Source organism: Triticum aestivum, chromosome 3A (genome assembly GCF_018294505.1).
Source record: "Triticum aestivum cultivar Chinese Spring chromosome 3A, IWGSC CS RefSeq v2.1, whole genome shotgun sequence".
Lineage (NCBI taxonomy): Eukaryota > Viridiplantae > Streptophyta > Magnoliopsida > Poales > Poaceae > Triticum > Triticum aestivum.
In genome coordinates, this window is record NC_057800.1 from 497,011,525 (window position 1) to 497,083,613 (window position 72,089).

The 72,089-nt window shown below is 47.9% G+C and overlaps 1 protein-coding gene across 2 annotated transcripts; it reads left to right on the top strand.

Annotated features, from left to right (window-relative positions):
* Positions 1-33,816: 33,816 nt before the first annotated feature.
* On the top strand, positions 33,817-43,083 carry LOC123061833 (zinc finger protein BRUTUS). 2 transcript variants are annotated; one of them, XM_044485118.1, is made up of 12 exons: positions 33,820-34,265; positions 35,252-35,461; positions 37,390-37,584; positions 37,667-38,022; positions 38,629-38,854; positions 38,939-39,107; positions 39,216-39,479; positions 39,674-39,807; positions 40,961-41,021; positions 41,127-41,245; positions 42,038-42,087; positions 42,640-43,083. In XM_044485118.1, the coding sequence occupies exons 1-12, from the start codon at positions 33,984-33,986 to the stop codon at positions 42,680-42,682; spliced, it is 2,109 nt and encodes a 702-aa protein (XP_044341053.1). In that variant the 5' UTR covers positions 33,820-33,983; the 3' UTR covers positions 42,683-43,083. The 2 variants fall into 2 exon arrangements, with proteins under 2 accessions (XP_044341054.1, XP_044341053.1); XM_044485119.1 differs by lacking the exon at positions 39,216-39,479 and having other exon boundaries at positions 33,817-34,265.
* The last annotated feature ends 29,006 nt before the right edge of the window (positions 43,084-72,089 follow it).

Sequence of the window (72,089 nt, forward strand, 5' to 3'; positions counted from 1 at the left end):
ACTTATTGAAGACTTCATATCTCTCAATTCGGGCATTTGCTTGAAATATTAACTTCAACTCCTGGAACATCTCATATGCTCCATGATGTTCAAAACGTCGTTGAAGTCCCGATTCTAAGCCGTAAAGCATGGCACACTGAACTATCGAGTAGTCATCAGCTTTGCTCTGCCAGACATTCATAACATCTGGTGTTGCTCCAGCAGTAGGCCTAGCACCCAGCGGTGCTTCCAGGACGTAATTCTTCTGTGCAGCAATGAGGATAATCCTCAAGTTACGGACCCAGTCCGTGTAATTGCTACCATCATCTTTCAACTTTGCTTTCTCAAGGAACGCATTAAAATTCAACGGAACAACAGCACGGGCCATCTATCTACAATCAAACATAAACAAGCAAGATACTATCAGGTACTAAGTTCACGATAAATTTAAGTTCAATTAATCATATTACTTAAGAACTCCCACTTAGAAAGACATCCCTCTAATCTTCTAAGTGATCACGTGATCCAAATCAACTAAACCATAATCGATCATCACGTGAAATGGAGTAGTTTTCAATGGTGAACATTGCTATGTTGATCATATCTATTATATGATTCACGCTTGACCTTTCGGTCTCAGTGTTCCGAGGCCATATCTGCATATGCTAGGCTCGTCAAGTTTAACCTGAGTATTCCGCGTGTGCAAAAACTGGCTTGCACCCGTTGTAGATGGACGTAGAGCTTATCACACCCGATCATCACGTGGTGTCTGGGCACGACGAACTTTGGCAATGGTGCATACTCAGGGAGAACACTTCTTTATAATTAGTGAGAGATCATCTTATAATGCTACCGTCAAGCAAAGCAAGATAAGATGCATAAAAGATAAACATCACATGCAATCAATATAAGTGATATGATATGGCCATCATCTTCTTGTACTTGTGATCTCCATCTCTGAAGTACCGTCATGATCACCATCGTCACCGGCATGACACCTTGATCACCATCGTAGCATCATTGTCGTCTCGCCAATCTTATGCTTCCACGACTATCGCTACCGCTTAGTGATAAAGTAAAGCATTACAGCGCGATTGCATTGCATACAATAAAGCGACAACCATATGGCTCCTGCCAGTTGCCGATAACTCGGTTACAAAACATGATCATCTCATACAATAAAATTTAGCATCATGTCTTGACCATATCACATCACAACATGCCCTGCAAAAACAAGTTAGACGTCCTCTACTTTGTTTGTTGCAAGTTTTACGTGGCTGCTACGGGCTTAAGCAAGAATCAATCTTACCTACGTATCAAAACCACAACGATAGTTTGTCAAGTTGGTGTTGTTTTAACCTTCGCAAGGACCGGGCGTAGCCACACTCGGTTCAACTAAAGTTGGAGAAACTGACACCCGCCAGCCACCTGTGTGCAAAGCACGTCGGTAGAACCAGTCTCGTGTAAGCGTACGCGTAATGTCGGTCCGGGCCGCTTCATCCAACAATACCGCCGAACCAAAGGATGACATGCTGGTAAGCAGTATGACTTATATCGCCCACAACTCACTTGTGTTCTACTCGTGCATATAACATCAACACATAAAACCTAGGCTCGGATGCCACTGTTGGGGAACGTAGTAATTTCAAAAAAAAATCCTACGCACACTCAAGAGCATGGTGATGCATAGCAATGAGAGGGGAGAGTGTTGTCCATGTACCCTCGTAGACCAAAAGCGGAAGCGTTATAACAACGCGGTTGATGTAGTCGTACGTCTTCACGGCCCGACCGATCAAGCACCGAAACTACGGCACCTCCGAGTTCTAGCACACGTTCAGCTCGATGACGATCCCCGGACTCCGATCCAGCAAAGTGTCGGGGAAGAGTTCCGTCAGCACGACGGCGTGGTGACGATCTTGATGTTCTACCGTCGCAGGGCTTCGCCTAAGCACCGCTACAATATTATCGAGGATTATGGTGGAGGGGGGCACCGCACATGGCTAAGAGATCTCAAGGATCAATTGTTGTGTCTAGAGGTGCCCCTGCCCCCGTATATAAAGGAGCAAGGGGGAGGGGCGGCCGGCCATGATGAGGCGCGCCAGGGAGGAGTCCTACTCCTACCGGGAGTAGGACTCCCTCCTTTTCCTTGTCCAAGTAGGAGAGGGGGAAGGAAGGGAGAGAGGAGAGGAAGGAAAGGGGGGTGCCGCCCCTCCCTCCTTGTCCAATTCGTACTAGGGGTGTCGGGTGGTAGGTGCGACATATGCCAACGGGTGGCTTATCATTGTGGGAGCCAGTAAGACGTCGCCGGTGCCTGGAAGCGAGATGAGGCGAAGACATGCACGCCGGCGAATCTTACCCAGCTTCGGGGCTCTACGTGGAGATAACACCCCTACTGCTGCTTTGCGGGGTCTCCGCATGATCACTAGAGGAACAAGTAGCTACACGATGCTCCTTGAGCTGTCTGGCGAGAGTAGGAAGAAGGGCTCGGCTCGCTCTCTTCTCCTCCCTATATGGTGTCTAAAACTAGCATGGATCCCCCTTGCATGGGTGTCCCGGTGGGTTTATATAGGCCTACCCCCCGGGGGTACAATGGTAATCTGGCTGGGCGTGGGGCCCAGCCATCTGTGTCTTTACTCGCCGGCTTCTGCGCTGGCTGGTAGGGCTCGCCGGCTGGTGGGTCCCACCGGCTGCCGGCTCCTGGGTTGACAGGCAGGCCCCACTGTCCAGGGCCTTGTTGGTGGCTGGTTACTGTCGCTCAATCCTGGTGACGAGGGCTTCGCCGAGGTGGGCGTGGCTACAGTGCCGCCGTCCGGCGGGTGATCGCTGTAGCCTCACCGCGTCTTGTCTCCTTAATGGGGCGTCTCCTTCGAGGGAGGTGGCAAGCCGGCTGTGGAGAGCCGGCTCTGTCTTGGACCGACTGGGGGGGGCTTGGCTGCCTTCGGGTGTCTCTTTGCCCGAAGGGGCCCACCGCCCGTGGGCTGCCCTGGCAGCCTGTCGTGGATGGCATCAGGGTCAATGTGGCAACAATGCCGCGCCGGACGGGTCATGGCCACCCGTACGGCGCACTGTGCCACGCATGCTCCGGGATTCGGGGGTGGCAGGCTTTACTGTAGCCACGCCCCGTCACATCGCTGTTATGTGGATGCAGACTTCGAGGGTACGATCTTGACCGCTTTGTGGGAGCCGGCTTCTTGGAGTCGGCCTTCTTGCGGCCGGCTTCTCGGAGCCAGCCCTCCCGTGGCTTTCTTCATGAGGGCTGAAGTCGGGCCGCCTTCCGATAGTCGGCCTGGGAGACAGCCGACAAGGGGAAGGCGGCCCCATGTCTTGGATTCTAGAGGGCCGGATCGGCTCATAATTTTTTCAGAAGGGCCAGGGGGAGCCGGCTATGCTACCCGTTGTCATTTACTCCGACAGTAGTCCCCGAAGCTGATCGAGCTTCGAGGCTGACAAAGGGACGAGAAGCTTGGTAAGCTTCCTATCCTGAGGGGCCGGCTTTGCTTGTGCGCACCGTCTTCGGAGAGCTCCGTTTCTCGTAGGCGGGAATGCGGGTCGGCCTGCGATCTGACCATGCGCCATCCCACGGGCCACGTGGCAAGGAAATCCTGCCAACGCACACGCGCGACGGGATGCTGCCGCAGGCCCGGGCCCGTCGCCCCTAGGCCTCGGCCCGAGCGCGGATCTTCTGCGGCCCACGCGGACCGCTCGCCTTCCCGCGGCGGTTTTATTACGCCATCAAGGCTCTATAATCGCAGGACGTGGGGGAGTGGGCGCAGTTGATCCCACGTTCCCCCACACCACGCCTCCTCGGCTCTGCCGTGCGGGTCTATAAGTAGGGGGAGGAGGGGGAGCGCCAGAGGCTCGCACGCTCTCCCTCGCTCCGCCCCTTCTCGCCTTCCTTCTTCTTCCCTTCGCCGCCGCAGCAACCCATTGCCGTGTCGTTCCGCCGTCGGGCCTCTCGGTTCTTTTGGTCCCGCCGTAGCGGGGTCGTGCGCCTCTCCGCCGTCGCATCGTCTTGCTCCTCGCTGCGTCGCTCCCATGGCGTTGTCGAGCTCGTGGGATGGCTCCAACGTCCACGAGGACCATGTCGAGTTCCTCCGCCGGACGCGGCGCCTGCCGGGCGAGAACTTCGTGCGGGTTTGTTAGGCGCCAGCGAGGGAGATCTCGCCGGCGCTGGAGGAGGGCGAGCAGGTGATCTTCCGCTCGCACTGCCTGCGCGGCTTTGGCCTCCCGGCGAGCGGATTCCTTCGAGCTTTCCTTGAATTCTACCACCTCCAGCCGCATCACCTCACGCCCAACGCGGTGATGCTGCTGTCGGCTTTCGTCACCCTGTGCGAGGGCTTTCTTGGGGTTCTCCCCACTCTCGAGCTCTAGGGGGAATTCTTCCAGAGCAAGCTCGGCACCGTCGTCACAGGCATGCCCGCCCCCTGCGGAGCCTTCATTGCCATGAGGCGGACGGGCGAGAACAATCCGTTCCCACCCATCCCGCTGATCCAGTCGGTGAAGCTCTGGCAGAAGTCGTACTTTTACGTGAAGAACGTCGCCCAGCAAGGCGACTACATCAACCTGCCGGCTTACGTAGCCGGCCCGCCGGCTGGGAGGCAACCTTCATGGAGCTACCGGGCCAGGTCGTTGTCTCAGGCCGGGAACACAGCCGTCTCCCGGCTCCGGGTGATGATCCAGTCGGAGGGCCTGATCGGAGCCGACTTGGTGGCCGAGCACCGACTACTTCCGCTCCAAGGCCGGCCTCACATGATTTGCCAGATGAGCGGCCGCTTCGACCCGTGCCGGCTGAGCACCAGGGAGATGCCTCATGCAGAGGTGTCTTACATGGTGAACTACATCTCCAACTGCAAGCTCGCCGAGGATTGGCGATACGGCAAGGGGTCGTATTACCGTGCCAACCCTCCGCCTGCCGTAAGTTTTCTTCTTTTCTTCCTTTTTGTAGCCGGCCTCATGATAGCCGACCTCTGATCAGTTGGTTTGCCCTTAGCAGAATCCTCTTCTTCCGCCGACGGTCGGGGCCGCAGGGGTAGAGCGCCAGCTCCGCCCCGACCGCACGGTGGACGACACCGATGACCCGGACCTGGGAGCGACCGCCATGGAAGATGCCATCATGGGGTAAGGCGACGAGGCAGGAGGCGCGGGGCTCGGGGCCGGCTTCGAGGACTGGCCGGACGACGTCGAGGTCGAAGCCGCCCCGCATTGCCAGCCGGCGCTTGATCATCAAGGCGCGGGCTCGTCTGCCGCGCCGGCTGCCCGTGGTGGCGCGCAGAAGCGTCGGGCCGCGTCGACCTTCTTCGGCAGCCAGCCGAAGAAATCCATGGCTTCCACGGCGGCGACCAAGCGGGATGATGCGGCCGCGAAGGCGGCCCGCTTCCGCAAGGCGGTGAAACAGCCGCAGGCGATCTCGGCGTAAGTCGTCGAATGTCTTGTATATTTTATATATTTTTTTTGTTGTCCTTTTCGATTGAAGCCCTTCTAAACCTTTCTTTGCTCGCCGGACAGGGCACCGCTTTCCCTTGAGCGAGGTCCTGGCAGCTCCATAGTCGGGCCGACTGGAGGGTCCTCAGGCTCCCGTCGCGTGGATCCCCGTGCCGACCTTAGGGAGGCCAAGGAGCGGAACGCACGAGAGGCGCGAGAGGAGTGGGAGGCGGCGGAGCGAAGGACCGCCCAGGCGGCGAAGGAGCAGGCCGATGCAGCGGCCAAGGCCTGGGCAGAGGCGGCAGCCGTGGAGACGGATGCGGAGGCCTCGCACAACTAGCCTCCGCTGCTCGTCGTTCCCCTCCGCGCCGTGGCCCCCGACATCCCCGTGCCCCTGTCGGAGGAGGTCGACCAAGACCCGCCAGTGATGGAGAGGAGAGAGGACCACGTTGTCTCCGTGGAAGGGGCGCCGCAGACGGTGCCGACTGGAGCGGGCCAAAGCGGCCAATCAGCCGCGGTGCCAGAGCAGCCGGCCGGGGGCGAGCCGGAGGCAGGAGCCGGCCTCGAGGTACAGCCGGCATTGCTCCGGCGCGCAGGGGGAGGCATGTCACACCCTCGATGCGGCTATATCTCCCACGTGTCGAAGCACGACTTAGAGGCATAACCGCATTGAAAGCAATGTCGCAAGTGAGGTAATCTTCACACAACCCATGTAATACATAAGGGAAAGAGATACATAGTTGGCTTACAATCGCCACTTCACACAAGTACATGAGTAAAACATTACATCATCCAAATACACTCATAGTCCGACTACGGCACCAAAATAAAAGAAGAACCCCAAAAGCGACAAAGGTCCCCGATCGACCCCAACTGGGCTCCACTACTGATCTACTAGAACGGAACAACACAAAGGACAAGATCTTCATCGAGCTCCTCCTGAGCTGGGTTGCGTCATCTGTACGGACTCATCGACACCTGCAAGATGGTTTTGGAAGTATCTGTGAGTCACGGGGACTCAGCAATCTCGCACCCTCGCGATCAAGACTATTTAAGCTTATGGGTAAGGTAAAGGTATGAGGTGGAGCTGCAGCAAGCGACTAGCATATATGGTGGCTAACATACGCAACTGAGAGCGAGAAGAGAAAGCAAAGCACGGTCGATAAAAGTATGATCAAGAAGTGATCCTAAAACAACCTACGTCAAGTATAACTCCAACAACCGTGTTCACTTCCCGGACTCCGCCGAAAAGAGACCATCACGGTTACACACGCGGTTAATTCATTTTAATTAAGGTCAACTTCAGGTTTTCTACAACTGGACTTTAACAAATTCCCATCTGCCCATAACCGCGGGCACGACTTTCGAAAGTTCAAATCCCTGCACGGGTGTCCCAACTTAGCCCATCACAAGCTCTCACGGTCAACGAAGGAATAGACCTCCTCCCGAGACATTCCGATCAGACCCGGTATCCCGGTTCTACAAGACATTTCGACAGGGTAAAACTAAACCAGCAACACCACCCAGATGTGCCGACAAATCCCGATAGGAGCTGCACATATCTCGTTCTCAGGGCACACCGGATGAGCAAGACATTGGGTAAGCCAGCCCAGAGTTGCCCCTGGTAGCCTCGGACATCGTTCAGTTGGACCAACACTCAGAGGAGCACTGGCCCGGGGGGGTAAAATAATGATGACCCTCAAGAGCGCAACTCCCAAGGGAAAAGAAAAGGTTAGGTGGCGAATGGTAAAACCAATGTTGGACATTGCTGGAAGAGCTTTACTTAAGGCGAACTGTCAAGGGGTTCCCATAATTACCCAACCGCGTAAGGAACGCAAAATCCGGGAACATAACACGGATATGACGGAAACTAGGGCGGCAAGAGTGGAACAAAACACCAGGCATAAGGCCGAGCCTTCCACCCTTTACCAAGTATATAGATGCATTAATTAAATAAGACATATAGTGATATCCCAACAAGTAAACATGTTCCAACAAGGAACAACATCTCCATGTTCCAACAGGGAACAAACTTCAATCTTCACCTGCAACTAACAACGCTATAAGAGGGGCTGAGCAAAGCGGTAACATAGCCAAACAACAGTTTGCTAGGACAAGGTGGGTTAGAGGCTTGGTTCAACAATGTGGAAGGCATGATAAGCAAGTGGTAGGTATCGCGGCATAGGCAGAGCAAAAGAGCGAGCAACTAGCAAGCAAAGATAGAAGTGATTTCGAGGGTATGGTCATCTTGCCTGAGATCCCGCAAGGAAGAAGAGCGAGTCCATGAAGAAGACAAACGGACGTAGACGAACGGGTCCTCACAAACGCTACGTTATCGAAACCAACCCGAAGAAGCAACACCGGAAAGAAGCACACAACATAGTAAACAACCAACACATAACATGGCATGATGCGCAAACAGGTATGATGCATGTCCGGTTAAAATATGCATGGCATGGCAAAGTGCAACAAACAACACTACAAGTTAAGTGGAGCACAATATGCAACGGAGTTGTATATTGAAGAAAACACCACATGACTTATTTAGTTCTCTCTCGGTTATGTACCCAACAATATTAAATGTTGTTAAGCATGTCAAGAGGTGAAACATAAAGGGATTATCTATCTAAACAATTTAAATGGGGCCGGATATAGCAAACAACAAATCCGGTAAATCCCCATATGCATTAGTAATTTGATGCAACAACAATTTAAGCCATCTTAATGTTGTTAACATGATGCGGATGACATGCTCAAGTTTTATGCAATTTTAAGAAAAGTTGACAAGAGCATATTAAGAAGCATTTGGTCGCCATGGAGGAACAAAAGGGGTGTCACGACAACTCATTGAGATGTCGGTGCAAGAGAAAATGTGGATGAACGGATCATGCGAGGATGGTGGGGTGATCCCGGATACCGGTTTTCCCATGGGTCGACGGCATGGCAACCGAGGAGGAATGACTAACGTACACGGGCGAAAACAACAACTAAACATGCATCTTATACACACATGCTTTCGTCCACGGGTCATTGTCTCGGCGGTTATACCTTCCAGGTGCATTCTCGGAGCGGTTCGGGTTTGTAGAGGAAGTAGAGGAAGTAGTCGTCCACGGCGACGGTCGTTGTACACGGGCCTTCAGCCACGAAAGTAGTCGTACAACATTTTCATAGAGGGACTTGACGAATACGAGTAACTTGGGTTCAAGGGTGGTCGTTCACATCCATAGTCACACAAGGTTCCGTAAATGTTCGGGGTCTCGGCGAGGAACTCGGCGTTTCGGTGCGATGTAGGGGTACAAGTCGAAGGTCGTCGTGGTACTTGGGTCTTGGCGGTTCGTCGTGTAGTCGTACATGCATCGTAGAGGAACTTGGTCTTGCGAAGAGGTACTTGACGGTAGTGGTACTTGACGCGTTCGAGGGTCGTTCATGTCACGGTACTTGGCAAAATCCTTGGAGAAGGTGCTTGCCGGTCCGGGTAGGGTTCTTGGGTTCTTGGTGTCTCATCCTTGCTTATCCAAAACACACACGAGACGGAAGGCCTCTAGTGGGCAGCAGCAAGGCAGGGACGGGAGGATCCGACCCAACGCGACTGGATCTGGTGATCTCTGGTGACGAACGTAGCAGGACGGCGACATGATGCTTGACAGCAAGGACCTGAAGCGAGGAGGAGGCCACGGCAAGAGGTCGGCGACATGGTGGAGCAAGGTAGGGGCTCCGGTCCACTTCTGTTGTTGACGCCGGCACCGTAGATGAGGCAGGGAGACAGCGCGGTGCTCTTGGGGTCCCCTGCCCGCGAGCACATGGGTGCACGGGGCTGGTCCTCGAGCAGAACGCCGGCGAGGAGGAAAGGTGCGAGGGAGATGACTGCAGATCGACGGAACTTGGCGCCTCGATGGAAAGCAACAGCAGCGAGCGGCTCCAGGAGAGGGACTGCTCGGCAAAGGTCATGGAGGCAGGGTCGGCCGGAGCTTCGAGCTCGGTGGCCTTGGCAGGACGACGAGGAGGCCGGAGGAGGAGGGCCATGGAGGAGGCGCAGGAGTCTTGCCAGCGAGGAGAAGCAGAGGCTTCAAGGCGGCGGAGGTAGCGGACAGAGGGACCGGGCGTGGGGGTGCGTGGCCATGGGGATCGGGCTCCGTCTTCTGTGCATGGTGACGGCCTGAGGGAAGAGACGAGGGAAAGAGGAGGGATCAAGAGCGGGCGCTCTGTCCCTGGCGGCGCGAGAGGGACCGGGGGAAGGGAGCGAGATGGCGTAGGGCTAGGGTTAGCGAGGGGAGAGGCTGGGCCTTAGAGGCTGTGCTGGAAGAAAGGGCCGGCCGGCGGCTGGTTGGGCCTAGGGATGGCCCTAGAGGCTGGCCTGCTGGTCTCTCTCCTCTCTCTCCTATTTCCTTTTCTTTAAAAAATAGAGAAATAAAGAGAAAGGAAAAGAGATAAAAGAAGGTTAGAGGAAGAATTTGGGCATGCGAATAATATTCCCGGACTCGCAAAAATGCGCATGTTCCAAGAAAAATGGAGTGGGCATTTTTGAAAGTTTTAAATTCAAACTCATTTGATTTAAAATCAAATGGTTTGAATAGGAAGTGAGGGTTAGGAAGGTTCAAAAATGTTCGGATTTTTGGAGGAGCCCCGGGAAAGAGATGAAAGAAATTATGGACAAAGTTTGGGGACCAAACTTGAAGCGAGAAAAGGCATGTGATTATTTGCAAGTGTGTTATGGGTGATTCCAAAAGAATGGAAATATTTATAATAGCTCCATAAATATTAGGAGGATAATGTTATAAAGAGAAGTCACCCTTCCCTCGATTTAAATGGATCGAAGATCCACACAAATTATTTAGTGGGTTTTAAGACGGGTTGCATATGACATGATGACATGATGCAAGGCACATGATGCAAAGGGGAAAGCAGCAAGCAAACAAAACACCCAACGAAACCCAGAATCCATGGATGGCATCTGAATCTCCGGTCTTGGGGTGTTACAACACTCCACCACTACGAGAGGATCTCGTCCCGAGATCTAGAATGGCACCGGAGGAACAACGGAAGAGAAAGATAAGAGGTAAAACTAAGTTGCTCCTTTGCCAAACGAGTGAAACCAAAGAACCCTGAAAAAAGGTTAAGCCATATCCAGAACAGAATACAACGGAGATGACGAAGCTGAGAACACTCCGTTAGAAAAGAGGAACAAGGAAGAACAACTTCGGGCAGCACTCCGATTGAAAAGAAAAGGAATTGAATAAGAACTTGGTAAGGTGACAGAACTTGAAAAGAGGGCACGACACTCCGGTTAAATGGACAATCATGAAAAAAACATGATCTTTGACAAACGAGATGATGGGTTGAGAAGATCAACATCACAATGCCTCTGGAACAGAAAAAAGAATGGAATGGAATGAACGACGAGAAACAAGATCTTGAGGGAGCATGCTTACAACAAATGGTAGAATGGAGTTGTTGGAAAACCAACAACGAAAAGAATAAGCTTTATATGGTCTTATGGGATACATCTCAAATCATGAGGTGACCACCTGCCACTCACGGGAAAAGAATAGGATTGATATGAACGAGGAGACGAGAAAACCAATTTCACCGGGAGGATAAATGAAGAACTTGGGTCATTGGTAAGCACCGTAAATAGCAACAATCCTTAGGGAAGGTTTTAGGTGAATATAACCCAAGGTAACTTCAATGACGAGATTGATGGATTTAAAATATCTCATTCATGACAACATGTGAATCATGAAAACATGAACTCAAATTATCAAGAATGACATAATACCACCTCAAACGATACGGTTGAAAGAATTGCATTTCAAAATGCCAGATAAAGAATGCTTGAGTTCCTCTGAAAAGAATCTCAATGACCACTTTGAGAAGGGATTAAATCCTTGATGAACCATCATGTAGAACCTCCATGAAGAACTCTGGTAATAAAAGAATGATCCAAAATAATTGACTGATGAAAAGAATAAGATTGAAGCCTCGCAATTATTTAGATAGAGATCTCCATGATAATATAATTGAAAGAAGGTTGGAACTCCGGGAAAAGATAAGATGAGCAATTGACAACGAGAATTAGTTATTGTGAACAAACTCCGGAGGAACGAATCCATCATTTAGGTGAAGCAAGAATAAGAATTATGTTATGCGTATCCTCCACCAATACAAATTGATGACAACCAAAGGAATTGGCATACTACTTATTCTCATAGAAAGGATTAAGATAGATAATGCGCAAACTTGAAGAGGCCTTCGATGAACCACCGGTAGGATTTGAAAGAACGGAAGTATGATAATATAAGAAGAGGAATCTTGAACAAACCACCGTAAGAACTGAAAATGAATTAAGAGAAGATAAAGAAACACCGGGAAGAATAGTGAAATGAACAAAGATACTAGAGACAATCTAGATACATAAGAACGAATAAATCACGAGGTGATAAGAGAATACTTAAGTGATGCACCGGTATTGAAGAATGATAACTGACAACTGAGAATGAATAAACCTGAATTGATGGACACCGGATAATCAAACCGAGAGACTCTTGAATTGCTCCGGATAGGTGAAAAGAATTCTCACAATCAAACAATTATGAGAGGATGGCCGAGAATGGGGCAAGATATGGAGGAAAACTCTTCTTCGGTCTTCAAATGATGAGAATGGCAACAAGAAGCACCACCAAGAATTATTGAGGCACACCTGAATGAAGAATGGAAAAGTTGAGCCAACGATGAAAAGAATTTGAAAGAACTTGGAGAAAGGCAATTGACTGATGATAAATCATTCTTACGTCAAACTTCGAAAACAAGATTTGAGGATAGCTCCGGGAAAATAAGAAGAGTCAGGTAAGATCCTGGGAAAAGACCTGTGGGTTAGGGCCCACTGAAAAGAAACACCGTTGAACGATTTAAGAGAGAAAACACCGGTTGAATTAAATGGCTTGAATGAGATAACAACCTCGAAAGATATTGAATGAATGCAGAGTGGAAAACACGAATCTTCTGAGATATCTTCAGCACTCCTGAACAAATGAATAGCGAGAAGTGAATGATTAAGAGGTACGCCGGCAAGAGAAGACATTTAAAATACGGAAAAGAATATGATCAACATCGAAAGCTTGAATTGGTTCCACCGGAGAAGAAAATGAGTGAAGAGTGACGAACTTGAATCTCTGTTAGAATCTTCAGGAGAATCACCGGATAAGGATATTGATTGAAAAGAATGGAGAGACTTCACATCAGTAAAATGGATAGTTGATTAAGAAATTCGAGTCCTCGAAGAAAAAGGGTGGGTGGGCGGGAAAACAAAGGCAACTTGGGGACGGATGAAACAAACACCGTTTAGAAGAAACAGATACTTGATCTTGTGGATGTTGAAATGATCGGATCCACTTGAAGAGAAACACACCGGTGAAAAGAAATTGAAATGACAAACTCGATGATCGAGAAGGATTAGTATTCACATAGGAGTATGAGAACACCATTTAGGAAAAGGTATGGAATCAACATTTGACATTGAAGTAACTCGAATACCACAACTCAAAACAAAAACAAAGGATTGGCTTGCAGAATAAGCCAGAACAAACATATGATATAGATTTCGTCCGAAGTTTTCGTGGTGGGGCCTACACGGGCTCGATCGTACAGCACCATCATGTACAAGGCAGTGCACATGACATACGAAGCATCCCCGAGTCGGCATAGCCAAGGACTCTTTAAGACACAACGAGACCACTGTAAAATCGACCGTGAATAGGCGGACCACTAGACGTCGAACCCCAATTTCATATCATACATCTGTTGGAAAGATATCCTAAGAGCTACTTGAATTCTCACTTATGAAACTCCCGAACCTTTCTGGTTATGCAATCAGGTGTTGGGGATACAGGGGAAGCATAATATCTCACCCAAAACTAGCAAATCCTACATCCAGTTGTATCCATCCTTCAACACATAACCAAGAAACCTTCAGAAATCATCTACCTCAACCTTCGAAAAGCATCCGTTATACAAGTTATGGCAATACTCCCGAACTCCCGCCCCAGTACTGGGTGGCGTCGAGGTTATCTCACCAACGAACTGCATAAAAGAGATTTTCGATGTCGGCGTACTAAACTCAGGTATTCCAGAACTGCAACGATAAAATTATGACGACAACACCTCGGAGCTCAACTCCCCGGGACACTTCCACAAAACCCCTGACAGGAGGCACCAAGACAATGTTCTCGTCACAAAACCATCGGAACGATTCCAAGATACCTGCGTGATCCTAAAAAATATTTTTTAGTGAAATTTGAGAAGAGAAGAGTCAAAACTCTACGTCAGGATGCCTTACCAGAGCGATGAGGAGACTGGGAAGTAAAAAGAATTCCTAAACTCTCCGATATATAATTCCTAAATGACTCAAAACATTTTTCTAGACACAACTCGGCCGCTAAAAATGATCAAGCAATGGGGCTCCTAAGGTCGGGGAAGGCTCTGATTACCAACTTGTCACGCCCTCGATACGGCTATATCTCCCACGTGTCGAAGCACGACTTAGAGGCATAACCGCATTGAAAGCAATGTCGCAAGTGAGGTAATCTTCACACAACCCATGTAATACATAAGGGAAAGAGATACATAGTTGGCTTACAATCGCCACTTCACACAAGTACATGAATAAAACATTACATCATCCAAATACACTCATGGTCCGACTACGGCACCAAAATAAAAGAAGAACCCCAAAAGCCAAAGGTCCCCGATCGACCCCAACTGGGCTCCACTACTAATCTACTAGAACGGAACAACACAAAGGACAAGATCTTCATCGAGCTCCTCCTGAGCTAGGTTGCGTCATCTATACGGACTCATCGGCACTTGCAAGCTGGTTTTGGAAGTATTTGTGAGTCACGGGGACTCAACAATCTCGCACCCTCGCGATCAAGACTATTTAAGCTTATGGGTAAGGTAAAGGTATGAGGTGGAGCTGCAGCAAGCGACTAGCATATATGGTGGCTAACATACGCAAATGAGAGCGAGAAGAGAAAGCAAAGCACGGTCGATAAAAGTATGATCAAGAAGTGATCCTAAAACAACCTACGTCAAGTATAACTCCAACAACCGTGTTCACTTCCCGGACTCCGCCGGAAAGAGACCATCACGGTTACACACGCGGTTGACTCATTTTAATTAAGGTCAACTTCAGGTTTTCTACAACCGGACGTTAACAAATTCCCATCTGCCCATAATCATGGGCATGGCTTTCGAAAGTTCAAATCCCTGCAGGGGTGTCCCAACTTAGTGTTGGAAATATGCCCTAGAGGCAATAATAAAAGTATTATTATTATATTTCTTTGTTCATGATAATAGTATTTTATTCATGCTATAACTGTATTATCCGGAAATCGTAATACACGTGTGAATACATAGACCACAATATGTCCCTAGTGAGCCTCTAGTTGACTAGCTCGTTGTGATCAACAGATAGTCATGGTTTCCTGGCTATGGACATTGGATGTTGTTGATAACGGGATCACATCATTAGGAGAATGATGTGATGGACAAGACCCAATCCTAAGCATAGCACAAAGGTCGGTTAGTTCGTTTGCTAGAGCTTTTCCAATGTCAAGTATCTCTTCCTTCGACCATGAGATCGTGTAACTCCCGGATACCGTAGGAGTGCTTTGGGTGTACCAAACGTCACAACGTAACTGGGTGATTATAAAGGTGCATTACAGGTATCTCTGAAAGTGTCTGTTGGGTTGACACGGATCGAGACTGGGATTTGTCACTCCGTATGACGGAGAGGTATCTCTGGGCCCACTCGGTAATGCATCATCATAATGAGCTCAAGGTGACCAAGTGTCTGGTCACGGGATCATGCATTACGGTACGAGTAAAATGACTTGCCGGTAACGAGACTGAACAAGGTATTGGGATACCGACGATCGGGTCTCGGGCAAGTAACATACCGATTGACAAAGGGAATTGTATACGGGGTTTGATCGAATCCTCAACATCGTGGTTCATCCGATGACATCATCGAGGAGCATGTGGGAGCCAACATGGGTATCCAGATCCCGTTGTTGGTTATTGACCGGAGAGTCTCGGTCATGTCTGCATGTCTCCCGAACCCGTAGGGTCTACACACTTAAGGTTCGGTGACGCTAGGGTTATCAGGAAGACAAGTATCTGATTACTGAATGTTGTTCGGAGTCCCGGATGGGATCCCGGACGTCACGAGGAGTCCTGGAATGGTCCGGAGGTAAAGTTTTATATATGGGAAGTTGTTAAACGGGCACCGGAAAGTTTCGGGGTCATACCGGTATTGTACCGGGACCACCGGAAAGGTTCCGGGGGTCCATCGGGAGGGACCCCCCTTCCCGGGGGGGCACTTGGGCTGCGTAGGGATAGCAGCCAGCCCCTAGTGGGCTTGGCGCCCCCCCCCTTGGGCCCATGCGCCTAGGGTTGGGGGGGGAAACCCTAAAGGGGGCGCACCCCCTTGCTTGGGGGGCAAGCCCCCCACCCTTTGGCCGCCGCCCCCCTCTAGGGTTTCCCCTAGAGGGCCGGCCCCCTTGCCCCTCTCCTCCTATATATAGAGGGGTGAGGGGAGGGCTGCAAGACCACAACTCAAGGCGCAGCCCCTCCCCTCCCCAACACCTCTCCTCCTCCGTACGTGCTCGGCGAAGCTCTGTCGGAATACTGCTGCACCAACTGCACCACGCCGTCGTGCTGCCCTTGGAGCTGCCTTCCTCAACCTATCCTTCCTCCTTGCTGGATCAAGACGGAGGAGACGTCCATCGTCCCGTACGTGTGTTGAACGCGGAGGTGCTGTCCGTTCAGCACTTGGTCATCGGTGATCCGAATCACGACGAGTACGACTCCATCATCACCATCCCCTTGAACGCTTCCGCACTAGATCTACAAGTGGTATGTAGATGCAAACTCTTCCCCTTGACTCGTTGCTTAGATGAACTCATAGATGGATCTTGGTGAAACCGTAGGAAAAATTTTAATTTTCTGCAACGTTCCCCAACACTTAGCCCATCACAAGCTCTCACGGTCAATGAAGGGATATACCTCCTCCCGAGACATTCCGATCAGACCCGGTATCCCGGTTCTACAAGACATTTCGACAGGGTAAAACTAAACCAGCAACACCACCCAGATGTGCCGACAAATCCCGATAGGAGCTGCACATATCTCATTCTCAGGGCACACCGGATGAGCAAGATGTCGGGTAAGCCAGCCCAGAGTTGCCCCTGGTAGCCTCGGACATCGCTCAGTTGGACCAACACTCATAGGAGCACTGGCCCGGGGGGGGGGGTAAAATAATGATGACCCTCAGGAGCGTGACTCCCAAGGGAAAACAAAAGGCTAGGTGGCGAATGGTAAAACCAATGTTGGGCATTGCTGGAAGAGCTTTACTTAAGGCGAACTATCAAGGGGTTCCCATAATTACCCAACCGTGTAAGGAACGCAAAATCCGGGAACATAACACCGATATGACGGAAACTAGGGCGGCAAGAGTGGAACAAAACACCAGGCATAAGGCCGAGCCTTCCACCCTTTACCAAGTATATAGATGCATTAATTAAATAAGACATATAGTGATATCCCAACAAGTAAACATGTTCCAACAAGGAACAACATCTCCATGTTCCAACAGGGAACAAACTTCAATCTTCACCTGCAACTAACAACGCTATAAGAGGGGCTGAGCAAAGCGGTAACATAGCCAAACAACAGTTTGCTAGGACAAGGTGGGTTAGAGGCTTGGTTCAACAATGTGGGAGGCATGATAAGCAAGTGGTAGGTATCGCGGCATAGGCAGAGCAAAAGAGCGAGCAACTAGCAAGCAAAGATAGAAGTGATTTCGAGGGTATGGTCATCTTGCCTGAGATCCCGCAAGGAAGAAGAGCGAGTCCATGAAGAAGACAAACGGACGTAGACGAACGGGTCCTCACAAACGCTACGTTATCGAAACCAACCCGAAGAAGCAACACCGGAAAGAAGCACACAACATAGTAAACAACCAACACATAACATGGCATGATGCGCAAACATGTATGATGCATGTCCGGTTAAAATATGCATGGCATGGCAAAGTGCAACAAACAACACTACAAGTTAAGTGGAGCACAATATGCAACGGAGTTGTATATTGAAGAAAACACCACATGACTTATTTAGTTCTCTCTCGGTTATGTACCCAACAATATTAAATGTTGTTAAGCATGTCAAGAGGTGAAACATAAAGGGATTATCTATCTAAACAATTTAAATGGGGCCGGATATAGCAAACAACAAATCCGATAAATCCCCATATGCATTAGTAATTTGATGCAACAACAATTTAAGCCATCTTAATGTTGTTAACATGATGCGGATGACATGCTCAAGTTTTATGCAATTTTAAGAAAAGTTGACAAGAGCATATTAAGAAGCATTTGGTCGCCATGGAGGAACAAAAGGGGTGTCACGACAACTCATTGAGATGTCGGTGCAAGAGAAAATGTGGATGAACGGATCATGCGAGGATGGTGGGGTGATCCCGGATACCGGTTTTCCCATGGGTCGACGGCATGGCAACCGAGGAGGAACGACTAATGTACACGGGCGAAAACAACAACTAAACATGCATCTCATACACACATGCTTTCGTCCACGTGTCATCATCTCGGTGGTTATACCTTCCAGGTGCATTCTTGGAGCGGTTCAGGTTCGTAGAGGAAGTAGAGGAAGTAGTCGTCCACGGCGACGGTCGTTGTACACGGGCCTTCGGCCATGGAAGTAGTCGTACATAGTTTTCGTAGAGGGACTTGACGAATCCGAGTAACTTGGGTTCAATGGTGGTCATTCACATCCATAGTCACACAAGGTTCCGTAAATGTTCGGGGTCTCGGCGAGGAACTCGGCGTTTCGATGCGACGTAGGGGTACAAGTCGAAGGTCGTCGTGGTACTTGGGTCTTGGCGGTTCGTCGTGTAGTCGTACATGCATCGTAGAGGAACTTGGTCTTGCGAAGAGGTACTTGACGGTAGTGGTACTTGATGCGTTCGAGGGTCGTTCATGTCACGGTACTTGGCAAAATCCTTGGAGAAGGTGCTTGCCGGTCCGGGTAGGGTTCTTGGGTTCTTGGTGTCTCATCCTTGCTGATCCAAAACACACACGAGAAGTGAGGGTTAGGAAGGTTCAAAAATGTTCGGATTTTTGGAGGAGCCCCGGGAAAGCGATGAAAGAAATTATGGACAAAGTTTGGGGACCAAACTTGAAGCGAGAAAAGGCATGTGATTATTTGCAAGTGTGTTATGAGTGGTTCCAAAAGAATGGAAATATTTATAATAGCTCCATAAATATTAGGAGGATAATGTTATAAAGAGAAGTCACCCTTCCCTCGATTTAAATGGATCGAAGATCCACACAAATTATTTAGTGGGTTTTAAGACGGGTTGCATATGACATGATGACATGATGCAAAGGGGAAAGCAGCAAGCAAACAAAACACGTGACGAAACCCAGAATCCATGGATGGCATCTGAATCTCCGGTCTTGGGGCGTTACAAGGCACCTCCGCGCCGAAGCCGCACCGAGCTGCGGGCGCCAGCCAGACGGCAGAGGCCCTAGAGGCGGCCAGCGCCAGCACGTCCGAGTGGACTCCCAGCGGGGGGACGGGCAGCTGAACACGGCGGCCCAGGAGGTCCGGAACCGGCTTCAAGCCCAAGCCGCCTCGCTGTAGCGATACACCCAAGAGTTCCTCACAACGCGGGCCATCATCCGGGTGAGTCTTCTGGCCTTGGTTGTTTTGCTCTTTTGATTTCTTCCGTGGGGGCGCGTCAGCGCACCCACTGGGTGTAGTCCCCAAGTTCCGAGTCGGCTGCTGCGCAGGCGGCTTGGAACTTACTAGGTCCTGACAAATATCTTATTCTCGCCTCCTGTCTGATCTTCCAGGAGTATCATAACCTCCGTGCTGCTGCCTTCAACTCCCAGGCTCAGGAGTTGGGCCGGAGAACCGAAGACCTGACCAGCAGCCGGAGTGCGTGCTTTGTTTCGTTCATCTCCTGTGGGGGCGCGTCAGTGCACCCACTGGGTGTAGTCCCCGAGATTCGGGACGACTGCTGAGCAGTCGGGTCAGATCTTCCTTGACGACTTCTTCCTTATTGATTTTTCCTTTGTCTTCTTGCAGGAGCCAATGCCGACTTGAGGGGGTAGCTCAGCGGGGCGCAGGCCGCCCTTCGCGCCAAGAAAGCCGAGTACAACGCCTTGGTCCTAGAGCGTGACCGCCTGGACAAGAAGTTGGCCAACCAGGAGGAGAGCCACAAGGCGGCCCTGAAGAAGGCGCAGGACAGTGAGGACGCCCTGAAGGCCGAGTTCGAGACTGAAGCGGCGGGCTGGGCTGAGACAAAGCAAGCGCTGAGCAAAGGCTTTGGTCGTATTGAGGATTTGATCGATGGTAAGCCGCCTTCCTCACTTCTTGCTTGCCCCTTGCCCCCTGATTTGTGTTCTGACTGGTGCTGCTTTTTGTTCTCTATGCAGACTACTTTCCCGGCTACTCCGTCTTCGCCACCCAAATCGAGGCCCATCGCGAAGCGCGCCGGCAGGCGGGGGCTGAAATCGCGCCGGACGCGAGCTGGACGCTTGAGGAGCAACTCTTGGCGGTCCAAGCCCGGCTGCAGCCGGCTCACCGTATGCTCCGCCGCCTCCAGCGTGCCGGGGCGCAGGTGTTGGCCGCCCTCTAGCCAGGCGAGACGATTCCCCACACCCCGAGTCGGACTGCCGACTGGCTGGAGGTTGCGGTTGGCCGCTTCGAGGCCTGGAAAGCATCGGCAGCCCGGCTTGGAGCTGGGCGGGCGCTGGAGTTCATCCGAGCCTGGTATCCGGGGCTGAACCTGGATCAGCTACGCACCTGGCGGCTGGAGGCCGACGAGGAGATGGAGGAGGTGCGGCTGGCCATCGCTCAGCGTGCTTCGACGATCGCCGAGTGCATTGACATCAGCGTCTTCGCTCCTAAAATAAATGACGATGGCGTTGCCCAGCCGGAGGACTGGTTTGGGCTGGACCCGGCAACGGGTGAGGACTCGACAGAGGAGATTGCCTCCAGTGATGAAGGCGAAGACGACGAAGGAGAGGAAGGCGAAGACGTTGAGCCGGCCGGTGAAGCGGCCAGCCAGCCTCAGCCTGACCGTGCCTCCAGCAATGAGGCGCGTGCAAGCGCGCCTTTTGGGGGAGGCGATGATCATGCCGAGGTTCGCCAGCCGGCCACTCCTCCAACTGGCACTGCCGTCTCCACCGACCTGCCCGACTCGCCAGTCGCTCCCCTGGCTTAATCTGTCATCCTTGCTTTTCCTGCTTGTTACCCTTTGAACAATTTTTATTAAACTTGCGCAGTTCCACCCACTGGGGGTGTATTCGAACTATGTTGAATGCTAGCCTTTTGAAGGTCTTTTGTGTAAATATGATTGTGTGCGTGTTTGGTTTCCATTCACGTCTGCTTTTTATCCTTAGGTTGTTTCCTTTGCCGCCTTCCCCTTTTGGGGAGGCAAGTACTCGAGCTTTCTTAGATTGAAGTGAGGTGAATGGAAGCCGGCCGGCCGGCTACTCTCGTAGTCGGTCGGTGGTGGGAGAAAAACCGGCTTTTGTTATATTAGTCCGTTAGTCCCTAGCCGTTTTTCGTGTGGGCGTCCTTTCCTGCCTTTAACTCTTGCCAGCCGGACAGCCAGTTCTTCGAACTGCGACTTTTGGCAAGAGAAGGCTTGGGTGTCGGCATACTACTTGTCTGACCGCGGGTAGGACTTCTAATATAACTCCAGGCAGCCAGTCCCCGGGCCGACTAGTCGAACCTGGTGCCGGACGAAAAAAGTGAATGTAATGACAAGGTCATAAGCATGATATTCTTCATTTACAGATAAAAGATGGAAGTCCCCGAGCTCTGCTCGGGGGGCCTATTGTCTCGTACTTAGTACAAAAGTTAGCATGATACATACTGCATTTCAACTGTAAAATCTTCGGAGGAGGTTGGCGTTCCATGGTCGTTTCGACTCCTTTCCGGAATCATCTCTCTTGCGTGCCTTCGGCTTCTGTGCGTCGATTAGGTAGTAGGAGTCGTTGCCTAAAGCTCTGCTGATGACGAAGGGGCCCTCCCAAGGGGCCGAGAGCTTGTGCTGGCCGGCTGTTCGCTGGATCAGCCGGAGCACAAGATCGCCCTCTTGGAAGGATCTTGGCTTGACCTTCCGGTTGTGGTAGCGGCGCAGGCCCTGCTGATAGATGGCGGACCGGCTGAGGGCTAACAGCTGACCTTCTTCCAGCAGGTCGACGCCGTCTTCTCGTGCTTCCTTGGCCTCCGCCTCCGTGTACATGGTTACCTGAGGCGAGTCGAACTCGATGTCGGTTGGGATGACCGCCTCGGCACCGTACACAAGGAAGAAAGGAGTGAAGTCGGTTGACTTGTTTGGGGTAGTGCACAGACTCCAGAGGATGGGCGGCAGCTCGTCGAGCCAACAGCCGGCCGAACGTTCCAATGGTACGACCAGTCGGGGCTTGATGCCGGAAAGGATGAGGTCGTTGGCTCGCTCGACCTGGCCGTTTGACTGCGGGTGGGCAACGGACGCTAAGTTCAACCGGATGCCTTGCGTCGCGCAGAAATGTGCCAAGGCTCCCTTGGCGAAATTCGTGCCATTGTCGGTGATGATGCTGTGTGGCACGCCGTACCGAGTTGTTATATCTGCGATAAATGTCACTACAGTCAGCCCATTCAGCTTCTTGATCGGCTTTGCCTCAATCCATTTGGTGAATTTGTCCACAGCGACAAGCAGATGTGTCATGCCGCCGCGCGCCGTCTTGAATGGGCCCACCATGTCCAGTCCCCAAACGGCGAAGGGCCAAGTGAGGGGAATGGTCTTGAGTGCCGAAGCCGGCATGTGTTGCTTGGAGCTGAAGAGTTGGCACCCTTTGCAATGTTTAACTAACTCCTTGGCGTCATCCAAAGCAGTTGGCCAAAAGAAACCATGGTGGAAAGCTTTGGCGATGAGTGATCTTGAGGCCGCATGGTGGCCGCATTCTCCTTGGTGGATGTCTCTGAGGATTGCAATGCCCTTCTCTTGCTCGACACATCGCTGGAGGGCTCCGGTGACACTGCGCTTGACGAGCTCTCTGTTGACGATTGTGTGTGCTCCGGCTCGGCGTTGGACTTGTCTTGCCTCTGTTTCATCAGCCGACAGATCTTGGTTTATTAGGAAGTTGAGGATGGACTGAGCCCATGATGGAGCTGTGACTTCTTCTATTGCCAACACGGCTACTGCGACCAGGGCGGGCGGGTTGGGTGGTGAAATGCTGGAGTCGGCTGCTGCCTGTTGCATTGGTGCAATCTCCGGGCCGACTACCGCAGTCCCCGGGTCGGGCGTAACTACGGAAGTCCTCGAGCCGCTTGCTGATGTCCCTGGGCCGACTATCGAAGTCCTCAGGTCACCCGCTTGGTTCTTCGAGCCGGACCCGGTTGCATTGGGGTCAGGCGGCACGAAGATGGAATCGGACCCTGGAGACGGCTTGATAGACGGCTTGAGGAGGTGTTGTAGAGAGACACCGGTTGGTATTGCTTGCCGAGTGGAGCCTATTCGAGCCAGGGCATCAGCTGGCTCGTTGTCGGCTCGCGGTATGTGAAGGAACTCGCATCCTTCAAAGTACCCACTGATCTGCTAAACGAGGAAGCGGTAGTTTGCCATATTTGCGTCCTTGGCATCCCAGTCGCTGGATGATTGCTGGACCACCAAGTCCGAGTCGCCATAACATAGGATCTGGCGAATGCCGAGTTCTTTGGCAAGCCGGAGCCTGTGTATGAGTGCCTCGTACTCGGCCATGTTGTTGGAGGCGGCAAAGTGAATTTGTAGCGTGTATCTGAGCTTGTCGCCTTTGGGAGAGGTGAGGATGACGCCGGCTCCCAAGCCGGAGCGCATCTTGGACCCGTCGAAGTGCATGCGCCAATGAGTGGAGTCCGGAGCTGGCAGCAGGTACTGGGTCTCAGCCCAGTCGACGAGGAAGTCGGCCAATGCTTGGGACTTGATGGCGGTGCGAGGCTGGTAGAAGATCGTGTAGGGCGCCAGCTCGATGGCCCATTTCGCCACCTGGCCGGATGCATCCCGGCTACCTATGATCTCGGCAAGTGGGGCGGTGCATACGACCGTGATGGGATGCTCTTGGAAGTAGGGCTTCAGCTTCTTGGCGGCGAAGTACACGCCATAGCACATCTTCTGGTAGTGCGGGTAGTTCTGCTTCGAGGTAGGCAGCACCTCGCTCAAATAGTACACCGGCCTCTGGACCGGCTGGGCTCGGCCCTCTTCTGGGTGCTGGACTACGATGACGGTGCTGACTACCCGGCTGGTTGCAGCAATGTAGAGGAACATGGGCTCTTTCTCAGTCGGCTCCGCCAGGACAGGCGGCGTGGCCAGCGTCTTCTTTAGCTCGTGAAAAGCTTGGTCGGCTTGGTCATTCCACTCGAAGTGATTGGTCTTCTTCATGAGGCGGTAGAGGGGAAGAGCTTTCTCTCCGAGCCGGCTGATGAAGCGGTTCAGGGAGGCCAAGCATCCGGTAAACTTCTGGACGTCTCGAAGTTTGGTGGGAATCGCCATTCTCTCAATGGCCTTGATCTTTACTGGGTTGCATTCGATGCCGCGTTCGGAGACCAGGAAGCCTAGGAGCTGGCCGGCTGGCACTCCGAACACGCATTTCTCGGGGTTGAGCTTGATTTGGAACCGACGCAGGTTCTCAAATATTTCCTTGAGGTCTTCCAGCAAGGTGTCGCGCTTCTCCGTCTTCACCACAATGTTGTCTACGTAGACGTGGGCATTTCTGCCGAGCTGCTTGAGGAGGCACTTCTGCATGCAACGCTGAAAAGTGGCATCGGCATTTCTTAAGCCGAATGTCATAGTCAGGTAGCAGAAGGCTCCGAATGGCGTGATGAAGGCGGTCTTCAGGCGGTCTGCCGGATCTAACTTTATCTGGTGGTATCCTGAGTAAGCATCCAAGAAACTCAACAGCTCGCATCCGGCCGTGGAGTCTATCACTTGATCAATCCTCGGCAGGGCAAAGGGATCTTTGGGGCAGGCCTTGTTGAGGCTCGTGTAGTCTATGCACATGCGCCACTTGTTGTTCTTCTTTAGCATGAGGACCGGGTTGGCGAGCCACTCTGAAAAGAAAACTTCCATAATGAAGCCGGCTGCCAGAAGCCGGGCTATCTCTTCTCCTACAATCCTTCTTTTCTCCTCTGACAGTCGGCGAAGGGGTTGTTTGACTGGTTTTGCGTCTTCTCGGACGTGTAGCTTGTGCTCGGCGAATTCCTTCGGAACACCCGGCATGTCCTTGGGGGACCATGCAAAGATGTCCCGATTCTCACAGAGGAAATCGGCGAGCTCGCCTTCCTATTTGCTATTTAGGTTTGCCCCGATGACGGCAAACCTCTCTGGGTGCTCGGGGTCAAGAGGTATCTTCTTCGTCTCCTTGGCCGGCTGGAAAGATCCTTGGGCATCATACTCCTGGGGATCGGGGGACAAGGCCGATTGTTTGCCGGCCATGGCCACAACTCGGTCCAACATCTTCTTTTCTTCGGCGATCACAAGGGACTCGGCCAGCCGGCTGCTGGCTGCTGCGCACTCGGAGGACTTCTTGTAATCGCCGGCTATGGTGATGACGCCCTTGGTGCTCGGCATCTTTATCTTGAGGTAAGCATAGTGGGGAACTGCCATGAACCTGGCCAAGGCAGGTCGGCCAAGCAATGCATGGTAGGGGCTCTCCAGGTCCACCACTTCAAACCAGATCGCTTCTCGGCGGAAATGATCCTTGTCCCCAAAGAATACATCAATCTTGATCTTGCCAATGGAGGCGCAGTACAGGCCAGGTACAATGCCATGGAACACAGTCCGAGTAGGCATGAGTTGCTTCGTCTTGACGTTCAGCTTCTCCAGGGTGTCACGGTACATGATGTTGATGTTGCTCCCGCCGTCTATCAGCACACGGGAGAAACGGGCGGCACGTCTATCCATTGCAAGGGTGGCATCCAAAACCAACGCATAAGAGCCGGGAGATGGCATCACCTCTGGGTGGTCGGCCCGGCTCCAGCTGATAGGTTTTTCTGACCAGTGCATGTGCTCGGCGGGGGTGGCAGCGACCATGCTGACTTCCTGGTGCTCTCGGTGTTTGCTGCGCCGGTCTTCGGGCTGGCTTGTAAAGATGACATAGGTGGCATGCTCGTCGGGAACTCATCGTGCACGGCTCCGACTGCAGGCCGAGCGGTCGGCGGCTGCGGAGCCGGAGGCGGCGGACCGGAGGCGGAGGCGGCGCAAGCCCTTCGCCTTTGGAGATTCGGGTGAGCCAGTGGCACTTCCGGGTTGTGTGGTTGGACGGCTTCGCGCCGCTGTGGAACTTGCATGGGGCGTCGAGAGTTTGCTCGTAGGAGAAGGCCGGCTGCCAAGCTGGCTTGCCGCCCCTCTGCTTCTTGGGTGCGGGCCGCCCTTCGGGCTGCTCGTCTTCGCTGTGGCCACCTGCCGACTGGTGGAGGGCGGCACGGGGCCCTTGCGCTTGTGGTCGTTCTGGTGTGGGCGTCGGCCGGAGTCCCCCGTCGGCGTCTTGGGCACCGGGTTAAGTACTTTCCCGGACGCGTCTACCCGGAGTTCGGTCTTCATTGAGGAGTCGGCGGTGGCGTACTTGTCCGCTATGACCAGAAGCTCGTCGAGGGTAGTCGGCTCGTTGCAGAGGAGCTTGTGCTTGAGGAGGGTACCTTCTCGGCACCCGACAGTGAAGTATTCTATGGCTTGCACCTCGAGCACCCCCTCGCAGGAGTTGCGGAGCTCGGCCCAACGCATGAGGTAGTCACGAGTGGACTCGGCAGGGCCTTGTACACACAAGGAGAGCTGTCTGGGCTTGGGAACCCGCTTGTAGGTGCTGGTGAAGTTGCGGACGAAGGCTTCTGTGAAGTCTAGCCAGCTGTTGATGTTGTATGGCTTGAGGCTGTTGAGCCAGGTCCGCGTCGTGCCTTGCAGCATGAGGGGCACGCACTTCACGGCAACGCGCCTGTTGCCGTTTGCTACACTAACCACCGTGGAGTAGTCAATCAACCAATCTTCCGGCTTCACGGAGCCGTTGTACTTGGGCGTGTCTCTTGGGAGCGAGAACCCTTTGGGAAAGGCTCGTCGCGGATGCGGGGGCCGAAGCAAGGTGGGCCGACATCATCTTCTTCTTCCAGCGCCAAGGATCGCGCTAGGCGGTCGATCCGATGGCGGGCGTCATTCTCGCCGACTCCTTCGCGACGACCTAGTCGGTCGCTGAGAGTCGGATGCACAACAGGCGGTGGGGTGGGATGTCTCTCCCCATAGGGCCGAGGCGGAGGCGGGTCGCCCCGCCGCTCCATGGCCCGGGGATGGCCTTCTGCGTCTCGCTCGATGGAGATTCGGGTTTGGTTTCGGCTGGCAGCCGACTCTTTCTCGTGCCGCGCGCGGGTTTTACCCGTAGTCAGCGTCTGAGACGTCGCGCTGTGATCTCGGCGCGGGGGAGGGCTTTCCACGCGGGCGTCGGCTTCGTGTCGCTGCGCGGCCGCATCGATTAGCTGCTGGATGCGTCTGGTCATGTGGGAGAGTTCTTCGGCCCCCAATCCGTCTAGCTCATCTACGGCCGCCTGGGCGGCGCGCAGGTTCTCGAGTGGAGTGGCGTAGACTGGGCGGTCGACTCCTAGCGTGTCGGCGATGACAGCGCCGCGCTGTCTGACAACGCCGGCCCGGCTTGGCCCGCCTGGGGGCGGCGTGCCAAAGGCGGCACGGTCGGCTTCGCGCTGGTGGGCCTCAGTGAGGCATCTCATGGAAGCCAGCTTCCGGCCCTCCGCAAGGAGGGCGAGGCGGCGAGCCTCCAGTGCTTCAGCATCGGCATCGGCCGGGAGGGGGATGGACAAGTCGTGGACCGCCGTGGGTGCTCTCGTTAGAAGCGCCGCCGCGGCCAATGACCATCACCTCGGTGGTGACAGCGTCGCAGCCATCGGCCCGGGGAAGCGAGTCGTTGTAGATCGTGACATCGGTGGGGAAAGTGTCGAGTGAGGCCGTGTCGGAGTCGACAAGCATCGGATCGGTGGAGCCAACAGACTCCATGTCCATAGCAGGCTCGCCGGAGACGTGGAGCTGGCCGAGGAGGTTGACGAGGTGGTCGGTGCCCGCGTCAGAGGCGAGCTCGTCGGAGATGAGGGTCTTGTCAAGGAGATCGGCGAGGCCGCTCGCTGCGCAGACGTTGGTGACGCCTTGCAGCGCGTCGTGGCAAGCGCCATCGGGCGTGCCAGGCTGGCTACGCTCGCTGGGGAGGAAGAGGATTCCCGTCCAGAACAGGTCTCCGGACGACGGTGCACCTAGCCCCACGGTGGGCGCCAAATGTCGGGTGGTAGGTGCGACATATGCCAACGGGTGGCTTATCATTGTGGGAGCCAGTAAGACGTCGCCGGTGCCTGGAAGCGGGATGAGGCGAAGACATGCACGCCGGCGAATCTTACCCAGCTTCGGGGCTCTTCGTGGAGATAACACCCCTACTACTGCTCTGCGGGGTCTCCGCATGATCACTAGAGGAACAAGTAGCTACACGATGCTCCTTGAGCTGTCTGGCGAGAGGAGGAAGAAGGGCTCGGCTCGCTCTCTTCTCCTCCCTATATGGTGTCTAAAACTAGCATGGATCCCCCTTGCATGGGTGTCCCGGGGGGTTTATATAGGCCTACCCCCGGGGGTACAATGGTAATCCGACTGGGCGTGGGGCCCAGCCGTCTGTGTCTTTACTCGCCGGCTTCTACGCCGGCTGCTGGGGCCCGCCGGCTGGTGGGTCCCACCGGCTGCCGGCTCCTGGGTCGACAGGCAGGCCCCACTGTCCAGGGCCTTGTCGGTGGCTGGTTACTGTCGCTCAATCCTGGTGACGAGGGCTTCGCCGAGGTGGGCGTGGCTACAGTGCCGCCGTCCGGCGGGTGATCGCTGTAGCCTCACCGCGTCTTGTCTCCTTAATGGGACGTCTCCTTCGAGGAAGGTGGCAAGCCGGCTGTGGAGAGCCGGCTCTGTCTTGGACCGACTGGGGGGGCTTGGCCGCCTTCGGGTGTCTCTCTGCCCGAAGGGGCCCACCGCTCGTGGGCCGCCCTGGCAGCCTGTCATGGATGACATCAGGGTCAACGTGGCAACAGTGCCGCGCCGGACGGGTCATGGCCACCCGTACGGCGCACTGTGCCAGGCGTGCTCCGGGATTCTGGGGTGGCAGGCTTTACTGTAGCCACGCCCCATCACATCGCCGTTATGTGGATGCAGACTTCGAGGGTACGATCTTGACCGCTTTGTGGGAGCCGGCTTCTTGGAGTCGGCCTTCTCGCGGCTGGCTTCTCGGAGCCGGCCCTCCCGCGGCTTTCTTCATGAGGGCTGAAGTCGGGCCGCCTTTCGATAGTCGGCCTAGGAGACAGCCGGCAATGGGAAGGCGGCCCCATGTCTTGGATTCTTGAGGGCCGGATCGGCTCATAATTTTTCAGAAGGGCCAGGGGGAGCCGGCTAGGCTACCCGTGGTCATTTACTCCGACAAGGGGGAGAGGGGGCACGCGGCCTGCCCTGGCCGCCCCTCCACTTCTCCACTTTAGGCCCATGAGGCCCATTAACCCCCCGGGGGGTTCCGGTAACCCCCCGGTACTCCGGTTTTATCCGAAACTTCCCCGGAACACTTTCGGTGTCGGAATATAGCCGTCCAATATATCAATCTTTATGTCTCGACCATTTCGAGACTCCTCGTTATGTCCGTGATCACATCCGGGACTTCGAACTAACTTCGGTACATCAAAACTAATAAACTCATAATATAACTGTCATCGAAACCTTAAGCGTGCGGACCCTACGGGTTCGAGAACAATGTAGACATGACCGAGACACGTCTCCGGTCAATAACCAATAGCGGAACCTGGATGCTCATATTGGCTCCCACATATTCTACGAAGATCTTTTATCGGTCAGACCGCATAACAACATACGTTGTTCCCTTTGTCATCGGTATGTTACTTGCCCGAGATTCGATCGTCGGTATCTCAATACCTAGTTCAATCTCATTGCCGGCAAGTCTCTTTACTCGTTTTGTAATACATCATCTCGCAACTAACTCATTAGTTGCATTGCTTGCAAGGCTTAGGTGGTGTGCATTACCGAGAGGGCCCAGAGATACCTCTCCGACAATCGGAGTGACAAATCCTAATCTCGAAATACACCAACCCAACATGTACCTTTGGAGACACATGTAGAGCACCTTTATAATCACCCAGTTACGTTGTGACGTTTGGTAGCACACAAAGTGTTCCTCCGGCAATTGGGAGTTGCATAATCTCATAGTCATAGGAACATGTATAAGTTATGAAGAAAGCAATAGCAACATACTAAACGATCGGGTGCTAAGCTAATGGAATGGGTCATGTCAATCACATCATTCTCCTAATAATGTGATCCCGTTAATCAAATGACAACACATGTCTATGGTTAGGAAACATAACCATCTTTGATTAATGAGCTAGTCAAGTAGAGGCATACTAGTGACGTTTAGTTTGTCTATGTATTCACACAAGTATTATGTTTCCGGATAATACAATTCTAGCATGAATAATAAACATTTATCATGATATAAGGAAATAAAATAATAACATTATTATTGCCTCTAGGGCATATTTCCTTCAGAACCAAGAAACATGATGCAAGGATGCAATGGTTTGAGCTCTCTACTAACGACACGATCAAGCCACCAACTTGAGAGCCCCCCTTGATAGTACGGCAAACGACCCTATAACCCGGTCTCCCAACTACCACCACGAGACCGGTAAAATAGAAAGCCTATCAAGGGCAAACCTTTGCCTTGCACATGGTCCACTTGAGCTAGATGATGACGATCTTGACTCCCTCAAGTTGGACCACCTTTCTTGATTGCGTTGGCTCGATGAAGACTAGATGATTGCTCCCCCATACTCCACTATGGATGAGCCACTCTTCGGCACATCTTCACAAGTCCATTGTCACCATAATGGACGACAAGCTTCAAGCATTTGATCTCTTCGTGATGCTTCACTTGAATTTGCACACCATAACCTAACCCACAAAGAACTCTCACGAAGACCATGGGTTAGTACGCAAAGCGTAATGAACAATGCTTACCATACCATGGGATCACTTGATCCCTCTGTACATCTTGTACGCTTTGTGTGTTGATCAACTTGATTCACTCTTGACTTAGTCTTGATCAACCTTGATTCTTTCCAACTCTCTTCATTTGGATGATGTCTTGAAGGTAAACATGAATGATCAAACAATCTTCTTCTTCAAGACATGCTTGCAATAAGCTCAACTCTCAAATGACCAATCTTTGGATAATTCCTTGAATAGCACCTTGGTCGACACAAACTCTCATTGAAACCAACACATGTACTCCAAGAAAAGCCTATGGACAAAACCTTCAAATATAACTCAAGGCAACCATTAGTCCATAGAGATTGTCATCAATTATCAAAACCAAACATGGGGACACCGCATGTTCTTTCACCAGTTTTCTCAACAGCCCGACAAGCTGTGTTGGAAACTAACTAAGAATGGAGAGGTTTTGGTTAAATCCATGTACTTGGATGTTATCAACTCTAGCGCGATTCCTCGATCGAAACATGTTTGGAAAGTCAAAGTTCCTTTGAAAATCAAAGTGTTTATGTGGTTTGTACATAAACAAGTTATCTTAACCAAGGACAATTTGGCAAAACGCAATTGGACAGGTTCTACGAGATGTAGCTTTTGTGACCAATATGAATCAATCAAACACCTCTTTCTTGATTGCCCTCTGGCAAAAATTATGTGGCGGACGGTTCACATAGCATTTAACATTACTCCTCTGAATTCCATCACCATGTTATTTGGGGCGTGACTTGATGGGATAAATTTTGTCATTGAGAGACACATTCTTGTAGGAGTTTGTGCTTTGTTATGGGCAATCTGGAATTGCAGAAATGATTTGGTCTTTAACAGAATAACAAATATTCATTTTTGCAGGTTATCTTCAGAGCCACTGCGTTGATCCGTATGTGGTCGCTACTCACTCCGACGGAGGCCAGGGAGCGTTTGGTTACTGGATCTACCCGATGGGAGATGGTAGCACAAGATATTTTCAACCGGTTTGGATGACGGTCATGTAATAGGATAATCATTTAGTGTTCCAATCCTTTTATGCCAGCCGGTTGTGGCTTTTCTACTTTTGTTTTGCTCTTCGCGAGCCTTCTTTTCATTTTTGTTCGAGACCTGAAGACTTGTCTTGGACCTTTTGTTTATTAATAATTATGGCCGTATGCATCGTTCTGATGCAGAGGCTGGGGCAACCCCCATTTTAGAAAAAATCAACTTACTATTCATAAGTTATCCGTAAAACAAAGTAATATTTTCAAGCCAAAGGAGGTTCGCATTATCTGATACAACAATGAATTACACAAACATATTGGTTGGATTATTGGCGTGCTAACACTCTTCTATGACCGGAAGAGACAAAATAATGTACATTGGTGATACTAAAACGTAGATAAAAATATAAATGTTTTCACAAAATAATATACTACTCCATCCTTCCCAATATGAAGCATGCTTGAATATCCGTTCTCTAATGTACAACCTTTACTTATACTATGGCTAACCTAGTAAAAGGTAAATGAACACAAGAGTATTTTGATACAATGAAATTCTTGTATGACCAATCCATATACTCTCATGCATATGAGATGTCAAAGTTTTAAAATGATGATCACACACATAATAATGTGCCTTATATTTTAGGAAGGGACCGAGTGTGCCATACTAATTAAGCAATTCCACAATCACCTCTCCAGCAGACGAAGCCGACAGAGAGAAGAGGAGGCGACGGAAAGGGCAAGGAACACATGAGCATGAGAAAGAGAGAGAGAGAGAGAATAAGAAGCATTGAAGTTGTTATCGGTTCTAAATGCAATGTTTAATCATGTGAAAAAGAGAACAAATCAAGTTGTTCCAGAGATTGCTCAAGTAATGAAGTATTCATATGATGGCATTTTCCTTAGAGACACTATGCTTTACAGAAATGGAGCGCTACGAGAGCTCATGGCAACGTCCACGTGGTGGGACCCACCCAGGGTGTGGGCTGTAGGACGACCCCCCAAACGATGGTCTCATGTGCTCAAAGTCCGGGTGCGGCTTGTCGGTTTGTTGTGTGTTTGTTGTCTTCGAGATGCACCGCTCTGATACAAGGCACCCGTACTGCCCCAGATCCAGCTCTTCCACATCGCACCCCCGCACACGCAAGAAGGCACCCACGCCGCCATAGGGCCACCACTGCTCCACCCATCCCCTTTCTCTCCCGACGTCTCTCGCGGCGAGGCAATGGAACAATGTGTTGGGCCTGAAAGAGCAGGCAGTGCGAGACGCCGCCAAGGCCCTCAACGTGCATCGCGTCGCGGCGACGCTGGTTGTCCCCAAATCCGTCACGGTTCGACTACAATCCACCTCTCCCCCTCTCCCTCGGGCTATTTTCAAAAGGTAGATCTGAACTCCAAGCAAAATCATGAGCTTTCCTCGAAATTGTTTTTGTTGGTCATACATGGTATGGATTTGTGGCGAGTTTATGGAATTTCTAGATGTTGCCAAATGAGTTAATCTTCTATGTCCTCGGGAAGAAGTCGTAGAATTCATCGGTATTTTATCTTTTGGTATAATTTTCAATCTAAAAAGTGTGCGTGCTTGATTGCTCGAGTACCATTAATTTGCTATGTCCCATGGTGCTTGTGGATTTACAATTCATTTAAAGTTAGAGGATTACTCCATATGCTAACCAAACAAAATTTTCGATGTCTCGGTGACTGTTCACACCTTGGTCAATCAGATTGTTCGCTTATGGAGCTTTCTTATTGTTTAGTAATATAAAATTATACATCTTTACCAAAATAACACACCTCGTCCTGTTCATACTTAATCAATGCTATAACCCACATTGTGCTTTTTCATGCGTTCTACTATCTCCCAAGGACAAATGGCACAAATCCATGAAAATAGTCTCTTTCAGGTGGACCCATTCTATTTCAGACTTCCTGATTCTTTCCTGCTTCAATCTTGTATAATGTAGTTGCAATTTTTCCATCTGAGAATACCTAACCAAATACTCAAAATATTCAGAACAAACAACTGGGACAACAATAACGTGTCCTCAACCTAGGTATAAAAAATAATCACAGAGAGGACAAGAAGGCGAAAAAATAATTTCAGCATGTCATCCTATAGAAGGCCTAATCAAACACCGAGAATACTTTCAAAACAACAACTACAAGAAGAGCAGTGTCTCCTCAACCTAGTCTTCTCCTAGCCTCCTAGGTAGAAAAATAACCACACAGAGGACAAGAAGAGGGGAAATAAAAATAAATAAGTTCAGCACGGCGAGCGAAAGAGACCCCCGCAGAAGCCAACGCGACGCCAAATCCATTCCTCTTCCCTCTCCACAGGCTGAGACGAAGCCAACCGAAGCGAGCACGAACACCCTAGGCGCGCGCGCTCAGAGCCGTGGCGGAGTCGTCGGGCTCGCCGTAGGCAGCGGATGGCGACGCCCACGCCCATGGCAGGCGAGGGGACGCTCGCCGGGGTGATGCCGCTGTTGCCGCCCCCGCCACCGGCGGCGGAGGCGGCCGCGGGGTCGGCGGCCGAGGCGCCGATGCTGATATTCCTCTACTTCCACAAGGCGATCCGCGCCGAGCTCGAGGGCCTGCACGGCGCCGCCGTGCGCCTCGCCACGGAGCGCGCCGGCGACGTGGGGGCACTGGCCGAGCGCTGCCGCTTCTTCGTCAACATCTACAAGCACCACTGCGACGCCGAGGACGCGGTACGGCCGCTGCCCCTCTGCAGAGCTCCGTTTTGTTTGAGGCATTTCGTTTTCCTCCGTTTTACCCCCCTGTAGCTGGTGTGAATTTGGGTATGGGCTATGGAGATGCGTGGGCGCGTACGAATATTGGTGCTGTTTTGGGTTTAGGGTTGGGGAATTGTTCCCTTCGGTCTGAAGGAGCTGGGCGGGGTTGGGATTGAATCGTTCGACCACTGTTAGGATCTGAATCCGGTGGACTCCATACCATGATGTTGAATCTTCTTCGGGTAGCTTTTGATGCAGCAGTGGACAGTATAAGGTTGTTTGGCTGAATCAGCCTATGCTCACATGAATAATTTGTCGCACTTTTTGCCCTTCTGGCTTCTGATGTTGACATAAGGAGATGATGCCCAAATTGTATAAGCCATGATACAAAAGCCTCCGTTCAATTGAAACCACAATGGTAATTTTGATATTGACATCATCATGTGAGGCCTTCTCTTTCTTGCTTCCATGGTGATGTTTTCTCACTTTCATTAGAGCACAACGGAACTTTTACTGATCGAGTCGGATAGAGCTTTCTTAGTTTCAACCTGTTAGAGTCAGGGGCTAATGGAGGTCAGGTCCTTCCTAGACTTTTTTTGCTTAAATCTTGTTACCCTGCAGAATGATAATAGATCATCAGTATTCTTTAGTGGCAGAGAGTCTAACTGACAAGTAAATGCACCTTGATGTCCTATTTTCCCTCGAATGCCGCAAAAATAGAAGTTCTGTTTTGAAGCACAAAAATGTTAGTGCTGTTGTAAACTTCTTTTACCTTGACCATTTTCTTCATGGGAAGAGCTGTCATAGTTGCTTGTTCAAATCTGTTTTGGCAATCTATCTTTCTAATGCTTTATTGTTTATGCTTTGCTTTTTAGAAATATTGTGCAGTTTAGTTATGAGTTCATCATATCATATTTTTTGTACTAAAAACATGCTCATACTTTTTGGTTTGACAATTGCAGGTTATCTTTCCAGCACTTGATATACGAGTCAAGAATGTCGCTGGAACGTATTCTCTAGAGCATAAAGGCGAAAATGACCTCTTTACCCAGCTTCTTGCTTTATTACAACTCGATATTCAAAATGACGATGCTCTTCGGAGGGAACTTGCATCCTGCACAGGAGCCATACAAACGTGCCTCACCCAGCATATGTCCAAGGAAGAAGAACAGGTCAGTGCCATATTTCCTTTTTAAACGGCCTCTTATCATATTAAGCAGTTCATATCCAACTAGATAAGGAAAACAGTATGCTGCTCAGTATCTTATGTTTGAACCAATTTTGTTCTAGGGCAAGTGCATTCTATGACAGTGTCACCATTCAAAAGTTGTTCTTAATGCCTGTTTGTGCTCTTATTAGGCATTTTATGAAGGTGCTCATTTGTTGTAATCGTGTCGAGAAGTCCTTAGCAAAATCATCTTATTACTAGGCTGTCCAACTTTCTTGCCCCTTTTTACAACATTTGAATGCTCACGATCTCCTTTATGACGGTGCTAACGGTTATAGGATGGCAAATCAAGCTGGCAAGCTTTTACTTTTAAGTATTTTGAGTGATTCTATGATATACTTTCCTGTTATTACCTTGATGTCAGTAAGGATAGGTGCAAACAGAGAAGTGATGGTAGTGGGACATATGTGGTCTTCTAGTTGCTACTCTACCGTCATTGTTTTCTCAAGTTATCACCAAGGGTTCGTATGCCAGTTTCTGTATTCTGATTAAAGGGTCACACAGCTCTCGGTGTCATGCAGGCATCTTGGACTGTATTACTCTTATTCTGCATTTTTGAAATCCCGGACTTCATGTTCTGATCAGAAGTGTTTACCTTATATGTGGATCCCATTTAAATAAGCTACATCAACCTGTGCACCTACACGGGCTGCATATAAACAATACTTTATACATCTTAACGTAAAGGCGATTCTCTAAGGATATTTGATGCATTTTTCTATCTGATTACACTTTTACACATATCCCTTTGCCATGCTCTGATTGCCTTTTTTCTACTACAACTCTTAATTCGTCAAGTGAATATTCCTCATCTTGTGATATGAAATCCGGCTGTTGTAAATTAATGGCAAGCCTCTGACTAGTAAATCTTTCATACTCCCCCCTCCCACAATTTAAGACGGTTTTTGCAAGCTAACATAGCTTGCAAAAACGTCTTATATTATGAGAGGAGGGAGTAATACATAATGATTTTGATTTTATTATATTACTTCCTGAAATAAATGGCAGTTGTAAATTCAATTACATTTTAAATTTGATCCTACCGTTATGATTGGCATCAATTACTCATTTTGTCTTTCATGATCACATGTATGCTTTAATGTTTGATATTTTTGGAATTATTCTTAATTAGGAGCCCTTGTTCTTTTCGTGATGAAACTAGGAGTATCTTGTATATACATCTATCTCTAAATTGGGATTTTCACTTTATTTTGAATTTTGATCTGCACTGTAGGGTACATATATACAATTATTTACCCATCTCTCTCTTCTGTCTCAGTTTTTTAGGTGCATATACATCTAACTTTAAAGCCAAAATCCATGTGTGTCCCACAGCACAAACATATGCTTTTTCCCCCTGATATTTCCAAAAATGTCATATGAAACCTAGTGCAAAGTGTAATATTATTATGCAGGGGCCTGCTGCAAGGTGACACAAGTGGCAATCTACCTGGTGTGAAGTGCAATTTACTCTAATTCTGATGATGTTGGGCAATGTGTGGTGGCTTGAAGGGAGCCTCCATTTAGTAAATATAAAATTGTGTGTCTGTTCTTGTATCCCTTGCTGTTGCACTCTAAAGAGGCTGCCCAACATCGATCAGAAGCTTTGACTAATTGTTTGTTTGAGTAATATAATCCAGATAAACAAGTGGGACAGCTGGGTTGCAATATTAACTTGCATGAACTAGATCTTTGGGAGTTCAGAAAATGTGGCAATTTTTTTCTTTGGATTATGCTCTTTGCATGGTCATGTATCTTTTGTGGTGTCTGCATCCTAAAATCATATCTAGATGATGTGATTACTCAAGATATTTGGTGTTGGTGACTGATCGTATTTCATACCTATTGGTGGCTGATCATCTGATTTTCTAGGTCTTCCCATTGCTTACCAAGAAATTTTCATACGAAGAGCAGTCAGATTTAGTATGGCAGTTCTTATGCAACATTCCTGTAAATATGCTGGCAGAGTTCCTTCCGTGGCTCTCAGCTTCTGTTTCATCTGACGAGCATCAGGATATTCGTAACTGTTTATGTAAAATAGTTCCTGAAGAGAAACTTCTTAAACAGGTCTCACAATTGCGCCTCTTTACTGTTTCTGGCAATAACTTGCTTGTTGTCCTGTTAAATTTGAGTTTTAAAATTTGTGAAGGTTGTATTCACTTGGATCGAAGGGAAAGCAACAAGAGAAGTGGCACAGAGTGTTGTCAGTGATAATTTGGAAAGAAGTCATTGTTGCAAGGATGCTTCCTTTGTTAATCAAGCGGAGAAACTTATTTATCCACTTGAACAGTCTAAAGTTGGGCATATAAAGTATACAGAATCTAATGATTGTCAGGCTGACAGGCACCCCATAGATGAGATTTTATATTGGCATAATGCTATCCGTAAAGAATTAAATGATATAGCAGAGGAGACAAGAAGGATGCAGCAGTCTGGAGATTTTGCTGATATATCAGCCTTCAATGCGAGACTTCAGTTTATTGCAGATGTGTGCATCTTCCACAGGTATTTAGTTTTAATCTTCAATTATTCACACTTTAATTTAAGATTTTATTGTGCAACTATGTATATACACTCCTTTTTAATGCTGCTTTTCTATGTAAGTTGACATTGAGTATACCATTTGTTTGTTATTAATAATATAATTGGCACTCCCATTCATCATTTGTAGTGTTACACTGTTTGCCTTGCTTAACATACCCTGCCTGCTGCTTGGGTAGTTATGTGGCTTATGCACTATTTTTGACATCGTGGTGCACTGGTGGCTTTTGCACTTTTGCTACACACGAGTTTGATTTTTTTTATCCTAGTATGGTACAGGTGATTACATACACTTGAGCAAGCAGTATCACAAACGTGCTAATTCTCCTAAATTTAGGAACTGTTTAACTGAGAATAGTTCTGCACATATGTATTATTGTTTTGTTGTACATAAAGGTATATTTTTCTGTGCATGTATTGGTGTCATGCTAGTCACACCTTGTTGTGTGCTAGAACTTGTTTTCTCCTGGTTCGTTTTTGACACTTTTCACCGGTAAAACAGAACGTTCTGAAAGTAGACTATGTACCTTCTTTAATTTCACCTGTTTCATTTTTTATTATTATCTACAGTATCGCCGAGGATCAGGTTGTATTTCCTGCAGTCAATAGCGAGCTGTCCTTCGTGCTGGAGCATGCTGAAGAAGAGCGTCGATTTAACAATTTTAGATGCTTAATTCAGCAAATCCAAATGGCAGGAGCAAAATCAACTGCAGCAGAGTTTTACTCTGAATTGTGTTCACATGCTGATCAGATAATGGAGGCAATTGAGAAACACTTCTGTAACGAAGAAACCAAGGTTAGTACTTCGTAGTGATGTTTCTGTGTCACTGGAATTATTGCTTTGTCTGTCAGAATGTCATCTTTGGTTTAATTTACCTAGGTGCTTCCCCAAGCTAGGGTTCTTTTCTCTCCTGAGAAGCAAAGGGAACTTCTATATAGAAGTCTTTGTGTCATGCCATTGAAGCTATTGGAACGTGTTCTACCATGGTTGGTGTCAAAACTGAGCGATGAGGAGGCATCTTCTTTTCTTCAGAATATGCGCTTGGCAGGTCATCTCTTTACTCTGATTATTTTAAGTTATTTTCTTTATACATTATACTTAGCTTTGAAGTTTTCATTGGGAATTCAATGTTTGCTGAAAGATTCATGTGAAACAGCACCATCATCTGACACCGCATTGGTCACTCTTTTCTCTGGTTGGGCATGCAAGGCTCGCTCAGAGGATAAATCCAATTCTGGAGAATATATATGCTTAACATCAGGGGCAGCAAGATGCCTGTTGGATGATGTAGAAGAGCTGAAAAAGTGTCAATCATTCTGCCCATGTGCTTCACGTATCAGTGCAGATGTTGCTCTTCATCTGGAAAATGAAAATGGTTCTAGGCCAGGCAAGCGAGGAAATGATGCAGAATCTGTTCCTGGTACTAATGGAAGTCACTGCTCTCAAATTACTGACACTGTAGCAAGTCCATGTAGCAAAAAACCTTGTTGTATTCCTGGGTTGAGAGTAGACACGAGCAATCTTGGCATCGGTTCACTGGCTTCTGCAAAGTCCTTCCTCTCCCTGTCATACAATTCTTCTGCGCCCTCATTATATTCAAGCCTTTTTTCATAGGGTGCGGAGGCGGAGGAGATGCTGACGAAGGCAACGAGGCGAAGGGAAAGGAGGATGCGCTCGCATCCAGTAGGCTGCTCGATCCGGAATTCAAGCCCTCCAAGCTGTCCCAAGATCAGCTCGACAAGTTTAAGGTTTTCTTCTCTTACTTACAGTAGATTTCTCGAATGTTCAGTGCGAATCTTGTGGGGTTCATGATCCCCCGCAGGTGGATGGTTCTTTCTAACCGTTATAGGAAGCATATTAGTACTGTACTTTGGAAGGGCAGACTAGGGCAGGGCAAAATTGGTCCCTCCCTCCCTCCCTGCTCCTCAATTACTGGAGGAAAATGTTCAAGCTGTAGGCTTTAATGTCAATGTCATAGTCATACAGAATGGCTGTAGCACCTTTGTCTAAGGGTGACATGTTGTGTTTTCTTCTTATGATGCCCTCATCGTTGCCATGAACCAATTTATCCAGATCTTTTTATAGAAAATTGTTAGGAATAGTTTCATTTGTTTCCAGCATATAAAACTGGTCTTATGAAGCGTAGAAACATTGCTGCATAGACATATCTTCAGCTTCTGAATTCTAATAGTTGAAGTGCTCGCCTTTTTGACCACATGACCGGACACGGAAGTGTTCCCATAGAGGAACAGAGCAGGCATCCAAAATCCAGTTGTTTTCCAGAGATTTTTAGCTGAGTCATTGACCGCTCGGCATCAAAATTTGAAGACAATAAATCTCCCAGATATTGTTAAGAGTGCAGTTTTTGTGTTTAGCACTTGTTGCAGTTAAAGAAAAAAAACTTGCAAAATTCAAGGTCAAAGCATAGAGGACACAATATTAGCTTTAGTTAGGAATCCTGCATACTGTACTTGCACTGTTGCACATTGATGAGTGTAACAAATGAGAAAACACGGCAAACAAAGAGAGAGAAATATAATACTATTAGCACTTCTGTGAAATGCCTATTTGAAACCTATTGTTGCTAGAGTTTGGATTGGATTATAGAAAAGATATTGTGCTAAACTGGATGTGATGTTTTTGTTTGGGTCATTTTTTTGTCTTGTGCCATACATATTACATAGATTGTTAATGAGATGCTGGTCTCGACAATTTCATTTGAGAAGTTCCAGTTGAAAAGCATAATTTCCCATCCTTAAGAATCTCAACCCTGAATTAAACGGCAAATTTCCAAACGTTTGTTCAGAGTGCTTCTATCCTTTTTTCTGAAGTTACCAACTCTTTAGTTTTGTTTTTATTTCGAGAAATACCAACTAAATTGTTTGATCTTTCATGTTACAGGAATTGCACAAGAAACGGCTACAAATAAAGGAAAAAACAAAATCCAAAGGAAAACCTAAAGGTATCTCTCTTTATGTATCTGTGATTACCTTGTGTTCAGTTTCTTTTCTTTTCTTTTTTGCAGGAGATATTTAAGCTATTTGTTCATTGTATTTGAAATTTGTAGGAAGAACTGGGGAGAATACAAATGTAGCCAATGATTCTAAATTTAATAATAAGGATAAATCAATTGATAGTGCCGCAATAGATGTACAGCATACAACATCAACTACAGGAGCCCAAGCGGTATGTCTGGTTATACTTATGAAAATGCTTGGTTATCTTATTTTCATCTAAATTCGTGAAGATTGTTGCTTTTGCTTGGGCCTTTAATAGTAGCACAGCAAATTAGTTGCAGGAAAAGGGTTATCTGTAGAAATAAAGCTATTTACTGCAGAATTTTTATTTCTCAAGTCCCGGTAACGTATTTCAATTGGTCTTTAGGTCTTGAAATTTTCTCAGGTAATGGAACAAACTGCGATACCTCGATTTCTGCAGTTGTTGCAGCAAAATATATGTTGTTTTCTTATTTTTGTTAATACTCCCTTCGTTCCAAAATAAGGGTTCTGGTTTTAGTTCAGAGTAGGTGTCATGGGCTGATGAAGAAAGTGTTCTTGCCACGAAATGAACTAAAATTTAAAGATTTAGATTCTTATTGGTTTTATCTAGAAGTGCCTGTTTGGTGTTGGCATCTGTCTATTTCTTACATAGTGTTTACCAAATAGGTTAAAAATGCAATATAATTGCAATTATAATACCTTTTGTGTCTTTGTCTGTTAAATGTACATTGACTCGATAGGATCAAAAGTTGATGTGTCCCTTTGTCTACGTTGATACCAGACTGAGTTAACTTTGTTGCTGTTCGGTTGTAATACAAGATACATTTACATCTTTAAGACATTTATTAGACTTCATATATTCAAGATCATTGATTTGATGCCATATCATCGTTTCTTCAAGGCCATTAATTAATTAACGGAATTCACAAATATCATTGTCATAAAAATAGCTTGATGATTTATTCCCACATATTTGCAGAATCTTGCACCGTCCCTGCCCTTGAGGAACAAAAGGAAGTTGCATTGGGGGTACTATTTCATCACTGTACTGTATCATACTACGTGGCAGCTTATGTTTTCCACTATCTCATGCAGTCTCATCTCTCATGCTACTCTCTACTTAGTTGCTATTCAGGCAGTTCATGTTCATCTTTTCATCGGAAAACTTCATTAACACTGAATTCCCTTAAATTTCACCTTTCATCATTCAAGAAGTTCATATACATTGTACGACTGAATCTGACAAAGAAGACACCATTTGACTTGCTATGAACAAAGTATAATGATTCAAACTGCAAATTACTAATAGACTATCTATAGGTTATTATGAGATTTCTTATGGTCAACTTAATCTGATGGACATGAGATAAACTCTTGTGAGAAAACTAAGGAAATCTGATTCGTAGGACGAGTTTTTCTCTTTCTTTTACCATGGTTCTAATGGAGCTGTGGTAAGCCAGCAAGGTGTGACATTTCTTATGGCCACCTCTCGCAAATGCTAACGTGCCAGCTTGCCACCACTTTTTGTGTGAAATGAAACGATTGGCTCTCACTCTTATCACCCATATGTCATATTTTCAGGCTTGATGTTAAAGAACGGTGGGAGAGGAAAGCGAACATGTGAATTTCTGAAGATCGTTTAAATTCTCGGAGCAAAGCAAACCCTCCATGTAAATGGGAAAAAAAATCTTTATGCCTTCTTGATGACCTAGTTGAATGTATTCATCTTTCTGTTAGCGGGCAGAATAGCTGGGCGAAAGCCACAAGATCTAGGCCACAAATTTCCTGGTTTGCAGTTTTCTATCTGATGCCTTGTGCAGGTTATGTAGCTAGATATTCCTATTTTAAGTACCTGTCCAGATCTCTTGTTGGGTACTTCAGGCCCACGCCGCGCAGGTTATAGAACATCCTGCTTAGCGAGACAGGGAAGGTATTGAAAATCCTGTTTCAAATGTTGTGTACGATTATGACATGCTGCTGTTGCTGCTTTTACAGCAAATTATAAGTTTGTCCCGGTTTATTTTACCTCCCTGAGCCCTTGTGGGCCACTTGCATGATGGCTTAGCTATTCTTCTGTTCTTACTATGATCTCCCTGAAGCGTCCAGATCAGAACTGAAAGTTATCTTGAACCTCTGTACATCCAGAGAACTAGGATGGGATTAAAAAAGCAAAGTAAGGGAAGAGTTGAGATTCACTCACATATTGCTGATGCCAAGATTGAAGAGGCCGACATACCTAATCTGAACGCTGAAATATACCCTGGCAGACAAACATCTGTTGATAATCTTGTGACGTGATCTCCTGTTATCCTGCCTTCAGATGATGTTATTTTAAGCCAGAATCCTCTGCATGACTAGAACGGAGTAGCTAAGAGAGAGAACACACAGCCCAGTTAATTGGGGGCAGTTAGGGTGGTTCGCAATCTTAGGGCCTCTTTGATTCGTAGTATAGAAGATTTCATAGAAAAAATTCCTATGGGACCTAATCATATGAATCAAAGGACCAACATAGGAAAAAATCCTAAGGATTTCAATTCTCCAGAAATTTTATAAAATTCTTTTGAATCAAAGAAGCCCTTATCATGCGAAGTGCCATGGAGGTAGGTACTGGAATGGTTGTGAATCAGTCAGTGATGGTGGTGTTCGTCTCACGAAGACGGGAGAGGCTGCCATAACTGTCAGCTCAAGTGAAATGCTTGCTGCCTACTGAAAGAAATCCGACGAATGTCTTGATCAACTTCGTCCACCTCTGCCCTCTCACATGCCTCTTGAGAGCGCTTCGTGTCAGGACTCCTTTAGTTCGAACTACTGACTGGCTCTGTACAGATGGTGAGATCATGCACCACGCACATGAAGTTTAATTCAGTCGTTCGCATGGATCAGCGGCACGCATGTGTTGCGCACTGAACTCTCTATGTATCTCTCGATTCAGAAACAGAACACTGTAGAACTCTCTCAATTACAGTATGGAGTAAGCAACTAGCCCACCATACTTAGAAGAAAACCAAAATCACACCCCTAAATTACGTACAACCATGGAACGTATGGTATGGTTCTCATGCAAGGGTGCAATTATGTCAACTGGTATAAAATGGTCACCAGATGTCCAGATCTAATATGTGGTTATGCTTTACTTCGTTCATGTGGAGTCCACCTGAACCCGTGGCTCCAATTCAATAGGAAATAATCGCATGTCCACAACTTGACGTGCCACGATTAATAATAAATGAACATTCTAGTCGCGATTTCGCACTCCATATGCCACTTGTCTGCTGGGCCTGAGGACATGTTAACAATATCCGATTGTTTCCTTTGTTCCACTCTCTTTCGTTAGCAGATTTTTTCCCCCCGAAAAAGGAGGACTACTCCTTGCCTCTGCATCAAACAAAGCACATAACCATTCTTTCGTTAGCAGATACGCATGACTACGGTAGATCGAAGTGTGAGGATGGCATGATTGCATCATTTTATAATTCGACTATGTTACAAGCATTTGTTGCAATTAAATAAACAAATACTCCCTCCGCCACGGTTTAGAAGGCACAGTTAAATTTGCGTGTGTTTCCATAATAAACAAGGTTTAGGGCGCACTGCATTTATTTCTAGTAGCTAATTAGTACTCCATATACTATTTTTATATGCATGCGTAGTGTGAATGCTATTTTTTAATCCATCTCACAACCAATAGATAACTACCTAGGTCCCAGAGAATTTCCCCTTCTAAACCGTGACGGAGAAAGTATATAACTTGCAACAATTGATTATCGTGGGATAACCTGCATTGAATGTGTGTGCATGTGTGCACAACAATGGTGCCTCGCAGGTATCAACGATGGATGCATCTGGGTTAGGTAAAACGAAGAGTGACTATACTAAAATATGTATGTATACATCTTTTTTTGCGGGGGATACGTACAAAAAAATCAAAACATCTTATAATTCATAATGAAGGGAGGTCGAAGATAAAAAAAACAAATGCATCGCTAGACTAGAGTCCTGAAGTGGATGGACTGTATATTACTCCTTCCGTTTCTTTTTACTTCGCATATAAAATTTGGTCAAAATCAAATTACACAAAGTTTGACTAAATTTATATAAAAATATATGAACATCTACAATACTAGAACTATATAATATGAAAATACGTTTCATGGTGCATCTAACAATATTGATTTCATATTATGAATGTTTATATTTTTTAATATAAAGTTAGTCAAACTCTATAAAGCTTGACTTTGACTAAGAGCCTGTTTGGGACTACTATGCTCCTTAAAATTCAGCTCCGCTCCAGAAAACACAAACCAAACCGGATAGCTCCACGATATGCCGCTCCGTAAAAAAACTAGAATCTAGGGTACAACTCCCAGTTTTTTATGAAGCTCTTCAGGAGGTGCTCCAAAAAACTCTAGAAGCTGAAGTTGGGTGGAAATTACCCACCACTGCCACCAGTAAGTGGATACCCCTTCATTTCTTTCCCCTCAACCAATCAAATAGATCCTTACCACCAAATTTCTTATTCTTGAAGCTGAAACTAGATGGCAGCCAAACATTCTCTTTCGTAGTACTACAACTTCTAGATGGAACTGCTCCAAAGTGAATTTAGTGAAGCGAAACTGGTTTTTGTGAAGTGGAGCAGTCCCAAACAGGCCCTAAATCTTACTCCCTCCGTTCCAAAATATAGTGCGCCCGCGCTTCCCGAGGTCCAACTTTGACCATAAATTTAACCAACGAGGCCAACTGCGGCGGGAGAAAAAAATTATATAATTGAAAACTTCTTTCAAATACGAATTCACTGATATAATTTTTGCTTCCGTCGCAATCGGTCTTGGTAGTTAAATTTACGGTTAAAATTAAAACACGGGGATAGAGGAAGCACTACGTTGTGAAATGGAGGGAGTATATGCGGACTAAAAAGAAACCGAGGAGTATTAACTCGAATCGAAAACAAAAAGGAAGTGCACAAAACCGTATGCTCTGTTCGGTCATCTCCGACGGGTCGCAGTCTCGCTAGGGCTAGCGGTTGTTGGAACAACTGACCTGCTCCCTCTGCATGCTCCCATCCATGCTCCCACTTCATCCTATGGCTATTCTTTTCCCTTTCTCTTTTCTAATCTAATCATTTCCCCCCCTGATTTTCAAGGGATGGGGCCGGACCTTATTTTTTTCCAATCAAATCAAACCACGTATGCAGAAGCATGAATGGGAGTATGGGAAGCGAGCAGGCAAGACTCGTCCACAGTTTACTGGATCGGTCGCAATCACAGATCACAACGGGTCCACTACTTGTCTGGTAGTAGGGGCGTAGGGCGAGACTGGCTGGCGGGCCCGGGGTCGCGTGGTCTGCCGCAGCCGGGCTACGCGCCGGCTCGTGCCGGGACCGTACTGCCACGCGCCCGCCCGCTCCACGCCTCCTCGCAGCTCCCGTTTCCTTGGGCGAAAACAATATGGCCACGGACAGGCACAGGTTGTACACGCAATTTTTGCCTTGAGCATGCTGAGGTGGACCGGCGATTTGCCGTACATCCAGGCGGCCGGCTACCGAGTTTTTTTTTCCTTTTGGCCGGCCACCGAGTTGACTAAATGCAAAGAGGGAGTAAGGTACGGTGGTCCTCCAAGTACAAACTTACTTAAGCCGGTAGTAATACTATAAATAGAGATAATGAAAACTATAAATTACATAAAATACAATATAGGAGTATTGCAAGTTTGACATTTTGAAACCTAACCCACTCCATCGATCAAAGTGGGTTTAATGAAAGCGCACATTAAGGAAAGATGGTTATCTTCTTCCACACATTTTAGGTTTCAAAGTTGAGCACTAGCCAGCGGCATGTACACTAGTTGATAAAGGCGGCCTCCTCACATATATTTCACGTTATCTAGGGATAAAAAACATGTTATATTCCCACAAACGACATGGTAATACAATGGGTTATCTCTAGCGCTAAATGTTTGCCTGATCCTGAAATTATCAGGTGATTAAAACTAATTAAAAAAATAGAGAGAAGACATCTCGTACAATGGGTAGAATGTCTCTTTTTCTTTAACTAAGATATTAGCTCTTCGGTAAGAGAACACAATTTATCTTTTTTCCCGTTTCTCTCTATTCCATCACCATGTATATTGTGTGTCATTGCTAAGATAGCATCGTGTACACTCACTAAGAAATCAATATGATAGAACACCACCATATAGACTTGTTTCAAAATAATGTTGAGCATGTAATTAGCAGAAAAGAACTGACACATTCACAAAGTGTTACAACAACAGATGCCAAATGTAATAATATTCAAGGATGTATCCTAATAAAAAGCAGCATGATACATGCTCAACCTGACAAGCTACTAGGGCAAAACTTATTGGGTGTGTGAATTTGTGTACGAGCTGTTGATGTACCTAGATACAATTTTTTTTTTACAAAATCTAATATATCGATACCAAGATGATACCAATTACACCGGCTTTTGCAACAACACTATATAGTACCTGGTCAATACACTGGAGCCGATGCAAGCAATGACACGCAACAAGCAAACATGAATCCTTGTATCATCATCACAAGGACAACATAAAATGTTTTATTTCTCTTGCCATGGAGTGGTAGTGCTCTTTGTGTTTGTCAGCTAGCTATAACCCACATGAATCACCATGATGTGGACATTCCTGATTAACGCCTCCATTACCCACATACGCGAGAAGGAAAACAATTGGTTATCAACTTCCACATGACTTGACAACTTTGATTAATATGTTCGAGCATATTAGTCATGACCTTACACTTGAGACATTTTTTAGTAATCCAAAGGGTCGCATGTGAGTAGGCATTTTTTTGGATTTTGTTGGTCCTAAGTTGCCTTGGAGTTTTCTATGTTTGATTCGATTTCTTAAAAGTGCAACTTCGGTTTAGCAAATGCAACTCCATTGAGCTACGCACAGATAGCCCCCCTTTTGCCTTTAAAAGCCGAAATGAGATAAAATTGCCGCTTGCGCCTAAGGCCGATAGCTAGTAGAGAGAAATTTGCACGGTAAATCATCGGTTAAATGTATAGTTCTTCCGCTAGCATATATTCCCTCCGTCCGGAATTAACTGTCGCTGAAATGAGTGAATCTACACACTGAAACACATCTAAATACAATTATTTCAGCAACAGTTAATTTCAGGACGGAGGTAGTACTAATTAGGCCACATGCGAGATGCTTATAAAAGTAATTTGGTTTTTATTTGAGCATTAGTGCTCATTGGTAGGACATAAACGCTTAATTGCTAGTGTATCATGTAAAATACCTACCTTGTGTTTGTGTGTTGAGCATTAGCTGCTCAATGATTGTAATCACGATGTTGAGTAATTAATTACAAAGCTTTCTCCTTCTGTGAAAAAAAGGTATGTGCTCCCTTCGTCCGGGCTTATCGAGCGTCTCTGTATCACATGGCACATATGGTAAGCAATCAAAACTATTTATGAGCAAACAAAAAGATGGTCATAAATTTAACTAATAATATATAAAATACATGTCACAAAAAATATACCATGTGAATCCTCTTTTGAATACCAATCCTTAAGCGTATGCTTTACTACTACCATATATGCATTATATTTTATTATTTAATACAGATGATCAAACATCAACCTAAAATACGAAGGGGGCTGATAAACCCGGACGGATAAAGTAACAACTAACCATATCTCTTCCGATCTACTAGATCGAAGAAAAAAAGTACTACACTAACAAGATAGGACCGCAGGAGTGGAAGATAGAAAGAAAAGATAATGTTATCTGCGTAGCCATGCATATAATGGATTGGTTGACGGCGATATCACTTCGTTTTGACCAGAGACCAGCATTTTGCCTCCCACCACCCTGCACATGTCCGACACAAGGATCGATCCAGAGACACACTCAGATCCTACTAGCCTCTGTCGCGCCAGAGTGCTAGCTAGATTGGCACGCTGATCATCTCTAGAACGAAGAGTGGACCTCGTCGTGTTGCTCACTCACGTAAGCTTACCGACTGTACTCGGCATGCATGCTTCACATACCCAATTCAGTGCCTTTTCAATTAGCAAGATGCATGCCGTATCAAATTTGGCTTGTCTATTGGAAGAGGCAGACGTGGCTTGTTAAAGCGCGCGTGTATCAATCAAACTAGTCTAATCCCCCCGGAATCACACACGATGGCAAGCAACACCACACCACCCACGGAAACCATCCAAGATGCCCACCGAAATTCAAACCAGCGTGCTCTTTCTCAGGCTCCCCACGCGCGCGCGTGCAACGCATTGCTCTGTATAGAGCGAAAGCGGCGAGGCTTCGGCGCGCCCGTTCTCCGGCCCAATAAACTACTCCACGACCGCGCAAACTCGGGCTAGATTTTGATGGCGCACGCCGCAGCAACCACTGATCTGAAACCTGATCTTTATCAGGCCAATTCCACCGCGCGACCCCATTTTGTCCGGCCCTGTTTGTTTGGAGTAAAATAAACAAATAAGGCGGCCCAGCGCGCGACGGTCCGAACTCATCTGATCCGTTTTGTGTCCGGACCGACTCATTTCGAGCACAAATTTGCGCCGGGTTTAGGTCGTGGCGGACAGCGAACGAACGCTTCGAACGTCCGCGTCGGGGCCGCATGGCAGGCGGCCACCGACCTCCCACCCGCCAACATAAATGCGCACGGGCGGGTGGCTCCACCTGTCATCCGCACTGCGAAGGGTCGTCGTCCTTCTTAAATGGGAAGCCGTGGACCGGTCGTCGTCCACCGTTCCCACTCCGCCCCCCCCCCTCCCCGAACCCTACATCCTCGAAACCCTACATCCTCGAAACCCTAGCCGCTCCCCGTCGTTGACCTCGCCGGTCGGCCGCAGCCATGGGCCTTTGGAAGCACAACCGCAAGGGGAAGCACGACCGCGAGGCCGGCTCCTCCTCAGGACGCCGCCGCGGCTCCGTCAAGAAGGAGGAGCCCGCATCACCGCCGCGCTCCTCCATTCGAGCCCCCGCGTCTGCCCCCTTCACTATCGCGCCCAGGGCCGTCGGCGAGCGCGACAGGCGGTACCTGGTCGTCGATGTGTGTTGGCGGTATTGGGAGACGAGGACGCCGGTCCCGTGGAGCGACGTGCACCTCCCCAACAACTGGCACCTCTCCGCGGACCGGGTCCCCGTCCCGGCGGTGCCAGCGAGTGGTCGTGCCAGACGCGATGAGATCGAGCGCCGCCGCCGCCTCCTCCCCGACGACCTATTCCACGACGAGAGGTACGCCCCCGACTCTGTCCTGTGGGACACTTGGCTCCAGGACGAGCACGACGTGCGACGTGCGTCGTACTTCGCCGGCACGGTGTCGGGGCCGCGGCGGCCACGTCGGGAGGTGCGGCGTACCGGGCCCTGACGCCCACGCCGTCGCCTTTCCCATCGCCACCTCCACCTCCTCGCATGACAGCGGAGGAGGAGGCTCGAATCATGGCGCGTGTCATGGACGACTCCACGTACACGCACAGTGAGCGCCAATGGCCGGGCCTCGAGGAGACGATGGCCCTCTCTGCGGCCGGCGACGTCGCCATCCCCGAGCCGAAGGAGGAGGTGACGGAGGAGCCGCCGGTGGCCGCCTTCCACCCGGTCCTGGTGGGCCAGGGGTGGACCTAGTCGTGCACGGCGGAGCAGATGGCGGCTGCCTGGGGGGCAACTGGTGCCCCACGCCGCGGCGGTCGCCGGATCGCGACGCCTCGCCTCGGGAGGAGGTGGTGCAGGCACCGGCCACCTTCCAGCCCGCCGCCCCCGTGCACCGCGGACCACCGACCCATCTCTGGACGTCGCCGGACTACGTCGACCTCTGCAGCGACGACGACGATACCGGCGGCCACTTAAGACGGCGACGGCGACGACCAGGGCATGGACGGGCGCGGCAGCGGCGCGCGGGTGGCTTTTTTTTATTTTGTTTTTATGTTAATTATGAAACTGGGTCGTTTAAGTGCGGCGTGAAATTGGGCCGTTTTGTGGCCGTGACCTTTATATATATATATTAAGTTTTTTAAGTGCGTTTATTTACTTTTTAGGCATTTTATTTATGTTTTTTGTTTTTTTAATCACGTTCATCCCGGACATGATTTGGAATGCGGTCGTGCGCTGGTCACACCCACGACCCAACGAACAAACGCGGACATGGGCGACCGCATCGCCGCCTCAAAGAAACAAAATCTGACCAAACCGAACGTCCGTTTAGGATCGCACGGTGGAGTTGGCCTCACATACTCTCTCCTTGCATTCCGGTGTCGACGGGAATGCGCGCATCACTCTCCCCGCACGCCGCAGCAACCACCCCCGGGACTGTTGCTATAGCCCAAAGCGCCTTTTCTTTTCAGGTGGAAGAAGCAACCGCATTCCACTCCTTTTCCCTGGCTATAGCTTTTCCTTCCTGGCAGCTGCACACATATGGTGGCCTTGCTTTCTTTTCCGCCAAGTGTCCATGCCAAAAATGACCGGTGAAGTTAACGATAAGGCTGTAGTTGTAGAGGAGGAGGTTCGCGATAAGGTTAACTAGAGTTGGACTGAGAGGGACATGGAGAAATTGGATTGCCTTTTGTGTTCTGGTATGCAGTTCTGATTTGTGCATTCATCCGGCCCCTGCTAATCTACCACGCAATCTTAATATAACGGCCTGGCGAATTCATTCCTTCATCTCTCCCTGCGTTATTTTCTTGAAATGCTTGCCGAGAGGCATGGGCAGGAGCTCTGGCATTTCATATTAGAAGAAAACAGTTGTCGAGTTTTAATGTGAGAAAACTGAGCCGCCCGGTGGAGAGGCCACGGGTAAACCTTCTTTTCAAAGGAAAAAAAACCAGTTAAACCAAATAATATACTGAGTAAATGCGTAGGTGCAATGCACATCGATATTAGAGAGAAAATTAATTACACATTGATAGATAGGATATCAACTACGCATTAATTACATGTATAGTGTAGATATTTACATTTGATACGATGTTAATTGCACGCTACCACTGAACCAATATAGGTTGTTCGATCGACATGATTAGATGGCCAAGATTTATTGGATCTGCCTTTTTGGGTATTTTTATAGTATTGCTATAGATAGTGATTCTTTTGTGGCATAGATAGTGATATATTAGTATGACACAAATATTACTCACTCCGTCCCATAATATAAAAACGTTATTATTCAGTCAAATAGACTCAAAAAAAAAGTGTGCGGGACTTGTAATAAACACAAAAGGAGGTATTAACTACGGCGGCCGCTCGCGGTCGACCAAGCAGGCGTGATCCGGGCAGCGCGGGTCACGCGTTTAAATTGTCTGCTGGGCCACGAGGGACTGGCGGCGGCTGAGCGTTGTGTGGGCGGGCCTGAGTGTGGGCCGTCGGCCCAGTGTGAGCTATCCGAGGATGGGCCGGGACTAGCTAGGTTTGTGGCCCAGGCAAAAACGGTGCCTATTCCTCGCGACATAGAACCTGCATGCACGAGCAAGACCCTGCGTCGTGTTCCTCGGCCGCCGCCTAGGGTTCATCGTTGCGCTGTCCCAGGCTTCCCCTCGTGCATGATGGGACGAGCGGTGCGCATCCCCCCCTTGCGGCGTGCATGGCGGGTCGCGGTGGGGCTCGGCCGCCGGGGCCTAAGCCGGTGGTGCCAGGGGCGGTGGCTGCGACGCCTGGGCCGCCGATCCAGCAACAACAACAGCAACCCCCTCCTCGTTCGGGGACCTCGACCCAGCAGCTCCGAGCGGGAGGAGCTCCGCCGGCGCCAGCTCCTGCGCGAGCTCCGCCACCCGACGTGGTTGCGCAGCCGCATGCAACCCGGATGGAGCCGGTGCACGGGGCTGCCGGGGGGCACTAGCCTGTCGCGGATCATCATGGATCGCCGACGCGCCGTGGTGGCGGTGGTGGTGGCTCGGGGCATCGTTTTCCAGCTTTTCGTAGCAGAGCCTTCGATGATGGCGGACATCACCAAGGTCAATGGGGGGACGACGGCTATGATGCGTACGGTGAAGGTCAACATCGCGGCTCATCCTCCTCGGGGCGGAGGGCGTGGTTATGCCTGGCAGAGCGATGGGACGGCAGAGCGTCTATTTCTCGGCCCTCCGAGAGGTTTTGTTGAGGGGGCATCCGGCCCGGACTACAGACAAAGAGCTGGTTTTAGAGGAACTCGGAACGGCCGCGATGGCAAGAATCGTTACCGTCTGCCACTACCATCACCGACGTCGCTGAGCCGACGGTGTCTTCGGAGGTGGTTGGTCAGCAGACGCCCGCTTTGTCTGGCTAGGTCATGGCTATGGTGTCAGCTTTGGCTACTGCGGCGGAGCCCACGAACGAGACGGCAGTTGTAGGCTCTGTTGGAGCGCTTGACAGGCCGGGTGGTGAGAAAGTTAGCAAATGGGCCCGCAAGAAAGAGGAAATGCTTTGCTATCGCTGTGGTGAACAGGGACACTTCATTGCTGAATGTACTGCTGAGCTTTGTGATACTTGTTCCAAACGAGTGCATGCTTCGGGAGAGTGCCCGCTTTTGCGTGAGCCCATGCCGGGTGTTACGATCTATGATGTGTGTTGCATGGAGTTGATGTTTTTCGGGTCTCCTAGTGCTACGGAGATACCTGATGTGCCTCAGAGTGCAACCACAAGGGTGGTGAAAGTTACCAAGGGTGACTTGACCGATGCACAAATCTTACACAGGCTGAATGAGTTGGCACCAGGTAACCATTAGTGGGAACTTATCAGACTCGAGGATAATATGTACAAGGTGGACTTTCCCTCGACTGAGGATTTGGAGCGACTCTTGAGTTTCGTGTTGTGCAGAGTTCCAGGCACTGAGTGCATCCTCGAGTTTCATGAGTGGAAAAAGGTTGAGCCCAAAGATAAACCACTCACTCAGGTTTGGCTTCGTTTCTCGGGGGCACCGTCCAAGCCACTGAATGATGTTCGAATTGCGGCTAGCTTGGGGACGTTGGTTGAAAAAACCGAGAGGGTGGATATGGCCTTTACCTGTACTCATGGGGTGGCCAGATTGCTTGTTAGCATCCTCGATATTGAGTACGTGCCAGATGTCGTTAAGTGGACCCATAGAGGCATGATTTATAACCTCGAGATTGAGTTCGAGGACACCGAGCTTTTCTCGAAGGCTTTGGCAGCGAATGATGTTGACAATGTTGACATGCTGGATAAGGATGATGGCTCGGGTAACAAGGAGGTGCGACAGGATGACTGTGGACACGATGCGTCTAACATCCAGGGATCTGACGTGACGGCACCCGGGAAAGGGACTTTACCATCCACAACTGCACCCATGAGCACCTTGAGATTTGGTTAGTTCGAGCCTGCATCCGCTCCTCCGAGATTGTGGAGTGATCGGGTGGAGCGTGATGATGTGTTTGAGCGATCGCTTCCTACATTGGATTTTGTTGATGCTAATGCTCTTGTGGATAGAGTTTGTTGTCGTGTTACCCTTGGTGGAGACTGTACCGACAACACCAGTAGCGTCTGACCTGGGAGGTGCTTCTCCGCGGGCGAGGAGCCCGGTCAGGACCGTTGCCGAGGAGGCCATGCCACGGGCCAGCGGGGCGGTCAGACTGGGTGGGGGCGAGGGCAAGAGGCCTCCGCCCCTGACTCTCCCTTGGCGGCCAGACAGGGTGCGGGGCGCGGGCAGGAGGCCTCCACCCCTGCATCTCCTTCGTCGTGCTCGGCTTCGGCGGCATGACCGGAAGGGGGACATGGGCAGGAGGTCTTCGTCCCCACTTCTCCCTTGGCGGCATCTGTTTCACCCCGAGTGGCGTGTCTGGTGGTGACATCGCCTCACTCAGCCGGGGGGACCAGGTCGGGAGGGGGGCGTGGGCAGGCGGCCTTCACCCCTTCCTCTCCCTTGGCGCTGACGGTTGGTGTGGTTCCGGTGGCGTCTTTGGGGTCCGGCCACCGGCCGATGCTGCGGGGGGCTTCCATGGCTCTAGGAGGTTGTTCGGCTGTTCTAGTTCAATCGATCTCTGTTGGGGGTTGGGCAGGAGGCCCCACCTCAAACGGACCCATGCAAGAGGAGATCATTGCGTTTGGAGGGATCCCAGATCATGTTTCTGAAGGACGACAGATGAGCAGTCGTCTTCAGGAGCAGCCGGATGTTGATGACATGCAGCTGAGGTGCGCTATGTGGGCGGCCAAGCTTCGTGACGTTGCGGTCACTACTGGTATGTCAGTCAATACGTCTAATTCAATTTTGCATTTTTTCAATGATGAGATTGTTCACAATGCAAATCAATTAGGGGTCTCACTAGGTAGTAATGGTAATGAAATCACTAGATCAGTTAATGATATCCTCGATCTAGAAGTGGAGTGCGCTTTGGAAATGATTCGTAATCTAGCTGTTGTTAAACCCATGAATGATTCCGACATAGACGCGTTGGGATTCAGGGTTCTTGATAGTTTTTGTGCGGATCTTGCTCCTACACTTCCTGAGATAGAGGAAGATGAGGATGTTGGAAATATGCCCTAGAGGCAATAATAAAATGGTTATTATTATATTTCTTTGTTCATGATAATTGTCTATTGTTCATGCTATAATTGTGTTATCCGGAAATCGTAATACATGTGTGAATACATAGACCACAACACGTCCCTAGTGAGCCTCTAGTTGACTAGCTCGTTGATCAAAAGATAGTCATGGTTTCCTGACTATGGACATTGGATGTCATTGATAACGGGATCACATCATTAGGAGAATGATGTGATGTACAAGACCCAATCCTAAGCTTAGCTCAAAGATCGTGTAGTTCGTTTGCTGTAGCTTTTCTGAATGTTAAGTATCATTTCCTTAGACCATGAGATTGTGCAACTCCCGGATACAGTAGGAGTGCTTTGGGTGTGCCAAACGTCACAACGCAACCGGGTGACTATAAAGGTACATTACAGGTATCTCCGAAAGTGTCTGTTGGGTTGGCACGTTTCGAGACTGGGATTTGTCACTCCGTATGACGGAGAGGTATCTCTGGGCCCACTCGGTAATGCATCATCATAATGAGCTCAATGTGAGCAAGTGGTTGATCACGGGATCATGCATTACGGTACGAGTAAAGTGACTTGCCGGTAACGAGACTGAACAAGGTATTGGGATACCGACGATCGAGTCTCGGGCAAGTAACGTACCGATTGACAAAGGGAATTGTATACGGATTGATTGAATCCTCGACATTGTGGTTCATCCGATGAGATCATCGTGGAGCATGTGGGAGCCAACATGGGTATCCAGATCCCGCTGTTGGTTATTGACCGGAGAGGCTTCTTGGTCATGTCTGCATGTCTCCCGAACCCGTAGGGTCTACACACTTAAGGTTCAGTGACGCTAGGGTTGTAGAGATATTAGCACACGGTAACACGAAAGTTGTTCGGAGTCTCGGATGAGATCCCGGACGTCACGAGGAGTTCCGGAATGGTCCGGAGGTAAAGATTTATATATAGGAAGTCCAGTTTCGGCCATCGGGAAGGTTTCGGGGGTCACCGGTATTGTACCGGGACCACCGAAAGGGTCCCGGGGGTCCACCGGGTGGGGCCACCTATCTTGGAGGGCCCCATGGGCTGAAGTGGGAGGGGAACCAACCCCTAGTGGGCTGGTGCGCCCCCCTTGGGCCTCCCCCTGCGCCTAGGGTCAGAAACCCTAGGGGTGGGGGCGCCACCCTTGCCTTGGGGGGCAAGGCACCCCCTTGGCCACCGCCCCCCCTAGGAGATTGGATCTCCTAGGGCCGCCCCCCTAGGCACCCTATATATAGTGGGGGGGGAGGGAGGGCTGCGCACCCAAGCCCCTGGCCTCTCCCTCTCCCTCTCGTGACACTCCTCCGTCTCCCAACGCTTGGCGAAGCTCTGCCGAGATTACCATTGCTTCCACCACCACGCCGTCATGCTGTTGGATCTTCATCAACCTCTCCTTCCCCCTTGCTGGATCAAGTTGGAGGAGACGTTTTCCCAACCGTACATGTGTTGAACGCAGAGGTGCTCTCCGTTCGGCACTTGGTCATCGGTGATTTGAATCACGTCGAGTACGACTCCATCAACCCCGTTCTCTTGAACGCTTCCGCTCGTGATCTACAAGGGTATGTAGATGCACTCCTCTTTCCCTCGTTGCTAGATGACTCCATAGATTGATCTTGGTGATGCGTAGAAAATTTTAAAATTCTGCTACGTTCCCCAACAGAGGATTTCAGTTCCCCTAGGGGCTCGATCCATGTTGATGTTCCAGGGGTTAGGTCCACGGAGGCTGGTTGTGAGGATCGGCCGACAGACCAAAATAAGCCTAAGCGGAAGTGGAAACATAAGGTTTATCTAGTTTCAGCAGTACATAGAAGTGCTAGGATCCGTACCTCTAAAAAAATTCATGATGAAATATGAGAGGATTTTTTGGAATAGCAGAGGTCTTAAAGACTTGGTTAAAAGAAGGTTTCTAGCCGATGTGTCTATTGAACACAAGCTGGACTTGATTGCCCTTTCTGAAACTAGAAGGGCCAACTTCACCCCCCACTTCCTTAGCACTCTTTATGGGGGTGTCGACTTCGACTGGCATTGTCTACCTCCAAGAGGAAGGTCCGGCGGGATCTTACTTGGAGTTAAGTGTGATTATTTGGAAGTTCGGAGTGTGGTCATGGGGGACTTCGCGGTAAAATTTTGAGTCAGATCAAAGGCCGATGGGTTTAATTGGCCATTGGTGGCGGTATATGGTGTCGCGCAGCCAGAACTCAAACCTGATTTCTTAGCTGATTGATACGTCTCCAACATATCTATAATTTTTGATTGTTCCATGATATTATATTAACTATTTTGGATGTTTATGGGCTTTATTATACACTTCTATATTATTTTTGGGACTAACCTATTAACCGGAGGCCCAGCCCAAATTGCTGTTTTCTTGCCTATTTCAGTGTTTCGAAGAAAAGGAATATCGAACAGAGTCCAAACGGAATGAAGCCTTCGGGAGAGTTATTTTTGGAACGGAAGCAATCCAGGAGACTTGGAGTAGACGTCAGCGAAGCTTCAAGGTGGCCACGAGGCAGGGAGGCACGCCTGCCCCCTGGGCGTGCCCCCCACCCTCGTGGGCCCCTCGTGGCTCCCCTAACCGACTTCTTTCACCTATATATATATATCCACATACCCTAAAAACATCAGGAAGCATAATAGATCGGGAGTTCCGCCACCGCAAGCCTCTGTAGCCACCAAAAACCAATCGGGACCCTGTTCCGGCACCCTGCCGGAGGGGGGATCCCTCTCCGGTGGCCATCTTCATCATCCCGGTGCTCTCCATGATGAGGAGGGAGTAGTTCACCCTCGGGGCTGAGGGTATGTACCAATAGCTATGTGTTTGATCTCTCTCTCTCTCTCGTGTTCTTGAGGTGGTACGATCTTGATGTATCACGAGCTTTGCTATTACAGTTGGATCTTATGATGTCTCTCCCCCTCTACTCTCTTGTGATGAATTGAGTTTTCCCTTTGAAGTTATCTTATCGGATTGAGTCTTTAAGGATTTGAGAACACTTGATGTATGTCTTGCATGTGCTTATCTGTGGTGACAATGGGATATCACGTGATCCACTTGATGTATGTTTTGGTGATCAAGTTGCGAGTTCCGTGACCTCGTGAACTTATGCATAGGGGTTGGCACACGTTTTCGTCTTGACTCTCCGGTAGAAACTTTGGGGCACTCTTTGAAGTTCTTTGTGTTGGTTGAATAAATGAATCTGAGATTGTGTGATGCATATCGTATAATCATACCCGCGGATACTTGAGGTGGCATTGGAGTATTTAGGTGACATTAGGGTTTTGGTTGGTTTGTGTCTTAAGGTGTTATTTTACTACGAACTCTAGGGTTGTTTGTGACACTTATAGGAATAGCCCAATGGATTGATCGGAAAGAATAACTTTGAGGTGGTTTCGTACCCTACCATAATCTCTTCATTTGTTCTCCGCTATTAGTGACTTTGGAGTGACTCTTTGTTGCATGTTGAGGGATAGTTATATGATCCAATTATGTTATCATTGTTGAGAGAACTTTCGCTAGTGAAAGTATGAACTCTAGGCCTTGTTTCAACGCATTGCAATACCATTTACGCTCACTTTTATCACTTGCTACCTTGCTGTTTTCATTACAAAAACCTATGTCTACCATCCATATTGCACTTGTATCACCATCTCTTCGCCGCACATATACAATTTACCATTGTATTGGGTGTGTTGGGGACACAAGAGACTCTTTGTTGTTTGGTTTCAAGGTTGCTTGAGAGAGACCATCTTCATCCTACGCCTCCCACGGATTGATAAACCCTAGGTCATCCACTTGAGGAAAATTTGCTACTGTCCTACAAACCTCTGCACTTGGAGGCCCAACAACGTCTACAAGAATAAGGTTGTGTAGTAGACATTAAGCTCTTTTCTGGCGCTGTTGCCGAGGAGCTTAGCGCTTGAAGGTATATCTTTAGATCTTGCAATCGAATCTTTTAGTTTCTTGTTTTATCACTAGTTTAGTCTAAAAAGAAAACTACAAAAAAATGGAATTGAGGGTACCTCGTATGCTTCATCTTTTTAATGTCTTTCATCAAAATAAGGATTCCGATAATTGTGCCAAAGTGTTAGAAGAAGAATGCATTAGAATGTTTGGCACTAAATCTTTGTATGATGAGCATGATTGCAATGTTGTTAGTATGAATTCCTTGGATATCTATGATGCTAATGATATGCAAAGCCACAAGCTTGGGGATGCTATGCTTGACGAAGATGATATTTTTTGTCCCCCAAGTTTTGATGAGCAAATTTATTATGATGAAAGCATGCCTCCTATTTATGATGACTATATTGATGAAAGTGGATTTGGAGAGGTCATGACTTTATTTGGTGATGAATCCACTATTTCGGAAGAGGTTCCAATTGATTATGAGAACAAAGTTGCTATCTATGATGATTATTGTGATGACATGTATGCTATAAAGAATAATGATAACCATGAAACTTGTCGTCATGATTTTAATTTTCAATTGGATTATGCCTCACATGATAGTTATTTTGTTGAGTTTGCTCCCACTATTATCCATGTCAATAAATTTGCATATGTAGGGAGTGATAAAATTTCTATGCTTATGCATCATGAAAATAATGCATTATGTGATAGCTATATTGTTGAATTCATTCATGATGCTACTGAAAATTATTATGAGGGAGGAATATATGCTTGTAGGAATTGCGATAATATCAAGTTTCCTCTCTATGTGCTTAAAGTTTTGAAGTTTTGCTTGCTTTACCTTCCTATGCAAGTTAATTCTTATTCCCACAAGTTGTTTTCTCACAAAATCCCTATGCATAGGAAGTGGGTTAGACTTAAAGGTGCTATTCATATTCTTCATGATGCTCTCTTTATGTTTTAATTCTTATCTTTTATGTGAGCATCATTGAAATCATCATGCCTAGCTAGGGGCGTTAAACGATAGTGCTTGTTGGGAGGCAACCCAATTTTATTTTTGTTCTTTGCTTTATGCTCCTGTTTAGTAATAAATAGTTCATCTAGCCTCTGTTTAGATGTGGTTTTATGCTTTTCATTAGTGTTCGTGCCAAGTAGAACCTTTGGAAAGGCTTGGGGAAAGTCTTTGCGATCTTGCTGTAAAAAACAGAAACTTTAGCGCTCACGAGAATTGCTGCCATTTTTTATTGAAGAGTGATATTTAGTTAATTCTTTTTGCAGATGATTAATAGATAAATTCCTCACGTCCATAAATTATTTTAGAATTTGTGGGGTTCCATAAGTAGTCGAAACCTACAGATTACTACAGAATGTTCTGTTTTTGACAGATTCTATTTTCTATGTGTTGTTTGCTTATTTTGATGAATCTATGAGTAGTATCGGAGGGTATGAAACATAGATAAGTTGTGATACAGTAGATATTACACAAATATGAATTTATAATGAGTTCACAACAGTACCTAAGTGGTGATTTATTTTCTTATACTAACGGAGCTTACGAGTTTTCTGTTAAGTTTTGTGTTGTGAAGTTTTCAAGTTTTGGGTAAAGATTCGATGGACTATGAAATAAGGAGTGGCAAGAGCCTAAGCTTGGGGATGCCCAAGGCACCCCAAGGTAATATTCAAGGACAACCAAGAGCCTAAGCTTGGGGATGCCCCAGAAGGCACCCCATCTTTCGTCTTTGTTCATTGGTAACTTTACTTGGAGCTATATTTGTATTTACCACATGATATGTGTTTTGCTTGGAGCGTCATTTTATTTTATTTTACTTTGCTTGCTGTTTGAATAAAATATCAAGATCTGAAATTATTAAATGTTAGAGAGTCTTCACATAGTTGCATAATTGTTCGACTACTCATTGATCTTCACTTATATCTTTCGGAGTAGTTTCTCATTTGCTCCAATGCTTAACTTATATCTTTTTAGAGCACGGCGATGGTTTTATTTTGAAGAAATAGATGAAATATCATGCTTCACTTATATTATTTTGAGAGTCTTTTAGAACAGCATGGTAATTTGCTTTGGTTATGAAATTAGTCCTAATATGATAGGCATCCAAGATGGGTATAATAAAAACTTTCATATAGAGTGCGTTGAATACTATGAGAAGTTTGATACTTGATAATTATTTTGAGATATAAAGGTGGTAATATTAGAGTCATGCTAGTTGAGTAGTTGTGAATTTGAGAGATACTTGTGTTAAAGTTTGTGATTCCCGTAGCATGCACGTATGGTGAACCGTTATGTGATGAAGTCGAAGCATGATTTATTTATTGATTGTCTTCCTTGTGAGTGGCGGTCAGGGACGAGCGATGGTCTTTTCCTACCAATCTATCCCCCTAGAAGCATGAGCGTAGTACTTTGTTTCGATAACTAATAGATTTTTGCAATAAGTATGTGAGTTCTTTATGACTAATGTTGAGTCCATGGATTATACGCACTCTCACCCTTCCACATTTGCTAGCCTCTCCATTACCGCGCACTTTTCACCGGTATCATATACCCACCATATACCTTTCTCAAAACAGCCACCATACCTACCTATTATGGCATTTCCATAGCCATTCTGAGATATATTGCCATGCAACTTTCCACTGTTCCATTTATTATGACACGCTCCATCATTGTCATATTATTTTGCATGATCATGTAGTTGACATCGTATTTGTGGCAAAGCCACCGTTCATAATTCTTTCATACATGTCACTCATGAGTCATTGCACATCCTGGTACACCGCCGGAGGCATTCACATAGAGTCATATTTTGTTCTAAGTATCGAGTTGTAATTCCTGAGTTGTAAGTAAATAAAAGTGTGATGATCATCATTATTAGAGCATTGTCCCAGTAAGAAAAGGATGATGGAGACTATGATTCCCCCACAAGTCGGGATGAGACTCTTGACAAAAAATAAATAAATAAAAAGAGAAAAGAGGCCAAAAAAAGAAGGCCCAAATAAAAAAAAGAAAAAGAGAGAAGGGACAATGTTACTATCCTCTTTCCACACTTGTGCTTCAAAGTAGCACCATGATCTTCATGATAGTGAAAGAAATATGCCCTAGAGGCAATAATAAAGTTATTATTTATTTCCTTATTTCATGATAAATGTTTATTATTTATGCTAGAATTGTATTAACCGAAAACATAATACATGTGTGAATACATAGACAAACAGAGTGTCACTAGTATGCCTCTACTTGACTAGCTCGTTGAATCAAAGATGGTTAAGTTTCCTAGCCATATACATGAGTTGTCATTTGATTAATGGGGTCACATCATTAGAGAATGATGTGATTGACTTGACCCATTCCGTTAGCATAGCACTTGATCGTTTACTTTGTTGCTATTGCTTTCTTCATGACTTATACATGTTCCTATGACTATGGGATTATGCAACTCCCGTTTACCGGAGGAACACTTTGTGTGCTACCAAACGTCACAACGTAACTGGGTGATTATAAAGGTGCTCTACAGGTGTCTTCGAAGGTACTTGTTGGGTTGGCGTATTTCGAGATTAGGATTTGTCACTCCGATTGTCGGAGAGGTATCTCTGGGCCCACTCGGTAATGCACATCACTATAAGCCTTGCAAGCATTGCAACTAATGAGTTAGTTGCGGGATGATGTGTTACAGAACTAGTAAAGAGACTTGCCGGTAACGATATTGAACTAGGTATTGAGATACCGATGATCGAATCTCGGGCAAGTAACATACCGATGACAAAGGGAACAACGCATGTTGTTATGCGGTTTGACCGATAAAGATCTTCGTAGAATATGTAGGAACCAATATGAGCATCCAGGTTCCGCTATTGGTTATTGACCGGAGACATGTCTCGGTCATGTCTACATAGTTCTCGAACCCGTAGGGTCCGCACACTTAAAGTTTCAGTGACGATTTGTATTATGAGTTATATGTTTTGATGTACCGAAGGTAGTTCGGAGTCCCAGATGAGATCGGGGACATGACGAGGAGTCTCGAAATGGTCGAGACATAAATATTAATATATTGGAAGACTATATTCGGACATCGGAAAGGTTCCGAGTGATTCGGGTATTTTTCGGAGTACCGGGGAGTTACAAGAATACGAGGAAGTAGCATTGGGCCTTAATGGGCCTTAGTGGGAAGGAGAGGCAGCAGCCAGGAGGTGGCGCGCCCCCCTCCCAAGCCCAGTCCGAATTGGACAAGGGGTTTGGGGCGCGGCCCCCTCTCCCTTCCTTCTCCACTCCCCTCCTTTCCCCCCTTCTCCTAGTTGGACTAGGAAAGGAGGAAACCTACTCCTACTAGGAGTAGGAATCCTACTCCCTTGGCGCGCCCCTCCTAGGGCCAGCCTCCTCCTCCCTTGCTCCTTTATATACGGGGGCAAGGGGGCACCCCAAGACACACAAGTTGATCTGTTGATCTCTCCCAGCCGTTTGTAGTGCCCCCCTCCACCATATTCCACCTCGGTCATATTGTAGCGGTGCTTAGGCGAAGCCCTGCGTCGGTAGCAACATCATCACCGTCATCATGCCGTCGTGCTGACGGAACTCTCCCGTGAAGCTCTGCTGAATCGGAGTTCGCGGGACGTCATCGAGCTGAACGTGTGCTGAACTCGGAGGTGTCGTGCGTTCGGTACTTGATCGGTCGGATCATGAAGACGTACAACTACATCAACCGTGTTGTGCTAACGCTTCCGCTTTCGGTCTATGAGGGTACGTGGACAGACTCTCCCCTCTCGTTGCTATGCATCACCATGATCTTGCGTGTGCGTAGGAAATTTTTGAAATTACTATGTTTCCCTACAGATAGAGAGTCTCCTATGTTGTCACTTTCATATACTAGTGAGAATTTTTCATTATAGAACTTGGCTTGTATATTCCAATGATGGGCTTCCTCAAAATGCCCTAGGTCTTCGTGAGCAAGCGAGTTGGGTGCACACCCACTTAGTTTCTTTTTGAGCTTTCATACACTTATAGCTCTAGTGCATCCATTGCATGGCAATCCCTACTCACTCACATTGATATCTATTGATGGGCATCTCCATAGCCCGTTGATACGCCTAGTTGATGTGAGACTATCTTCTGCTTTTTTTCTTCTCCACAACCACATTTCTATTCCACCTATAGTGCTACATCCATAGCTCGCGCTCATGTATTGCGTGAAGATTGAAAAAGTTTGAGAATATCAAAAGTATGAAACAATTGCTTGGCTTGTCATCGGGGTTGTGCATGATTTAAATATTTTGTGTGATGAAGATAGAGCATAGTCAGACTATATGATTTTGTAGGGATAGCTTCCTTTGGCCATGTTATTTTGAGAAGACATAATTGCTTGGTTAGTATGCTTGAAGTATTATTATTTTTATGTAAATATTAAACTTTTGTCTTGAATATTATGGATTTGAATATTCTTGCCATAATAAAGAAGATTACATTAATAAATATGTTAGGTAGCATTCCACATCAAAAATTCTGTTTTTATCATTTACCTATTTTAGGACGAGCAGGAATTAAGCTTGGGGATGCTGATACGTCTCCAACGTATCTATATTTTTGTATTGTTCCATGCTATTATATTATCTGTTTTGGATGTTTATGGGCTTTATTATACACTTTCATATTATTTTTGGGACTAACCTATTAACCGGAGGCCCAGCCCAAATTGATGTTTTCTTGCCTATTTCAGTGTTTCGAAGAAAAGGAATATCAAACGGAGTCCAAACGGAATGAGACCTTCGGGAGAGTTATTTTTGGAACGAAAGCAAATCAGGAGACTTGGAGGAGACGTCGGGGAAGCTTCGAGGTGGCCACGAGGTAGGGAGGTGTGCCTGCCCCCTAGGCGTGCCCCCACCCTCATGGACCCCTCATGGCTCCCCTGACCGACTTCTTTCACCTATATATATCCATATACCCTAAAAACATCAGGAAACAAAATAGATCGGGAGTTCCGCCATTGCAAGCCTCTGTAGCCACCAAAAACCAATCGGGACCCTGTTCCGGCACCCTGCCGGAGGGGGGATCCCTCTCCGGTGTCCATCTTCATCATCCCGACGCTCTCCATGACGAGGAGGGAGTAGTTCACCCTCGGGGCTGAGGGTATGTACTGTGTTTGATCTCTCTCTCTCTCGTGTTCTTGAGGTGGTACGATCTTGATGTATCGCGAGCTTTGCTATTATAGTTGGATCTTATGATGTCTCTCCCCCTCTACTCTCTTGTGCTGAATTGAGTTTTCCCTTTGAAGTTATCTTATCGTGTTGAGTCTTTAAGGATTTGAGAACACTTGATGTATGTCTTGCATGTGCTTATGTGTGGTGACAATGGGATATCACGTGATCCACTTGATGTATGTTTTGGTGATCAACTTGCGAGTTCTGTGACCTCATGAACTTATGCATAGGGGTTGGCACACGTTTTCGTCTTGACTCTCCGGTGGAAACTTTAGGGCACTCTTTGAAGTTCTTTGTGTTGGTTGAATAGATGAATTTGAGATTGCTTGATGCATATCGTATAATCATACCCGCGGATACTTGAGGTGACATTGGAGTATCTAGGTGACATTAGGGTTTTGGTTGATTCGTGCCTTAAGGTGTTATTTTACTACGAACTCTAGGGCTGTTTGTGACACTTATAGGAATCGCCCAATGGATTGATCGGAAAGAATAACTTTGAGGTGTTTTCGTACCCTACCATAATCTCTTCGTTTGTTCTCCGCTATTAGTGACTTTGGAGTGACTCTTTGTTGCATGTTGAGGGATAGTTATATGATCCAATTATGTTATTATTGTTGAGAGAACTTGCACTAGTGAAAGTATGAACTCTAGGCCTTGTTTCAACGCATTGCAATACCGTTTATGCTCACTTTTATCACTTGCTACCTTACTGTTTTTGTATTTTCAGATTACAAAAACCTATATCTACCATCCATATTGCACTTGTATCACCATCTCTTCGCCGAACTAGTGCACCTATAAAATTTACCATTGTATTGGGTGTGTTGGGGACACAAGAGACTCTTTGTTGTTTGGTTGCAGGGTTGCTTGAGAGAGACCATCTTCATCCTACGCCTCCCACGGATTGATAAACCTTAGGTCATCCACTTGAGGGAAATTTGCTACTGTCCTATAAACCTCTGCACTTGGAGGCCCAACAACGTCGACAAGAAGAAGGTTGTGTAGTAGACATGACTGACCTTGTCCGTATTTGTGGTAGCGAGCAGCTCCCAATTCTCATTGGGGGCGATTTTAAGATTATTCGAAGAAGGAAGGAAAAGAATAATGAGAATTTTGACGACAGATGGTCCTTTATGTTAAATACCATAATCGAAAGCTTGGATCTTATAGAGATAGAGCTTTCTGGTAGGAAATTCACTTGGGCTAATTCGTTACCAAACCCGACTTTTGAGAAGTTGGATCGTGTCCTCGCCAGCGTCGAATGGGAGCAGAAGTTTCCCCTGGTAATAGTCCAAGCGTTATCACGCGCAGTCTGGGATCACACTCCATTGCTAATTGATTCTGGTGAGGCCACCCATGTGGGGAATAAAAACTACTTCTCTTTTGAATTATCGTGGTTTGAAAGAGAAGGGTTACTAGATCTGGTAGCAAGGGAATGGGCTAAAGATTTAGGAGGGAGGTCTCCTATTAAAAGATGGCAGAATAAGATTAGGCATCTACGAAGATTCCTGCGTGTATGGGCAAAGCATACGCATGGGATATATAAGGTTGAGAAGGAAAGGCTCCTTCTACTTATCCAATCCCTCGATATAAAAGATGAACCCACTATTTTAGATACCAGAGAGCTAGAAACTAAAATGGAGGCGGAGTTGAGACTGGAAGAACTCCTTCGAGAGGAGGAATTGAAGTGGGCACTGCGAGCTAAGGTTCGCAAAATCATCCAAGGGGATGACAACACTCAATTCTTTCATATGATTGCAAATGGCAAGCACCGAAAGAAGAGGATGTTTTAGCTTGAGCAAGATGAGAGTACGATTCTAAGACAAGAGAACCTTAAAGTTTATATAACTAATTACTATAAGCAGTTGTTTGGACCTCCAGAGGATAATTTTGTATCCTTAGATGAGTCCATGGTTGAGGGTGTCCCTCAACTTGCGGCAGATGATAATGATATTCTGACCGCCCCATTTACGGAGAAAGAGGCGTTTGAGGCCATTGCACAAATGAAAAACAATAAGGCTCCAGGGCCGGATGGTTTTTCGGCAGAGTTTTATAAAAAGTGTTGGCATATTATCAAAGGAGATTTGCTCCCAATGTTCCATGACCTATTCTCTGGACAACTTCACTCTGGACAGCTTCAATTGTTTCAATTAAATTTTGGAACGATAACTTTACTTCCTAAGAAAACGGAGGTTGTTCGTATCGAGCAGTTCAAGCCTATCTGTCTTCTTAATGTAAGTTTCAAAATTTTCACCAAGGTCGGGACGAACAGGCTTATGCAAATTGCGCACTCTGTGGTGCACCCGTCCTAAACTACTTTCATGCCGGACAGAAACATCCTCGAAGGGGTTGTGGTCCTACATGAAACTCTCCATGAAATCCACACGAAAAAACTAGACAGAGTTGTTTTCAAACTGGACTTTGAGAAAGCGTACGATAAGGTAAAATGACCTTTCCTTCAACAAGCTTTGCGTATGAAAGGTTTTGATCAGGCCTGGAGAAGCCAGGTAGTTTCTTTCACGCAAAAAGGGAGTGTTGGGATTAAAGTGAATGATGACATAGGTCACTACTTCCAAACACACAAAGGACTGAGGCAAGGAGTTCTGATGTCACCTATTCTTTTCAACATAGTGGTCGATATGTTGGCAATTCTTATAGGAAGGGCTAAGGAGGTGGGCCAGGTAGGAGGCCTTGTCCTGCACTTAGTTGACGGTGGTGTATCCATCCTACAGTACGCTGATGATACTATCATCTTCATGGAGCATGACTTGGCAAAAGCGCAAAACATGAAGCTGGTGTTATGCTTATTCGAACAACTGACCGAGTTAAAGATTAACTTCCATAAGAGCGAATTGTTCTGTTTTGGAAGAGCTAATGATGACCAAGATGCATACAAACAATTGTTCGGGTGTGAGTTGGGGGCTTTACCTTTCACGTATTTAGGTATACCTATTCACCATCATAAGCTAACCAACAGAGAATGGAAGTGTATTGAGGATCGATTTGAGAAGAAACTGAGCCGCTCGAAAGGAAAGCTAATGTCATACGGAGGCCGACTAATTCTTATTAACTCGGTCCTCATGAGTATGCTCATGTTTATCCTTTCCTTTTTTGAGATTCCTGTGGGAGTCCGGAAGAGGCTAAACTTCTATCGATCTTGTTTTTTCTCGCAGTGTGATGAGCTAAAACGAAAATACAGACTTCCTAAATGGGATATAAATTGTAGGCCAAAAGACCAAGGGGGTCTAGGCATTGAAAACCTGGAGGTGAAGAACAAATGTCTTCTTAGCAAGTGGCTGTTTAAGCTTTCTGTCAAGACGGAGGTCACTTGGGCTCAGATCTTACGTAACAAGTATCTCCACTCTAGAACCTTGTCTCAGGTGATAATGAGGCCGACTGACTCGCCTTTTTGGAAAGGATTGATGAGAGTTAAATCACTCTTATTCAATAGAACAAGATTCATAGTTGAAAATGGTACCACTACGAGATTCTGGGAGGATACATGGCTAGGGGAGATGCCCCTAGCACTCCAATATCCATCTCTATATAGCATTGTTCAGCGTAAAGATGCTTACGTTGCAACAGTGATGCAGTCTACTCCGCTCAACATTCAATTTAGGAGGACGCTAGTAGGGAGCTGTTGGGAAGTCTGGCTCAATCTTTGTGAGAAGATTGATGGATGTCCAGTTGAAAGATCGTGGATGCCGCCTAGAGGGGGGGGGGTAAATAGGCGCTTTAAAATAATTACGGTTTAGTCTTGAACAAAGGCGGAATAAACCTAGCATTAATTTGCCAAGCACAAAGCCTAAAACAACTAGGCTCACCTATGTGCACCAACAACTTATGCTAAGCAAGATAAACTACTAGGTGATAGCAAGATATATGACAAGAAACAATATGGCTATCACAAAGTAAAGTGCATAAGTAAAGAGCTCGGGTAAGAGATAACCGAGGCACGCGGAGACGAGATGTATCCCTAAGTTCACACCCTTGCGGATGCTAATCTCCGTTTGGAGTGGTGTGGAGGCACAATGCTCCCCAAGAAGCCACTAGGGCCACCGTAATCTCCTCACGCCCTCGCATAATGCAAGATGCCGTGATTCCACTAAGGGACCCTTGAGGGCGGTCATCGAACCCGTACAAATGGCAACCCTTGGGGGCGGTCACCGAACCCGTTCACTTTGGCAACCCTTGGGGGCGGTCACCGGTACCCGTCAAATTGCTCGGGGTGATCTCCACAACCTAATTGGAGACCCCGATGCTTGCCCGGAGCTTTACACCACAATGATTGAGCTCCGAACACCACCAACTGTCTAGGGCGCCCAAGCACCCAAGAGGAACAAGCTCAAGGATACCAAGCACCCAAGAGTAATAAGCTTCTCAACTTGTAACTTCCACGTATCATGTGGAGAACTCAAACCAACGCACCAAATGTAATGGCAAGGGCACACGGAGTGCCCAAGTCCTTCTCCTCCAAATCCCACCGAAGCAACAAATGCTAGGGAGGAAAATGAGAGGAAGAACGAAGAAGAGAACACGAAGAACTCCAAGATCTAGATCCAAGGGGTTCCCTCACATAGAGGAGAAAGTGATTGGTGGAAACGTGGATCTAGATCTCCTCTCTCTTTTCCCTCAAGAACTAGCAAGAATCATTGGAGGGATTGAGAGTTAGCAAGCTCGAAGAAGGTCAACAATGGGGGAAGAACACGAGCTAAAGAGATCAGGTTCAATGGGGAAGAAGACCCCCTTTTATAGGTGGGAAAAAATCCAACCGTTATGCTCACAGCCCGCACAGAGCGGTACTACCGCTCCAAGGAGCGGTACTACCGCTAGGGTGGTAGTACCCCTTTGAAAAACAACAGCGAGGAGGCAAAAGGCCGGTAGAACCGCCGGAGCGGTACTACCGCTCGTCCTCACGGTACTACCGCTAGGGATCGCGGTACTACTACAAAGGGTAGCGGTACTACTGCTAGCGAGCGGTACTAAAAAAATACATCCGGGCCTACCACCACAGGACTTGGGACGAGTTTTTGGTCCGGAGCGGTACTACCGCTGTAGGAGCCACGGTAGTACCGCTCTGAAGCGGTAGTAAAAAATTACATCCGCTACAATTCGCGATAGTACTGCTGCAGCCTTTTCAGAACACCAAAACTGTCACAACTTTTGCAAACGAACTCCGAATTCGATGAAACCAAGTTTGTTGGAAAGCTAGCGACAAGGGATAACACAATCTTGAAAGAAATATCAATAAGAAGCAAATTACAAAAGGCCCGTAAGAAAATGGTGAGAACCATTCCTCGGAAAAGACCGGTAAAACCTCCAACACCGAAAACATCATAGAAGACGCATGCGAACTCCGTTTTCGATGAACTCAAGCTTGTCATCAAGATGACCATAAGCTCTAAGACTCACAAAGAGAACCAAACAAGAACCTGTTGGGGAATGTAGTAATTTCAAAAAAATTCCCACGCACACTCAAGATCATGGTGATGCATAGCAACGAGAGGGGAGAGTGTTGTCCACGTACCCTCGTAGACCGAAAGCGGAAGCGTTATAACAATGCGGTTGATGTAGTCGTACGTCTTCACGGCCCGACCGATCAAGCACCGAAACTACGACACCTCTGAGTTCTAGCACACGTTCAGCTCGATGACGATCTCCGGACTCCGATCCAGCAAATTGTTGGGGAAGAGTTCCGTCAGCACGACGGCGTGGTGACGATCTTGATGTTCTACCATCGCAGGGCTTTGCCTAAGCACCGCTACAATATTATCGAGGATTATGGTGGAGGGGGGCACCGCACACGGCTAAGAGATCTCAAGGATCAATTGTTGTGTCTAGAGGTGCCCCCCTGCCCCCGTATATAAAGGAGCAAGGGGGAGGGGCGGCCGGCCATGATGAGGCGTGCCAGGGAGGAGTCCTACTCCTACCGGGAGTAGGACTCTCTCCTTTTCCTTGTCCAAGTAGGAGAGGGGGAAGGAAGGGGGAGAGGAGAGGAAGGAAAGGGGGGCGGCGCCCCTCCCTCCTTGTCCAATTCGGACTAGGGGGAGAGGGGGCGCGCGGCCTGCCCTGGCCGCCCCTCCTCTTCTCCACTTTAGGCCCATGAGGCCCATTAACCCCCCGGGGGGTTCCGATAACCCCCCCGGTACTCGGTTTTATCCGAAACTTCCCCGGAACACTTCCGGTGTCCGAATATAGCCGTCCAATATATCAATCTTTATGTCTCGACCATTTCGAGATTCCTCGTTATGTCCGTGATCACATCCGGGACTTCGAACTAACTTCGGTACATCAAAACTAATAAACTCATAATATAACTGTCATCGAAACCTTAAGCGTGCGGACCCTATGGGTTCGAGAACAATGTAGACATGACCGAGACACGTCTCCGGTCAATAACCAATAGCGGAAC

Bases quoted from the DNA above. Each gene is read 5' to 3' on its own strand.
- LOC123061833 (XM_044485118.1), top strand. From the start codon at position 33,984: ATGGCGACGCCCACGCCCATGGCAGGCGAGGGGACGCTCGCCGGGGTG. The intron at 37,585-37,666 runs GTCTCACAATTG...AAATTTGTGAAG, and splicing joins AAGAGAAACTTCTTAAACAG to GTTGTATTCACTTGGATCGA. The intron at 39,108-39,215 runs GTCATCTCTTTA...CATGTGAAACAG, and splicing joins TCAGAATATGCGCTTGGCAG to CACCATCATCTGACACCGCA.